Genomic DNA, 67,721 nt, shown 5'->3' with positions numbered 1-67,721 from the left:
ATTCTCCCTTGAAGGAAACCTTTCTTTTCTCCCTGGCTGCTTTTAAAATTTTCTCTTTATCTTTGGTTTTGGTGAGTTTGATGATAATATGTCTTGGTGTTTTTCTTTTTGGATCAATCTTAAATGGGGTTCGATGAGCATCTTGGATAGATATCCTTTCGTCTTTCATGATGTCAGGGAAGTTTTCTGTCAGAAGTTCTTCAACTATTTTCTCTGTGTTTTCTGTCCCCCCTCCCTGTTCTGGGACTCCAATCACCCGCCGGTTATCCTTCTTGATAGAGTCCCACATAATTCTTAGGGTTTCTTCATTTTTTTTAATTCTTTTATCTGATTTTTTTTCAGCTATGTTGGTGTTGATTCCCTGGTCCTCCAGATGTCCCAGTCTGCATTCTAATTGCTCGAGTCTGCTCCTCTGACTTCCTATTACGTTGTCTAATTCTGTTATTTTATTGTTAATCTTTTGGATTTCTACATGTTGTCTCTCTATGGATTCTTGCAACTTATTAATTTTTCCAGTATGTTCTTGAATAATCTTTTTGAGTTCTTCAACAGTTTTATCAGTGTGTTCCTTGGCTTTTTCTGCAGATATCCTAATTTCATTTGTGATATCATTAAGCATTCTGTAAATTAGTTTTTTATATTCTGTATCTGATAATTCCAAAATTGTATCTTCATTTGGGAAAGATTTTGATTCTTTTGTTTGGGGGGTTGGAGAAGCTGTCCCGGTCTGCTTCTTTAAGTGGTTTGATATGGATTGTTGTCTCCGAGCCATCACTGGGAAACTAGTTTTTCCAGAAAATCCGCTAAAAAAAAACTGCAGTCAGATCCCTATCAGAGTTCTCCCTTTGGCTCAGGCTATTCAGATGTTAATGAAGCCGCCTGGGAAGGGTGGGGGAGGGAACAGAGAGATAGGAGAGTAGCACCTCAGAATATAGCCAGAGTTGCTTGTCTTGCTTGGAATGACTGTTATATCTGAGATTCCCGCGGGCGCGTCGCCTATGTGTGCTGGCTGTGTGGAGATTGCCCCCAGGGGGTCTGGCCCGCTGGAGTCACGGTCAGATCCTCCGCTTCCAGCCCCACGCCCAGCGTCAAGGCTCCCCTACTGGGGACGGTGCACTCTCAACTCCAAAATCAGTCGCTGCCTCCCGGGGACTTCTCGTCTCTCCAGCCGCGTGGCCGTGCCACCCCCGTGAACTAGGTGGGCCCCCTCCCGGGTTAGTTCAGATGGGTGGAGTAGCTCCCTGTGCTTGTGCCGCGACTGAGTGTCCTGGCTGGAACGCTGTTCTCCCCACTCCAATACCAGTCGCTACCTCCCGGGGACTTCTCCTACCGGCTGCATCCCACGCCGACCGCGCGACCCGGCTGGTCCCCTTCCCGGGGTTAGTTCAGGGGGTGGAGCAACTCTCCGTGTTTATGGCGTACCTGCGTGCAGTCCAAATCCCTGTGGGACGGTTCCCCGGCTCGGATGCTGCTCTTTCTGCTCCAAGATCAGTCACTGCCTCCCGGGGACTTCTCCTACCGGCTGCGTCCCACGCCGCCCGTGGAACCGGCTGGTCCCCCTCCCGGGGTTAGTTCAGGGGGGTGGAGCAGGTCTCTGTGCTTGTGCCGTACCTGACTGGTACACTGGCTCCAGGCTCTGGAAACAATCGCTGCTTCCCCGTATTAGTTCGTTCTCCATCTCTAAATCTGTGTTTGTTGTTCAGGATTCGTAGATTGTTATGTATGTGATCGATTCACTTGTTTTTCCGTGTCTTTGTTGTAAGAGGGATCCGAGGTAACGTCTGCCTAGTCCGCCATCTTGGCTCCGCCCCCTCGGAAAAATTTTTTAGCTATGACATTTCCGATCAGGGCTTGAGCTCTAAAATCTACACGATACTGCAAAAACTCAACTGCAAAAACACAAATAACCCAGTTAAAAAATGGGCAGAAGATATGAACAGACACTTCACTAAAGAAGACATTCAGGTAGCTATCAGATTCATGAGGAAATGCTCATGATCATTAGCCATTAGAGAAATGCAAATCAAAACTACAGTGAGGTTTCATCTCACTCCAACAAGGTTGGCATTAATCCAAAAAACACAATAAATGTTGGAGAGGCTATGGAGAGACTGGAACACTTATACACTGCTGATGGGAATGTAAAATGGTACAACTGCCTTGGAAATCAATTTGGCGCTTCCTTAAAAAGCTAGAAATAGAACTACCATACGATCCAGCAATGCTACTCCTTGGAATATATCCTAGAGAAATTAGAGCCTTTCTACGAACGGATTTATGCACACCCATGTTCACTGAAGCACTGTTTACAATAGCAAAAAGATGGAAGCAACCAAGATGCCCATCAATGGATGAATGGATAAATAAATTATGGTATATTCACACAAAGTAATACTACGCATTGATAAAGAACAGAGATGAATCTGTGAAACATTTCATAACATGTAGGCATCTGAAAAGCGTTATGCTGAGTGAAATTAGTCAGTTACAAAAGGACAAATATTGTATAAGTCCACTATTATAAGAACTTGAGAAGAAAATATTCTTTGATGGTTACGAGAGGGGGGAGGGAGGGAGAATGGGAGAAGGGTATTCAGTAATTAGATAGTAAATAAGAACTACTTTAGGTGACGGGGAAGACAACACACAATACAGGCAAGGACAGCACAAATGGACTAAACCAAAAGCAAAGAAGTTTCCTGAATAAACTGAATGCTTCAAAGGCCAGCATAGCAGGGGGAGGTATTTGGGGACCATGGTTTCAGGGAACATCTAAGTCAATTGGCATAATAAAATCTATTAAGAAATCACTCTGCATCCTGCTTGGGAGAGTGGCATCTGGGGTCTTAAACACTAGCAAGCATTCACCTAACATGCATCAGTTGGTCTCAACCCACCTGGATCAAAGGAGAATGAAGAACACCCAGGACACAAGGTAATTATGAGTCAAGAGACAGAAAAGGCCACATAGAGACTTCATCAGCCTGAGACCAGAAGAACTAGATAGTGCCTGACTACAACCCATGATTGCCCTGACAGGGAACACAACAGAGAATCCTTGCGGGAGCAGGAGATCAGTGAGATGCAGACCCTAAATTCTCATAAAAAGACCAGACTTAATGGTCTGACTGAGACTAGAAGGACCCCAGTGGTCATGTCCCCCAGACCTTCTGTTGGCCCAAGACAGGAACCACATTCCCAAAGCCAACTCTTCAGACAGGAATTGGGCTGGACAATGGGTTGGAGAGGGATGCTGGTGAGGAGTGAGCTTCTTGGATCAGGTGGACACTTGAGACTATGTTGGCATCTCCTGCCTGGAGGGGAGATGAGAGGGTGGAGGGGGTTAGAAGCTGGCGAAATGGACATGAAAAGAGAAAGTGGAGGGAGGGAGCAGGCTGTCTCATTAGGGGGAGAGCAATTGGTAGTATGTAGCAAGATGTGTATAAGTTTTTGTGTGAGAGACTGACTTGATTTGTAAACTTTGACTTAAAGCACAACAAAAATTAAAAAAAAAAAAGTTATGTTGAAGTCCTAACCCCTGGTACCTGTGAATGTGAACTTGTTTGAAAATCGGTCTTTGAAGATGTTCAAAGCAGGGTGAGCATTAATACCACCTTAAAACCAAAAACCAAACCCATTGCCGTTGAGTCGATTCCAACTCATAACGACCCTATAGGACGAAGTAGAACTGCGTCATAGGGTTTCCAAGCAGCACCTTGTGGATTTGAACTGCTGACCTTTTGGTGGGCAGCCACAGCTCTTAACCACTACTCCACCATCTTAGTGGTATCCTTATAAAAAAGCGACACAGAGGGCGACAAAAGAGTTACGCTGCAGCTGCAAGTCAAAGATGTTTGAGGATACCAGATCTGGGGAGAAACAAGGAAGGATCTTCCCCGGAAGCATTTGGAGAGAGCATGTCCCCACCAACAAGTCTGGTTGGGTTTCTAGCTTCCAGAACTATGAGGCAATAAATTTTTGTTCTTATAAGTCACCTTCTTGATAGTATTTTGTCGCGGCAGCCCTAAGAAACTCACATATTTAATATAGCATAAATGTCTTACCAGCAGAAATGTTCACTGGAAGCCTTATCTCTGCTTGAATCGGATCCTACCACAGTTGGTGGCTGTAATCCTCCAATTAAAGCAGTGCTTGGTCAATCAAAAAAAGAAAAAAATGAAGCCATAAGAAAGAGTTTTACAAACATACAAAAATTGATGGAATGTGTCACTACCAGGGCTCCACCACAGTAAAAACTAACAGTACAGTTGATCCTCGTTGTCATGAATTCCATATTTTTAAATTCACCTATTAACTAAAAGTTATCTGTGATCCCAAAGCTAATACTTGCAGCACTTTTTTGGTTATCTGTGGACATGCAAATGCACAGAGCAGCCACAAATTTCAGTTGCTTGATGTGCATATTGCCAGCTGAGTTCCAACTCGGCTGGTTCAGTGTTTGCTAATTCAGCATTTGTGGAGAATTTATAGAACACAATCACCGTGAAAAATGAAAATTGTAGTTCTTCAGGCAGAAAGAAAATTATGTGGATCAAAACATGGAAACACAAGAAGAAATGCATATTGACTTTACAAAAGATAAGTAGAATTAAATAGAGCTGAAGTGTTTTAACATTCTAGCAGTTAACACCAACATGGTTATTTAAGACCCGATCACTCACCATCTCATGTGCTCTTCATCACTGCCCGAATGACTTTATACCCTCAGACTGGAGTCAGGGAACGAGTGAGGTGCTGTTTCCCCTGGCACTGACTGCTTTATCTGACCCTTGTCTGGATGCTTTGACTCTAATCTATACTCACTTAATTTAGTGTATATCACTTTAGCCTTCCCTGACCATGACCCTAGGTCCCTGTTTCCTACAAGCATGATCTGGCAATTTAGCCAGTATATCCTCTGTTCTATTACATAATGTTCAACCATGAGATTCTTCTGACCCCAAGCCTGTTTTTTCTTTGTATTGCCTCTGCCCTGATGCAGACTTTTAAAAAATATTATTTTATTATGTTTTTGGTGAAAGTTTACACAGCAAACTAGGTTCCCATTTAACAATTACTACATGAATCGTTCTGCTGTAAAAGCCGTTTTTAAAGTGTTAACAAGCAGAGATGTCACTTTGAGGACTACTGTGTGCCCAACTGAAGCCATGGTATTTTCAATTGCCTCATAATACCTGTGAAAGTTGGACAATGAATAAGAAAGACCAAAAAAGAATTGATGCCTTTGAACTATGGTGTTGGTGAAGAATGATGAATATACCACGGGCTGCCAGAGAATGAACAAACCTGTCTTGGATGAAGTACAGCCAGAATGCTCCTTAGAAGTTAGGATGGGGTGATTTTTGTCTCACATACTTTGGACATGTTATCAAGAGGGACCAGTCCCTGGATAAGGACATCATGCTTGGTAAAGCAGAAGGTCAGTGAAAAAGGAAGATCCTCAAGGAGACAGATTGAAACAGTGGCTGCAACATAATGGGCTCAAACATAGCAACAATTGTGAGGACGGTGCAGGACCAGGCAACATTTCATTCTGTTGTACATAGGTTCACTATGAATTGGACTGACTTGACACCTAGCAACAGCAACAATACAAATTGTTCAGTAACATTGGTTACATTTTTCACAATGTGTTAACATTCTCGTTCATGCCAGTCTGGATATTTCATTTCCAGTAATCTGGTTTCCCTGCCCCCCATACTCCTTCATCTGTGCTTTAGAATAAGTGTTGACCATTTGGTCTCATATAGATGATTTTTTTTTTTTTTTAAAAAGTGCATGGTACTCACTGGTAATATTCTTCATTTTATGAGCCAATCTGTTATTTAGCTGAAAGGTGACTTCAAGGGGTAGTTCTGGTTCAAGGTTTATGGGGTACCTCAGGGCAATAGTCTCAGGAAGTCCTTTAGCCTCAACAGGTCCAGTAAGTGTGGACTTTGCAGGAATTTGAGTTCTGTTCCACATTTTTCTCCCCTTCTATCAAGATCCATCTGTTTTGGTCCCGATGAGAACAGTCATTAGTGGTAGCTGGGCACCATCTAGTTCTTCTGGTCTCTGGGTAGTTCTGGTCTCTGACTGTGGTTTGTGTAAACTGTTAGTTTCTTCTCTGAGTCTTTGGCTTTCTTTTTTCTTTTTTGATCTGGACAAGAAGAAATTGATAGTTGTATCTTAGATGGCAGCTCACAAATGTTGAAGACCCCAGGCACTACTCACCAAACTAGAATGTAGAACACAAACTTTGTGAATGGTATATGCCAATTGACCAAGTTGTCCCAAGAGACTATGGCCCTAAGGTTTCAAACCCATAATACCAATCCTGCAAGGTGTTTGGTTATGTCTAAGAAGCATCTGTAACTGTGCTCCCTATGTGCTATATGAATATACATGCATGCACACACATATACACATATAAAAACATACATTTATATATGCACACATATATACACATAAACAAACCTATACACATATATGCATACATACACACATATGTAACTACACATATATTTTTGGTTGTTATTGCAAAGCATTTACCAAAAACATTCTTTTGTGTGTGCGTGTGTGTACTTCTGAATGACATCATTTACTTTGGTAAGCTGTGTGTGCATTTCCCACATTCAGTGGTACATTTCCAAAATAACAAGTGCCTACTAACAAGTGTCTGTCTACTATCTAAAGAGTGATTTCCCCTCTCCCCACTCACCCATTCCTACTAACCACCAAGGAACACTGGTTTCTGTATGTATACCTATTTTTGTCTTTTTTATAAACGTGAGATCATACAATATTTGTCCTCTTGGGATTGACTTATTTCACTCAGCATAATGTCTTCCAGATTCATGCACATTATGAGACTCATCATTATTCTTTATGGTAGTGTAGTATTCCATTGTATGTACCACATTTTGTTTATCCAGTCACCAGCTGATGGGCACTTAGGTTGTTTCCATCTTTCTGTTATTGTGAATAGTGCTACGATGAACATAGGTGTGCTGACACCAACCTTTGCCATTTAAGGTCTATCCCAAGTTCCCTTCATATTGCCTGAATCATAAGTCTGGCTGTGCTTAGTTAGTATAGGCTCTACTTTTAAAGGTCCTATGTAGGAACCCCACTTTTCCAACATTCCAGGAGCCCCAATTTATCATGGGGGTGTGCTGAGTCCACATTCCCTCAGGACCAAGAGTTAGGCAAGGTACAGATAGGTCTAGGATACTTCTTGGGTGGTGAGTGAGTGTGACTAGGATACACACATACAGTGCCCTGAAATTGCTTCTATAAAGTATTATTGGGCGTTAGGGCAGGCAAAGTCCAAAAAGCTCCTGGTAAAACTAGCTTTCTTCTCAGGTCTTTGCAAAATATCAGGCATTGAGGTCAGTTTTAGGTAGAAAGAGCCTCTTTATTATTTCTATGTTTTAAAAAATTATAAACCACATAAATAATGGCTTCTCAATTATTTATTTAGGTCCTGCCATCCACTCTGAGTTAGGAAGAACTGAGATGATTATTCTCACTATAGGAATAAGAAAACAGATCAAAGATCAGGGAAGTTAAGTGTCATGCCAAAGTTACAAGCTGAAATCAGTTTGTAACATGTATGGAAAATAAAACTCTTAATAAATGACCTTGGTCTGGTTAGGCTGGAACTCTTGCCCTTTCAGGTCACAGTCAGGATGGGCATTAGTTGCAGTTTATATGTAATAATTAGACTCTTTCTTAGGAGACACAGCAGGACAGAGGCTAGGGGTAAGGAAAAGCACAGCAAAGACTAAGGCACAAGGAAGCCCTACCTGAAGTGCTCACAACCCTGAGAGCAAGGCATGAGCTTGGGAGGCATGAATTAGTGCCACTAAACGGGGATACGGCATGGGCTGCAGGAAACCCTAGGGAAAGGATCCCTGGGATAGGGGCACCCCCTTGAGTCAACTACTAAAGAAGAGGCCTGAGCCTATCATGAGCCCCTGAGGACTCTTCTGAAGTGCAGCAGTTTCTGCTTCCAAATCCTTTTGAGAGAAGAGCTGAGATATATGAGGATAAAGCCAGCTGCTTTCTTCCCAGCTCCCTCCTTCTCAAACTTCTCTCACTGTAGGTGGAAAGCTGTGCTGGAGTTGCAAGAAGCTAGTGGAAAGGACCAAGAATTGTACTTCAGACTGAGGCCTTTGACCAGAGCTGGAACTGCAGAAAACCAGGAAATAGGTGACAGGTGTGGTGAGGGAGAAACGACGAGGGCACTCTCAATAACCTCCCACACCCTGTCCTGTGCCTAGATATCAGCCCCACCCTCTTGCCCCCAATGCAATTTCCTTCTTGCCTGTATTATGGCTTTTCAATGGAAGGAGAAGTCTTGACAGTCCCATCCAAATGTTTTATCTACAAATTCCGTCCCTCCTCCTATCACAGAGGATGCTTGCCTCATTTTTATGCCAAACAATGTGAGCCATCTCCAAGAAGTCTTAGCTGGATCCTATCACTTCTCACCTCCTATCATGGCTCCTCCCAGCCCCCACAAGAATCCCCATCCCGTTTAGGAAGTTGCTACAGTATTCAGGAAAGAGATAATGAGGCCTGTACGAGGAAGATGACAAGGTAAGGTAGGAGATACATTTCTTAGTGATCCTTCTGCCACATGCCACATCCTTGAAGCACCTTAGGTGAGTGACCATCTTCCCTTATCTGGGTATTAATTTCCCAAATCTATCATTTTTTTTTTTTTTTTATCATTTTCATATCCTCTTAGGATAAACGTGTAGGCTACCAAAGAGCTGCAAGTGTTAACTGAGTACTTTCTGTGAATGGGGCCTGCTTTTAAACACTTTTGGGAGAGACAAAAAAACAGAATACAAATCCTGTCGTCAAGTGTGAGCGTCTTGGCTCTGGAAACAGAATATGGGTACTGGACAATGACTCCTAAACATTGGACTAAACATTTACTGCAGAGAAGTTTCTTGGGTTCTATTGATAAGAGGAAGAAGAATGGCTCTATTCACTCTCTTACTCTGAGATTCTGATTCCGGGAGCAGAAGATCTTGCATGAACTTCAAAGGAAATAAAGCTTACAGACTGATGGACTCTTTGTGCTTATGTGGGAAGAATTAGAACAGATAATTTTTTCTTTGTGTGAGGTTGGGTTGGCAGGTCACAGGATACTTAGTGATGTTCAGAAGAAGCATGCAGGAAGTTGGTGGACATGGAGATTCAGAGATAGAGTGAAACATGTTTCGATTTATGGAAAACGCATATTCAGGATGTTAAAGGTGAAACAGATATGTGGGATCATTTCACAGTGATTAATAGAGCTCCTGTCATCTACCAGGTGCTGTTCTAAGTACTGGAGATATAACAGTTAAAAAAAAAAAAAGCCCCTACTGTCATAGAGTTGGTTGCTATACATCGACTTCTCATTCTTGGAAAAAATTGACAAGTATTAGTAAGACTTGGCAAAAATACTTTCCAATGAGAAGAAGATTTTATTCTGATGCAAGTAACCAAGGCTTGTGGGGAGTTTCTTAGAACTTCCACCCTGGATACATTTTGAATTAGGAGCTAACCAACCAGTCTAAGTCCATATCAGATGGGTGGAAGGGAGGGTCTTCTGCAAAAAGTCTTAAGGTTTATTTTTCAGTAGTCTGGTAGTTGGTGAAATGTTCAACACCTAGTGTATATGCTAGAAGCTGGGGATATAGAAGTGAATAAAGCACAATCCCTTTACTTCAAGTCCCTTCATTTCAAAATATTGTGGGCATTTGTGGGAAGGAATAGATATTGGAGAACAAAAGGGTGACTCTATACTCTTGTTAGGTGGTTTTTGTAGCAGTAACAGATGAGAGAAGATGGTGTCAGTTTGATGACTAAGGTGTGACTGACCCAAGCCATGCTCTCTCCAATAGCCTCATATACATGAAAAAGTTGCATAACTGAAAAGGAATATAGAAGAAGAATTGATGCATTTTGACTGCGGTGTTGGCAAAGAATATTAAGTATAGTGTGGACTGCCAAATGAATGAACAAGTCAGTCTTAGAAGAAATACAACCAGAACGTTTCTTGGGAGCAAGAATGGTGAGATTTTGACAGACTTACTTTGGATACATCGTCAGGAAAAACCAACAGCTAGAAAAGGACATCATCTTTTGTAAAGTAGGGGCCCACAAAAATGAGGGGCATCCTCAGTGAGGTAGATTGACACAATAGCTTCAACAACGGGCTCAAACATACCAACAATCATGAAGATGGTACAGGACTGGGCAATGTTTCATTCTGTTACACAAAACGTTATTGTGAGTTGGAGCCAATTCGATGGCAACTAATAACAGCAACAACAAAAAAGAGAATAGAGTCTGGAAAAAACTGGTAAACTCAATGTTGAAGGATTAGACAGAAGAAAAGAAAAAAAATGAACAAGAGAAGAGGGAAAGATTAAAATATTGTTAAGAAAAAGGGTATTTGGTGTGGAAGCCAGAGGTCAGTATTGCTGAAGAGGTGAGAGAGTTCTCCTGTGATGAAAATTAAGGAGTTGAGAGATGTGTGGAGGAAGAGTCACATGAACAGAAAAATCAACATGAATATTAATGAAGAATCAAAAAAAGAAGCTCCTCATTTTCTCAGTAAGCTGGCAGCAGGGTTGTATTTAGTGAGATTTGTGGGTGTGGAAAGGACCTGGAAGGTATATTCTAGAGCACTGCTCTCCAAAAGAACTTTCTGCTATGATGGAATTATAATGTACCTACATTGTCTAATATGGTAGCCACCAGTCACTTACAGTAATTGAGCACTTAAGAAGTGTATTCTGTGAGTGAGAAACCAAGTTTTTAATTTTATTTAATTTTAATAAATACACATTTAAACTTAAATAGCCACATGTGGCTCATGGGAATTGTATCAGACAACATAGTTCTAGAGAAACTATAGAGGTTGTATGATTAATCGAGAATGGCAGGCACTCAAATCTGAGATTTCAGAACAGAAATGATTGGGAGTTTGGTTTGATTGGCATGTAGGATGGTGCCAGTGTATGTTTGACAGAAATATAGTAAACATATTTTTACTTCTTTTATCGCGGTATTCCTGACATCACTAAGAACACAAAAAATACTACCTCTTCTCCATTTCTTTCTGAATGCTGTCTTGTAGTATGAATCCTATTGAGTATTCTATTTATTCAATGAGACTACAAGTTCCTTGAGTGCAGGAAACATGAACTATGTTTCTCCATGTCTATGAGGACTCCTAACTTATTTTAAATAGGGTTTAGGAATGCAAAAAAAGAGCTAATCCACCCAGGTGGGATATCAGAGCTTGAATTCTCTAATTTTATGTGCCTAGAAGGTGTACATAGAAGGTGAAGGAAGCCTGTGAAAATCAACAAGGAGAATTTCCAGAAGCCATGTCAGTCTCCAATACCACAGCAACCCATCCGGCTGCCTTCTTGTTGGTAGAGATTCCAGGTTTGGAGCACCTGCACAGCTGGATCTCCATTCCCTTCTGCTTTGCCTATACACTGGCTCTGCTGGGCAACTGCACCCTGCTCTTCATCATCTGAGGGGATGCAGCCCTCCATGAGCCCACGTACCTCTTCCTGGCCATGTCGGCAGCCATTGACCTGGTCCTGTCCTCTACAACACTGCCCAAAATGCTTGCCATATTCTGGTTCAGGGATAGGAAGATCAACTTCTATGCCTGCCTGGTTCAGATGTTCTTTCTTCACTCCTTCTCCATCATGGAGTCAGCAGTGCTGCTGGCCATGGCCTTTGATCGCTACGTGGCCATCTGCAAGCCCCTGCACTATACCACAGTGCTGACCAGGGACCTGATCACCAGGATTGGCATGGTTGCTGTAGCCCGAGCTGTGACACTAATGACCCCACTCCCTTTCCTGGTCAAACTCTTCCACTATTGCCGAGGCCCAGTGATTGCCCACTGCTACTGTGAACACATGGCTGTGGTAAGGCTGGCCTGTGGAGACACACGCTTCAACAATATCTATGGCATTGCTGTGGCCATGTTTATTGTGGTATTGGATCTGCTGTTTGTTATCCTATCTTACATCTTTATCTTTCGGGCAGTTTTACAGCTTGCTTCTAAGGAAGCTCGCAATAAGGTGTTTGGGACATGTGTCTCTCACATAGGTGCCATCCTGTCCGCCTATACACCTGTGGTCATCTCCTCAATCATGCACCGTGTGGCCCGCACAGCTGCTCCCCATGTCCACATACTGCTTGCTATCTCCTATTTGCTTTTCCCACCCATGGTCAACCCCATCATCTATGGTGTTAAGACCAAGCAGATTCGTGATCAGTTGCTCGGTCTATTCCAGAGAAAGGATGTGTAGATGGATAGCTGTTTTCTCACACCCATGTCCAGTACTATGTGGATGCTGGTTTGATGTAGATGAGAAAATCTAAAGTAGGAAAATAGCATAGTTTTCATGTTGGCAATTCTCAAATATGATAAGGAAAGAGGTCCCATTTCTCAAAGATCCACCAGTTAGGTCAGGCCTGGTTTGTCCCTTTCCTCTGGTCTGATAGTAAAGGTTTGACCTCCCAATTCTCATCGACTTCTTGAGTGATTAAGGAAGGCATAAAAATCGTCCAAAGTGATATACTCTGAGCAGGCATTGTCATCTAGGTGAAAAGACAGTGGAAATACTGGCTAAGATTGGCCCAATTGCATAGATTTTGGTGAGCTCTTCATCTAGGCTGTGAGTGAGGAATTCAACCCCAAATTCTGTAATCCAAAGGTCAACACTGAAATTACCTGTATATATTTTCTGAAAAGTGGCCTTCTGTCTCTGCCTGAACATAGCCACTGTTTGTTAACCTACCACCTCACAAGACTATTGGCTCTACAGTTAGAGTTTCACTTACAAGGAGACTTATTCCTTCTGTTAAGTCAGTTCCTTTTTTAATTTCCTTTCCTGGCTTTATCCATGCTCATGGCCAGTTTATTTATGGAACACTTAGCAAAGGAGCCCTCTGACATCCCTTTATATTAATGTATAAGATCACTGAACTAACTGTTTACATACATATGTATTGTGTCTCCAAAACTTCTCATAGTATCTAGAAAGAATAAATTTTTGAATGAGGAGGTAACTATCATCTTTGAGTTATAGGCTGGGAAGCACACTTCTCTCTTGAAATTGAGACTTTTGGAGATAAATAAGAAAATAAATAGTTACAATATGTAGTTGTGGTAGACTATATTATTGTTGGGGCTCTGGTGGCACAATGGTTAAGAGGTCGGCTGCTAACTGAAAGATTGGCAGTTTGAATCCACCAGCCACTCCTTGAAAGCCCTATGTGGTATTGGAATTGACTCAACGGCAATGGGTTTGGTTTTTGGTATATTATTTTTACAGATATTCTTTTGTTCTGGGAGGAGTATTTCCTATCCCCACTGATGTTAAACCAGGTCATGTCACTTGCTTTGGCCAACAGAATTTTAGTGGCCTTGAAATGTGTCATTGTGAACAGAAAATTTAAAATGTGATTGCATAGCTTGGCTCAGTTTCTCTTGGTCTTCTGCCACAAGAATTAGAATGTCCCACATCAGGGTTTCTCTTTCACTATGGACCCAGGATGGAGAAAAGACATGGAGCAGATGTGAATCTGATTCACAGCCTGGAGTATAGAACAGATGGCCCAAAGTGTTCATACAGCACAGGTAAGGCTTTGTTGTTGTTGTTGTAAATCACTGAGATTTTGGGGTTGTTTGCTTCACAGCATAACTCAGGGAAAGCCGATTGCTGGAGCTGTGAGCTCTATATTGCACTTCAACTTAATACAGTTCGAGGCTGTGTATTTGAAGGAAAATGAAGAAAATGCATTATTCCTTCTTCTAATCTATTCTACAAATGATACTGGATTTCCCTCATGTTTCTGCTTCTCTTTGTCTCCTTCTTATGCAAACGCTCATACCCGAGCATTCTTTTAGTTAGTTCTTTTTCACAGGTGCTTTCATATAACTCCTTCTTAAAGGCTTACTTACGCTACCATGTTCTTCTACTATTCATTTTATGACCATATTGTGCCCCTAGTAACAATTCTGAAGAAACTCGTCCAATTATAAGGAAGAGAGAACCTGGTAGGCTCTGTAAAAGCATCTCCAGACCTCGGTTGTTGTGTCACAGCTTGCAGCACAGGCCCTGTGAAAGGTGACGGGTTCAGTGAATGCCTGGACGGTTCCCGGGGACGTCAGTCCTCCTGCCAACCAGTTCACGGTGCTGGACGGCGAGGAAGAAAGTGGTACGGACAAAGGGCCTCTGACTTTGTGCCCTGAGGCCTAGCCACCCCTGCTTTTTTGCCTTTCCCTCTATGATTCCAGCTGACACCAAGAAGCTAAACTGGAGGAGATGCTGCTGTATTTTTAACCCATATAGAGACACAAAACTCTTGTCTGTTTTGCCTCAGCAGAGTTGGGATATTTTGTGTGACAGATTAGATTACTGTTTAAAAATTTCACTCTCTTCCCTCCCTACCTGGAGGTGGCTGCAGTATACTTTCTCACATACTGACTATGGGCTTGGCTAGGCGCCCCAGTTTGGCCAATGGGGTATTAGCAGATTTGGTGCAATCAGAGACTTGAAATTTGCTTATGCAGTTGGGCTTTGTCTTTTCTGACTCTACAATCACAATGAGAACAATGTGCCCTGCTTATCCCGCTTGTCCAAGGAGGGTGAGAGTCATGTGGTGCAGAGCTGCCTGGACGACTGGCAACTTGAAGCAGAGCCTCACAGCCAAGCCCAGCTTCAACCAGCCAATACTCAGCCAATCTGCAGATGCTGAAGTGAACCCAGCTGAGATCAGCAGTCATTTCAGGCAATCTCCAGATATATGAGAAATAAAGGCTTATTGTTGTGTGCCACTGAGGTTTTGTGGTTATTTGTTCCACAGTGATAACTGACTCTTACATTTAGAAGTTAATTATTAATCTATCATTATTATTTAGTAAATTTAAAACAGTATAATTCATTAGACAAATGTCTCCAGGCTGCAAAATTTTCTTTTCCCTTATGTTTGGTGCCAGAATAACCTTGCCTATTAGGTGATACTCATACACTCCCATAGAGAGTGATTTTGTCCCCCATACAAGGCTAATAGTACATAAACTCCATTAACTTGTAATAAAAATACACATTCTTAGCTTTACTTAAAAATAATGAGTTATTTCCCATCTTTTATCAACATTGTGTGCTTAAATGAAATATAGCACCCATGAAAACAAACACAGATAATACATGCATGTTATTTTTGAACTGGAAGTTCAACACTTACATAAACAATACAAGACTATGTGTGTGCAGTAATTCAAGCTTAATTGTAAAATGTCCAGCCACTCGTGCACTCTAGTTTTGCATGGCCCGGAGTCTGAGTAATTTTTAGTGAACACATTGCTTAGCCAGTGCCTGAACATGGATTCCTGATTGACACAGATACTCATTTTAGCTAGGACACCCTCAGCTTGATGAACATTTCATGGGTGCTTTGCTCAGGATAACTACATGCACTAGCTTAAAAAAGAAGTTTTGACTCCATTGTTCTAGGGTGTAACAGGATCTGGAATTTATAGAAGATTCTCAGGTAATTCTAAAGTGCAGACATTTTTGGGAACTAATGCCCACCCAGAGGCCATATTACAAAGGTGCGGTATTGCTAAGATTTGGTGAAATCTACTTTTATCACACTGTATGAGAAAATGAAATAAATATATTGTGAGACGTTTGGCAGACATATCCCTGGCTATTATATCCTTTTTTTTTCTATTTTACTTATGATGTTTATAATAAGCATAATATTTTAAAGCCAAGTATATGAGCTTTCAATTTTATAAACTATTTTCCTGCCATATTCTGTATCATAGTTGAATTACTTCTAACGATAAAAAAAAAATTGCAATCAACAGAATTCTCAGATGTAAAATCATCATGCATGACTTGATTATTACTGAATTATGACTGATTCTGTAATAAGGCTCATTTTGTTTCTATTCTAGATTATTATATCATCTCAGTTTTGGCATCTGGGTAGTTGAAGATTTATTTTTTTGTGTTTTTTTCAAAAATTTCTAAGTTTCTTCAGTTTGTATTTCTTTTGCAGTAATGTCATTTATAACCTTGTTAGTATTGAAGATCTTAGTAGTTATGGGCTTTACAGATTGTCACAGTTAATAAAGACAGATTTAAGCTTTGCAGATAAAGTTTCTTATATAGTATTCCCATCTTTCCATTTCAACTTTTCCTGACACCATTCTAATTTGTTTCATGGCTGTCATTTCCATGTAGAAGTATTTTATTTTAATTAGTGTCTTAGTTATCAAGGGCTGCTTTAATAGAAATACCACAAACAGATGGCTTCAACAAACAGGAGTTTATTCTCTCACAGTCTAGAAGTCCAAATTCAGCCCCAGGGGAAGGCTTTCTCTCTCTATTGGCTCTGAAGGACGGTCCTTGTCATCCATCTTCCCCTGGTCAAAGAGTTTCTCAGCCCAGGAACCGTAGGTCCAAATGCTGTGTTGTTCCCTTGGCTCTCGTTTCTTGGTGGTATGAGGTCCCCATGTCTCTCTGCTCACTTCTCTCTTTTATATCTCAAAAGAGATTGGCTTAAGATGCTATCTAATCAATATAACTGCCACTAATCCATGTCATTACATCATAGTGATAGAATTTACAACACATGGGGAAATCACATCAGATTGCAAAATGGTAGACAATCATACAATACTGGGAATCATGGGCTAAAGAAGTTGACACATATTTTTGGGGGACACAATTCAATCCATGACAACTAGTTGACAAATTTATCCATCCAGCAGGATAATTCAAATATTTGATCAGGTTATATATCATATTATTAAGGATATCGAACTCTTTACCCAGTAGCAATAATTACAGGACTCTTTTTGTTTACCAAAATTGTCAGTGCTGGCTTGCCCATTAAAACCAAATAAAGGGAAAAATGATATACTGAGAGACAAATTTATAATGGTTCATAAAATCTTAAAATTTCTAAAGCAGCCATAAATATTTTAACTCCTACAGAAGGTCATGAACATGTAAACAAATGAGTGGGGTTATCATCAAAATTGAGTAAACGGCCCTGAAATGGACTGGCTATCCCAATACCTCAAGGAAAGCAGCCCTCTACATGAAGTTCTAACATGTCCTCTCCCTCTGGATCTTACACCACTAATCATGACTCCCTGTTATTTAGGCTGGGCTTTCAACCTCTTCTCATTTTTTCATCTAGATCACTCCCCAGGATAGATTGAGATTTTGTTTGGGGTACTACCTGTATAAAATTGGAAGTAAGATTTAAGTGTATGCAATCACATAAGTAGATAGTAGAGAACAAAACAAAGACCACAATCAGCTTCCAGCATTTCTACCTCCATGGAATAGGACAAAAATGAAGAATGACATGAAAGAATTTGCCTCCTTCTTAAAAGCTTTTTTTTTTTTTTAAAGCTTAGTGTGCTAAAGCAAAAAAAAAAAAAAAAAATAGAGACTTAAAAGCAGGGTTGGCCACAAGCCTGAGGAAATGTGGAATTTGATAAAAGTTTGAAGAAGCCCGTGAAAGTTACAGGTAGGCTGTCTGTCCATAAACAGTAGACGCAGAAGTCTGAATTAAAACCATTAAAGGGGACGAAGTCATGCATATATTGCCTCTAAGATTGCAAAGCTCCCAATTTTCTAAAAAGGTTAGTCTACAAAATGTACTTGTTGTTGTTAGGTGCAGTCGAGTCAGTTCCGACTCATAGCGATCCTATGTACAACAGAACGAAACACTGCCTGGTCCTGTGCCATCCTCACAATCATTGCTATGTTTGAGCCTATTGTTGCAGCCACTATGTCAATCCATCTCATTGAGGGTTTTCCTCTTTTTCAATGACCCTCTACTTTACCAAGCATTATGTCCTTCTCCAGGGACTGGTCCCTTCTGATCACATATCCAAAGTATGAGAGATGAAGTCTTGCCATCCTTGCTTCCAAGAAGAGCTCTGGCTGTACTGCTTCCAAGACAGATTTTTTGTTCTTTTGAAGTCCATGGTATATTCCATATTCTTCACCAGCAGCATAATTCAAAAACATCAATTCTTCTTCAGTCTTCCCTATTCGTTGTCCAGCTTTCGTATGCATGAGGCAATTGAAAATATCATGGCTTAGTCCTCAACACTTTAAGGTGTCTTTTGCAGCAGATTTGCTCAATGTAATACATCATTTGATTTCTTGACTGCTTCTTCAATGGGTGTTGATTGTGAATCCAAGTAAAATGAAATCTTCGAGAACTTCAATATTTTCTCCGCATAGAATGATGTTGCTTATTGGTCCAGTTGTGAGGATTTTTTTTCTTTATGTTGACCAGTGTAATCCATACTGAAGGCTGTAGTCTTTGATCTTCATCAGTAAGTGCTTTAAGTCCTCTTCACTTTCAGCATGCAAGTTCATGTTATCTGCATATTGCAGGTTGTTAATGAGTCTTCCATCAATCCTGATGCCATGTTTTTGTCATATAGTCCAGCTTCTCAGATTATTTGCTCAGCATATGGGTTGAATAAGTATGGTGATGGATACAACACTGATGCACACCTTTCCTGATTTTGAACCACGCAGTATTCCCTTGTTCTCTTCAAACAACTGCCTCTTCGTCTATGTATAGGTTCCGTAGGAGCACAACTAAATGTTCCGAAGTTTCTATTCTTAGAATTGTTATCCATCATTTGTTATGATTCACACAGTTAAATGCCTTTGCATAGTCAATAAAACACAGGGAAACATCTTTCTGGTATTTTCTGCTTTTAGCCAAGACTCATCTGACATCAGCAATAATATATTTAAAAGCAATATACCACCTGGAGAGCAAGAAAGGGTTTCTTCAAATAATGGTGGAATGGGAAGATCTAAAGTTTGGAGTAGATGAAGTATTTTGAAGAAGGTTGGAGATAGATAGAAAGAAGGTCTCCTGTTAAACAGGGACATCAAAAATTAGAAAGATAGAAGAATCGAGAGGGAAGTACTGCCTGAGACCACGATAACTGGTTTCTTTGGGCATGAAAGGTACATGAGAGCCGGATTCTGCCTTGTGCACTCTGTAGCTTATGCCCCAACCTACCCTATGCCCTCAAAAATTAAACACTCTTCCCCCATCAGGTCTCTGCTGAGCCTTGGGGTATTCTCCGTAGCAATTACTATTTTCAATTTGTTCTCTGCCATTATTCTGGTTATGCCAGTTTTCTCTGCCAGCCCTTATCTCTTTCCATTGACCTGTGCCACTGTGTTCCCTTTTACCTCTAAGTATTGCCCTGGTGGTGCAGTGGTTAAGAGCTAAGGGCTGCTAATCAAAAAGTTGGCATTTCGAGTCCACCAGTCACTACTTGGAAACCGTATGGGGTAGTTCTATTCTGTCCTATAGGGCTGCTATATGCATATATTTTTCCCCTGCACTGTAACTTTTGGTTATTCTTCCCAACTCTGTCTTTCAGTCCTGTCTGGGTTCCCACAGCCTTAGCCTATGTCACCTTACCCTAATACTTGGTCATGTGATCTAAACTTGGGTCTCTTTTAATGTTAACCACAAACTGCTTAACCCAGCATGTGTTTTCTCAACATTTGTCATGGTCTTTCCCTAACCCAGCTTGGATATCTTCCTCCTTGACTATTCCCAAAATCAGTTTGTGGTACCTCAAGTCAGAATTACCACCTCCACATGTTCTGTCTCCTTAGCCTAACTCAGACTTTAATAAAGCAATCCCTGTGTAGAACCCCACCTGAATCCAATGTGTTACACTTCAGGCAGGAGAGGTGAGTTCTTATCCCTGAGAGGCAAGAGCTAGAATGTCTATTGCAGGATCTGGGTATCTCTATGGGAAGACAGGTGGAAGTGACCAGAGACAGACTCAACAGGAGCTGTCGGGATGTGTCATGAAGAGTTAGTTCAGGTTAAAGGACGTAGGGGTTCCTGTGAAAACCAGCTTCCCTTCTCAGGACCTTGGCAGAATAGGTGCTGAGATTAGTCGTAGGAGGAAAGCATCCCCCTTCGCTATTATTAGTAGTAGTTGATAATTTCTGAGTAAACAATAATGTCATTGTTCCTCAATTATCTCATTAGATCCTCCCCTAAATCCTGTGAGGTGGGCAGGACCAGTATTACTGACCACACTGAGTAGATAAGGAAACAGTCCAAGGAATCAGAGGTTAAATGCCTCATCAAGGTCACAAATGGTACTCAATCTAGATTCCCACCTGTAGCTTCAGCCACAGCTCTGTCTAGTATGCCACACACCTATCAGAACATAAAATGAAGCAAAACACCAAAAATCAAAACAAAAATAGATTATAGATAGCCTTGACTAGTTATGATTGAAATTCACCTTATAAGCCACAATCAAAAAGTACACACAATAGGCATCTGTTTGTGTATTTCTAAGGAGACTCTGTTTCTCGGTTGGCACTGCAAGAAAGGAAGGTGAGGATGGGGAGAGGCACAAAGATTACTGAAACCAGAATACTTTCTGCCTCAGGGGAGGCATGACTGAAAGGCACACAATGGGGAGAGAGTAGGGTCTGCAGGAAGTCAGGGGCTGGAACCCCAGAAGACTGGGGCACAGAAGTCCCCTGGAGTCACCCCTAGAGAAGAAACCAGGCCCTTCAGGATGTTCTTCAGGGACAGACAGTGCTGTTTTCTTTGTTTTGGGAAAAGAATATGATAATAAATCAGGCCTCTCTTTTCAACTCTCTCCTACCCTTCTCTCACTAAGAGAGGTACAGCGCATTCTTTTTTTCCTGAAACCTACGCAGCATGTCAAGAATTAAGCCTCACGTCCAGGGGTGAGAATACCTTGGGCCAAGGGTGGTAGGGGAGTTCACACAGATGGGAGAGGGACAAGCAAACCAGGAGTAAGTACTGATGCTGGGATCCAATGGCTCCTACAAAAAAGCAAAGCAAAAAAAAAAAAAACAACAAACCCTTTGTCTGTTGAGTGGATCCAAACTTATGATGACTGTAAAAGGTAACATAGTGGCACAGGATCAACGGAAAGAGATAAGGGCTGGCAGAGAAAACTGGCATAACCGGAATAGTAGCAGAGAACAAGCTGAAAATAGTAATTGCTATGAAGAATACCCCAACGCTGAGCAGAGACCTGACGGAGGAAGGGTGTTTAATTCTGAAGGCATATGGTAGCTTGGGGCATAAGCTACAGAGTGCACAAGGCAGAGACCAGCTCTCATGTACCTCTCATGCCCAAAAAAACTACTTATCCTGGTCTTAGGCATTGCTTCACTCTTGATTCTTCTATCCTTCTAATCTTTGGATGTCCTTATTTAACAGGAGGCCTTTTTTCTGTTTATCTACAATCTTCTGCAAATACTTCATCTTCTCTAAACTTCACATCTTCCCATTCCACCATGATGAGAAGAAACCTTTTACTGCTCTCTAGGTGGTATATTGTGCAAAGGCAGGGGATGAGCACATTTCTCCAGAATGGAAGTCATTCATGCATTCATTTAAAAAATCACCTATTGATCGCCAACCACATTAAGTGAAGTCTGTGAATACAGAAATGAATAAACTCAGCCTTTGTATTCAAAGCGCCCACGGGCCAGTGAATGGACAAACACATGCATTGGTGGGTAACACAGATCTACTCTCATTGTGTTACTGAGTGTAAAGAATTAGTGACCCTTCATTGAGATGAATGAGAAAATCTGCCAGGAGGATTCTGAGAGAGCTTCACCAAGAAGATGACAGGATCTTGGCTAGGTAAGAAAGGGGGCAGAGGAAAACATTCCAGAGAAACAGCTACAAGCATGGCTACTTCAGGAAATGGCAGGCAAACCACTGTGGTTCAACCTATGATGCATATTAGGGGAATGGCAGGAAGTGAAGCTAACATTTAGTCAGGAAGAAGTCTGCAAACATTTTTAGTGGTTTTCATTTTTCTTGTAGCAATAGTATCTCATAAATAGTTTTTAGCAGAGAAGTAAAATATGTGTTCTGTCATACTGAAGTTCGGGGGAGTTGTTGGCGAAAAACTAAAGCTGAAGTTTTTACAGTGACACAGGCAAGGGATGATAAGATGTGAATTAGGGAAGGCACGAAGGGCACAAGAGAAGTATGAGAGACAATTCAGGGACAGGATCAAGGGGCATCATCATTGACTAGAAAGGAGCTCCTCAAGCTCTAGCATCTGTCAGAGGGTGGTTTGGCTGCAGCAGAGTGAAGAAGGAAGGTGGAAGATGAGGCTGAAGAAGTGAGCAGGACCTATAATGTACGAGATTTTCTAAGCCAGTGTTGGGAGTGTGCGTTCCATTCTAAGTGCAACGCTAAGTCCATAAAGATCTTAAACAAGGCCTGGCATGGTATAATTTGCTTTTTAAAATGGCCTCTTTGATTGTAAATGTGGAAGTTATTGTGTTGGTGAATGTTTTGGTATGTTTATTTTCACCACAAAAAAAAAGAAAATAAAAATAAAATGGTCACTTTGGCTGCAGTATAGAGAATTGATTATAGGACCAAGATTCAGGCCACAGAGACCAATTACGAGGCACTGTACCCTGGCTGTGCAATGGTTAAGAACTTGGCTGCGAATCAAAAGGTTGGCGGTTTAAATCCACCAGCTGCTCCTTGGAAACCCTATGGGGCAGTTCTACTCTGCCCTGTAGGGTCGCTATGAGACAGAATTGACTTGACGGCAAGAGTTTTTTTTTTTTGAGTAGTTGAGATGAAAGACGATGAGGACTTAATTAAGAGTAGTGGCAGTGGACAGGAATAGAAAGGGCAGTAAAACATATTTTGCAGCTTGACAGGATTTATTAATTAATGGATGTGAAGAATGAGGGGAAGAATGAAATCAAGGATTACTCTTAGGTTTCCGATGGGTGGCAGTAATATTTGAGATGGGAAAGGCAGGCGATGAAAGAGTTTGTGAGTTAAGGGGTGTTAGCTAGAGGAATAGATAAGGCCGAGGAATGAAGGACTGTGCTAATGTTAATCAGCATAAATTTTTACATCAGCTGCTCTGACAGGAATCACAGTAGAGGGTCCCAGACGGAGTGGAGAAAAATGTAGGAGAAAATTCTAACACATACACACACGCACGCGCGCGCACACACACACACACACACCAAGACCAGACTTACTGGTCTGACAGAGAGTGATGAAACTGAGAGAGCATGGCTCCTGGACATCCGTATAGCTCAGTAATAAAGTCACTCCTGAGGTTCACCCTTCGGCCAAAGATTAGACAGACCCATAAAACAAAATGAGACTAAATGGGCGCCCCAGCCCAGGGGCAATGACAAGAAGGCAGGAGGGGTAGGTAACCTGGCAACAGGGAATCAAAGGTCAAGAAGGCCAGAGTGTTGACAGGCTGTGGGGTTAGCAGCCAATGTCTCAAAACAACATGTGTATTGTTTAGTGAGAAACTAATTTACTCTATAAACCTTCATCTAAAGCACACCCACATACACACACACACAAAAAGATAGACTTTTTAGAAAAAGAGACAGATTTGCATGGGAGGAGGGTGATAGTAATGACAAATAGCATTTGTACAATGCTTTACCGTTTACTAAGTCCTTCTCACATGTTTTATCTTTCCTCACTAAAACTCTGTAAGATGGGCATGGGAGATGTCCTTATTGATTATATCTATAGACAAGGAAGTTGAGACCTTAAACATATAAATGGTTCATGTCAGTTTCTACAGAGAGAAATGAATTTGAACTTTCTTTCTTCCAACTTGAACACGTTGGACACGAATTGTCTGTGAAACTACAAGATTGAGGCAGCAGGTGTATGATTTATGACATTAAGGCAGGAAATCAGAGTTCTCAGGGTTCAAATCTAATCTGTGATATTTACTTTACCAGTCATGTGATTGTCAGTAAGTCACTTAACCTGTAGTTATCCCAATTCAGAAAAGTGCCCAGCATGTACTAAGTACTTTCTATGTCCCAAGATTTGTCCTAAGTTTTTTTTCACAGCCATTATTTTTAGAGCAGTTTTAAGTTTACAGAAAAATCGTGCAGAAAGTATAGCAAATTTCCATATATCCCTTCTGTCTCCTGAACTCTGTTTCTCCTGTTGTTATCTTGCATTCCTGTGGTACATTTGTTATAATTAATGAACCAATTTCAATATGTTACTATTAAATAAAATCCATAGTTTATATTAGGGTTCGCTCTTAGGGGTATACAGTCCTAAGGATTTATACTGAAGTATAATGTCATGTGTCCACCATTACAGTATCATACTGAATAGTTTCAGTGCCTCCAAGGTGCCTGTGCTTCACCTGTTCATCCCTCCCCACTTCTCCCCTGAACCCTGATCTTTTTACTGTCTCTATCATTTTGTATTTTCCAGAATATCATATATTGCAATCGTATAGTACATAGCCTTCACAGATTGGCTTCTTTCACTTAGCAATATGTATTTAAGGTTATTCTGTGTCTTTTGGTACTTTAATAACCGGTGTCTTTTTGTAGCTGAATAATACTCCATTGCACGGATGCTCCAGAGTTTGTTTATCCATTCACCTTCTGAAGGACATCTCAGTTGCTTCCAATTTTGGGCAATTATGAATAAAGCTGTTATAAACATTTGTGTTCAAGTTTTTATGTGGACATACATTTTCAACTCAATTGGGTAACTACCTAGGAGTGTGGTTGCTGGATCCTATGGTAGGTCTATGTTTAACTTTGTAAGAAAACACCAGATTGTTTTCCACAGGGACTGTACCATTTCATATTCCCATCAGAGAATTCCTTTTTGTGTACATTCCCACTAGGAGCGAATCAGAGTTCCTGTTGCTTCATATCCTTGCCTGCATTTGGTGTTGTCAGTATTTTGAATTTTAGCCATTCTAATCAGCGTGTGGCATAGTGGTTAAGTGCTATGGCTGCTAACCAAAAGGTCGGCAGTTCGAATCCACCAGGTGCTCCTTGGAAACTCTATGGGGTAGTTCTACTCTGTCCTCTAGGTTTGCTATGAGTTGGAATCAACTCAACAGCAATAGTTTTTTTTTTTTTTTTTTAAAAACTTGTTTATTTTTACGTACAGCTTGACATTTCAGGACAACCCCCTGCCCGAAAACACACGCCTCCTTTCAAAATCTGGACTATAAGTTGAGTTGGGAGGCAATAGGGAGACCATGAATATTTTTGGATAAAAATTTAACTTAAGCCAAAATTTACATCTTTTATAAGGCTGCCCTTGGCATCATGAAGAAAACAGAAAGCTCTCCCTCCATTCTATTGTATTGTGGTTCTAGCTTTATTGGGATTTAATATCTTAATCACCAAATGACTTCATAAGTACCTAGAGGGCAGGAAACATGACTTATTACGTTTCTCCATGGACATTGGGATTATTTTCCAATTTCTTTTACGGTCTAGAAATGGGAACAAGTGCTAATACTTCCACATGGGTGATGAGAGTTTGAACTTGAACCCTGTGCTTCTGCTGACCCTAGATACTCTCTAGGAATCCTGTGGAAGTAGGCAAGAAAGAAGAGAATTCCCAGTGGATATGTCAGCCTCCAATATGACCTCAACTCATCCAGCTGCCTTCTTGTTGATGGGGATCCCAGGCCTGGAGCACCTGCACATCTGGATCTCCATTCCCTTCTGCTCAGCCTATACACTGGCCCTGCTAGGCAACTGCACCCTGCTCTTCATCATCCGCTCTGATGCAGTCCTCCATGAGCCCATGTACCTCTTCCTGGCCATGTCGGCAGCCATTGACCTGGTCCTGTCCTCTACAACACTGCCCAAAATGCTTGCCATATTCTGGTTCAGGGATAGGAAGATCAACTTCTATGCCTGCCTGGTGCAGATGTTCTTTAATCACTCCTTCTCCATCATGGAGTCAGCAGTGCTGCTGGCCATGGCCTTTGATTGCTATATGGCCATCTGCAAGCCCCTGCACTACACCATGGTGCTGACTGGGCACCTAATTACCAGGATTGGCATTGCTGCTGTACTCCGAGCTGTGACACTAATGACTCCACTCCCTTTCCTACTCAAACTCTTCCACTATTGCCGAGGCCCAGTGATTGCCCACTGCTACTGTGAACACATGGCTGTGGTAAGGCTGGCCTGTGGAGACACACGCTTCAACAATATCTATGGCATTGCTGTGGCCATGTTTATTGTGGTATTGGATCTGCTGTTTGTTATCCTATCTTACATCTTTATCCTTCGGGCAGTTCTACAGCTTGCTTCTCAGGAGGCTTGCTATAAGGCATTTGGGGCATGTGTCTCTCACATAGGTGCCATTCTAGCCTTCTACACACCTGTGGTCATCTCCTCAGTCATGCATCGTGTGGCCCGCCGGGCTCCTCCCCATGTCCACATTCTTCTTGCTAACTTGTATCTGTTTTTCCCACCCATGGTCAACCCTATCATCTATGGTGTCAAGACGAAGCAGATTCGTGAGCGAGTCATAGGACTATTCCTGAGAAAGGATGTGTAAATGGAGGGCATGGGATGTGTGGAGCCGTATAGGACAGTTTGAATGTTGCATAATAGCAAGTGGAGGGTTGCCAGAATCTCCATGTTTAGTTATTTCCCAGTATAATGAAAAAAATAAATGGTGTCCTGAAACTCACAATTTTCTAATCAGGACTCACAGGTCTGTGTCCCCTCATAGCCTCTGGACTCGAGTTGGTGATTTTGCTGTCTCTTTACAGAACCCTCCCTTTTGTCAGATTCTTGACCCAATATCTTCTGGCGAGCTCACCTAGAGACACAAAAATATTCCCAAGTTCATTTATTTAAGAGACTGTGAGTTTCTATCCCAAGTAACTGGGAACTTGGTGAACTACCCACTCACCACCTGAGAGAGGACCAGCATTACATCTGATGTAGGAATCTCTCCTTAGTCACTCTGACAGGTGATGTTCAACTTTTGCCTAAGCACTCCTGTGTTGGGGGAGTTTACAACCTTGCAGTGCTACCGATTCCAAGTCAGACAACTCTGCTTGTTGGGAAGTTATTTCTTCACTTGAACCAGCCTACAGAGTTTTTGATTTCTTCTTTTGAGCTCTCCATGTTCATGGCTAATCTTTCTCATTAAACACTTTGGATAAGACATGTCCTTGACATATCTTTGTACATCATGCAACTCTTTTTTTGCACATAGACATATTTTATATCTTCAACAAGGATGTGAGTCCCTCATTTACTAATTCTCCACTAAATATTGAACATTAAGAATGTGCTAATTCCTTGCTCAGTACAGGTGATACACAGGCTGCTAAGGCAGGGATGCCACACCTATGTTTCTGTTCTGAGACAGAGAAAGAAATGATAATCACAGTGCATTGTGATCTCTGAACATCCCAGCCAGAGGCCCAGCACAGTGGAAGAAATGTGATGGAAAAGCGAATGGGAGATGGGAATATTGACATGTGTTTTTCTCTTTCTCATGCAAAACCAGATACTAGAGAATTCTTAATGTTAATGCTGACCAGTGCAGCTTTACTGCTCACACAAGCCCTCATACACCATCTTCCACAAGTGCATTTTTCTACATTTATCTTGTGACCTTTTTGTTTCTAAAGAGACTACTGTTTATAAGTTATAAACTTATGTCTATGTCCATATGTACATCTATATCACCTCTCTATTTTATTTAGCCTTGAAAGAGGATCTCTAAGCCCGTGTCAGCTGGGGTGTAGAAATTTGGGAGTTGTGGAAGCTTAGGAGGCAAGAACCTAAAGTTCTCCTTTCCCTTGTTTCCCACCTCTGTTCTCATGATTTCCTCTGACACCAACACAAATTCTCCAGGGTAATGATATTCTACTTCTAGCTCCTTTGTAGTCACAATCCCTTGCTTGTTTCTTCTGTGCATAGCTGGGGCAGGTTGGAAGCTTACAAAGCCTTTACATACTCACAACATATAAGCATAGTTGTTAGCTACTGTCTAGTCAGCCCTTGACTTATGGTGGCCTCATGCACAACAGAATGAACCACTGCCCAGTCTGGTGCCATTCCATGAACGCATGTGGATCAGACTGTTGTGAGCCATAGGGTTTTCTTTGGCTGATTTTTGGAAGTGGACCATCAAGTCTTCTGCCTTTCTTCCTAGCCTGTCTTAGTCTGGAAGCTCTGTTGAAACCTGTTCAGTGTCATAGCAATATGGAAGCCTCCATTGGCAGACAGGTGTTGGCTGTGCGTGGGGTGCATTGGCCGGGAATCAAATGTGAGTCTCCTGCATGGAAGGCCAAAATTTTAAAAAAGTTAACAATCACTGCCCCCTGATTTTCAATCCTTTACCCAATTTCCTTAATATCAATATTTCATGGTTACCTTCTTCCCTCAGTTTCACCTATGCCATTCAGATCCTCTGAAATGAAATTTCCTAAAGTCCTTCCCTTGTCTCCTCCTTCCTGCTCCCTGTTAACCCTATTATTAGAAGGAGATATGGGATATCGCACAGCCATTTGTCTATTTAGATTGGAGAATAACCTGGTTTGAGGACTTCAATTCCAGTGGACAGTAAGGTCTCATTTCAAGACTCATTAGATTAAGATTTATCACATATTGCCTCCATGTTTTTCTGGGGAAAGTAAAAGGACTGGAAAAGCTTACCAACAAGATTGAAATTTTCTAGACCTTTACTAACAGAATTGTAGACTGTCTTCAAGAAGGTGTTAGAGTATAACATAACTTCTGGAAATTGTGCTTTATGACACTGTCAAAGAGACATTAGAAATTATCTACCAAAAGGGTCGAGGATAGAAATCTTACTTCTTGTGGTCTGTATGCTTGTGCTTATTGTGCTTAGTTTTATGAAGTTAAATAGGTATGGAAAGGGATATTGTAGTACAAAACTCATGCCCTGATTTTCCCTCTCCATTTCCTGAAGGTGGGTCTACACCGCACAGAAAACTCATGATCAAACAAAATAGGCTCTAACATTTCACTTAGACTCTTATTCCCACAGATCAGGTAAGACCCGGGGATTGCAGAGACTTCCACAGTCAAGCCTTTTCTGCCATTACTAAACATTTATATGTGCCATAGATGCAGAACAGTCACCTGGGTTGAGCCCCTGCCTTAAGAATGTGTACAAGTCTCTCTTGGATCTGCTTGGAATGGACAGCATATACAACTGGGTTAAGGAAAGGTGGGATGAGGAGATAAAAGTTGGCCAGAAGGATATGGATATGGGGAGGCACATGATGGCCAAAGCGGTGGGTGAGAGAGGAAACAGCAATGGGGATATAGAAAACAAGGTTGGCGCAGATGTGAGAACCACATGTCCCCAGGGCTTTAAGCTTGGCTTCAGGGGTTGCCAGACCATCACAGCCCTGAAAATCATCACATAGGAGGCAGTGATGGCTATTGAATCCAGGATCAATATCAGGAATCCAATTCCCATTCCATATAAGTTGTTGACTGTTGTGTCACCACATGCCAAGGTAACCACAGCCATGTGCTCACAATAAGAATGGGCAATTATTTGAGTCCAATAAAGGGACAGCTTAAGGCGGATCATCAGGGGCAGGGGTCCAATGTAAAGTAGCCCCTGGAGGAGTACAGCCAGCCCCAAACAGCCCACTACCTCATGGGTGGGCACTGATGTGTGACGTAGTGGGTCACATATGGCCACATAGTGATCAAAAGCCATGGCAAGGAAGATGCCTGACTCAATAGTGGCGAAACAGTGGACGAAGAACATCTGGGTCAAGCAGGCATCCAGGCCAATGTTGCAGGCACCAAACCAGAAGATGGCCAGTAGTTTGGGCATGGTAGAGTTTGACAGGACCAGGTCAATGATGGCCAACATGCACAGGAAGAAGTACATGGGCTGGTGCAGGCTTCGTTCCACCCTTACCACCAGTAGAATGGTCACATTCCCCAACACGGCCACAAGGTACATGGAGCCAAAGGGAATGGAGAACCAGATGTGCAAGGATTCCAGCCCTGGGATTCCAGTTAGCAAGAAGGAGGTAGGCATTGAGCAGACATTATTAGAGGTAAACATGTTTGGGAATGCGATGTATCCAGGAGGCAGGAGGTCTTAGTTTTAGACTTCTACGCCTGTGTAAGACACTGCCTCTGGCAACTGTAGACTAGCTTCTCACTTCTATCCTGGGCAAGTGGTGGAACCTATAGTGAAGAAGATTTCTGAACGCCAACTTGAAAATCAATATTTTAAATATTTGGAAAAGAAACTGTCCATGATATCACCCCCTTGTTAAATGCAGACACAGGAATTCTCTTTATTTCTACTGTGAAATTGTCCTTCTACAGTGTAGAAGTCCCCCAAAATGTTTATCCCCATTGACCTAATTGATTTGCTTCGGGGAACTTTTCTTAAAAGAAATTGTAAATACATACAAGTTCTATGTTCAATGATTAAACGCAAACCCATATAATGTGCTTATCCCGGTATCTGCATATACTTCTCTTTTCACTGTATCAATAACAATAACAATAACATTGATAACAAACACTGATTAGCTATTTGCAACTGCTGATTTTTATAGCAATAAAAAGTTGGAAACAAGATGTGTTAAAAAAATCATTGCTTAAATTCTAGTGCATCCATTCATTGAATTATAATTATTGATAACTTTTTTAGAGTTATGTGTTTACCTGGAATAATGCTTAGATCATATTATGGTAAGAAAGGAGATGGCAGGAGGCAGATTAAGCTATGATATAATTCCATTAAAATATATATGTGTGTGTCACATAGATGTGGTGTGACACACACATAGATATTTGGTGTGGTCTTAAATAGAAAAAGAAAGATTTGTACCAAGTTAGTATTTGTTGATTTTGGGTAGGTATGATCATTGGTGCTTTTAATTTTCTTCCTTTATTATACATGTATATTCTATCATTTAGAAACGACCAAGAGTTTTAAAAATAAGCATATAAATAATAAAGTCTAGTCAAAAACATGTAAGGGGACAATTTACTAAGGAAAATATTAAAACAACAAAAAAAAAAACCTGTTGCCATCAAGTTGATTCTGACTCATAGTGACCCTGTAGGACAGAGAACTGCCTCCACCCCCAATTTTTTTTTTAGAACCCCCCCAAAAAAAAGAGAGAAAGAAAGAAATGTGCATGGGCTTGTTTAAGACAATTTGGGGGGATTTTGTGATTATGTTCTTTCCCTCCTTATCTATCCACTAGGTGATCTAAGATGGGTCTTGAAGGATGGGGAAAAATTGCCTAGGTAAAAACCTAGGAGGTAGGGAAGGTTCTCAGCAGAAATATGGCTGTGTGAAGAAAGAGCCTATAAAGATTCCGTAAACCTTTATAGAAGCAGACCGCCACATCTTTTTCCCACAGAGCGGGTTCAAACTGCTGAACTTTAGGTTAGTGGTGGAGTGTTTAACCACTGCACCACCAACCAAAACCCAAACTCACTGCCGTTGAGTCAATTCGGACTCATAGAGACCATATAGGACAGAGCAGAATTGCCCCACGGTTTCCAAGGAGTAGCTGGTGGTTTCAAACTGCCAACTTTTGATTAGCAGTCCAACGCTTTAACCCCTGTACCACCAGGGCTCCTTGAATATCATCTTGGTGAAGTACAATTTCCCCTTTCTCTAACTGGGTTCGTACCAGTTTGCTAAGATTGTCAAATTAATGGACTTCTTCAAAGATGACCACATTTGGCGTAGGTCCTAATGTCTCAAAGAAAACCCAGGTTTCATGGATAAACAGAATGAGGAAGAATAAATGAAGTTTCTTAAGAAAAGTGTACTCTAAGGAAATATTATTAAACTTTTTTGCCGAGAGCTTGAGAATCACCTGTAATTGAGAGAAGTCATACATTAAGCACATTGTTTTATGAGCAAATCTCTGGACATTTTGCCCATTGTCTGGTAGCAGGGATTCAAAAGAAGGGACTGCTATAAAAGTCAGCAAGATCTTATTAACCACAACCATCTTGGTTTCTATTCTTTAAAGAGATGGGGAGGGTTGGGGAAAGGATGTGGGCATGGGGGTGGATCAGCACCTTCTTGCCCTTCTGCCCTTCAGATACCTCCAACTAAGAATCTAGCAATGACTCCTATGGCTTCACTCCTTCAGCATTTAAAATCTGAGAACACACAACATAGCCTGATTGAGGCCCTCCCCGCCTCAGGCCTACCTTCCTGATCTTTCCCATCTGGTTTCTGCAGAGTCAGCAAGTCTCAGAAATCCCATACTTGCCATAGTGACTTTCTTCACACAGACATGTTTTTGTTGAAAGGCTTCTCCACTTCCTTGGTTTTCACCCAGGCAAATTTCCCCCACTTTTCAAGGCCCATTCTAGATAACCCTTCTAGATAAGCCCATTCTAGATAACTCTTCCAGAAAGCCTTTTGTGTTATCTCTAGTCTAAACCATAGTGGATAGGTTAAGGAGGGAAGAGAACATAATCACAAAATCCTCCTAAATTGTCTTAAACAAGCCCATGACATTTCAATTTTTTTTTATCTAAATTATAAGTAGTAAATATATTTCCATATCGTGTAAGCATAACAGATACCCTAATGTAGCCTCAAAACAAACAAACCCATTGCCGTCGAGTTGATTCCAACTCACAGCAACCCTACAGGACAGAGCAGAACTGAGAACTGCCCCATTGGGTTTCCAAGGAGCGGGTGGTGGATTCGAACTGCTGACCTTTTGGTTAGCAGGCAAGCTCTTAACCATTGCACCAGTGTAGCCTCAAAGGAGGTCCTTAATTCAGGCTTCAAAACACAGTTCATGTTTTTATGAGTTTGCTTACTTCTTGGTCAGGTATTGACTAGGTACTGAAAAAGAATAAAAGTTTTATAAACTTTAAAATGGTTCATAAGTGCTTTTTTACGTTAACTCTCACTGACTCTTCAGAAATTCCATGAATAGGGTACTTTACTGTGCAAATAAGTGATAACTTCTGTAAAGTCAGTTCCTCAGGAGTCAAACATAAGGTTATGCTGAATCTGTCAGATAAAGATGGCAAAGAAATAGAGGTCTTGGGAGGCAGCACCACAAGACAATTCAGGGCACTAACTTTGTGGTCTAACAAATCAAGATTTCCTATTTCTGATCTTCATATTGCTCTGTGAGTTTTGTCAAAGTGTTTAACCTCTTGAAGTCTCAGCCTTTTTCATATATAAAATGGGGATAAAGGTACTGCAAAGGATTAGGATAATGACTGTATGAGATAAATGTGAAACCCTTATCACATGGCAGTAGCTTCCCTTTCCTGAATTCTTAGTGTTAAGTATGAAGATTAGACCAAAAATGTACAATCTACAAATTGAAATAGTTTCCTTGTATTTGTTACATGGGCCATCTTAGAGGATACATCAAAAGTCCAGGAATTATAGGAATGGGGCAGGGGTTTAAGGTGAACACTGGTCAATAAACAATTTGATCACACATCAGGGGGGATGTCTGAAGTTTTCTGTAAAAATGTCATGATGGATCATAATCTTAAAGCAGAAAGGGGTTTAATTACTCAATATTGGGACAAACCAAGGTAGTGGCTACTCACCACAAAAAAATCGGTGTCCAGAGGATAGCCTTAAACCCAGGAGCCTAACTTTGATTTGTGTTACCCCAGTTAAGCCAATTATACTATGATTAAGTTATAGGCTGGAATGAAGAGAACAAGAGCATATGTATACAAGTAATATCCACCAAGTTGACAATTGGCACCTTAAGTGGTGGTTTGAATGTCAGAGAAATATTTTCTGCATCAACCTACTAAAGGGGATCCTTACCTGAACACTGGTGACATGCCTACTTGTCCTGGGAGAGACATTCTGAAGGTGGGTTTGAGGCTCCAGGAACAGACTTTTCGTTATGGTCAAATAAGCATGGATTAGAAGCAAGACAGACAGACGTGCAAATACTAACTCCGCCATTTCCAGCTCTGCGGCTGTAGGCAACTTAATCTCTCAGTCTCCATTTTTATTCAGTTTCCTAGTCTGTGAAATGAGAGGAGTAATAGCACCTTAGGGTTGTTTCATGTATTAAGCAAACTGTATATAAATGTGTGTGTTTGTGTGTGTGTATACACAGAAGGCCAAATGTTCCGATGCCTGGCTTCTGGAAAAGGCACAGTTTCGCTTCCTCACCTACTCCTCTCCTCTGTTCTTTGCCCTCTTTCACACAACACAGATGCACAATCAGGGATGGATTATCCAATACACAAAGTAAGCACGGTGCTTATCCCGCTTACCAGGTCAGCTGTAGTGAACGATTTCATATTTTTTCACCACATCAAAGATTGTGCTTCTAGGTATGGCTGGCATCTGTCTCTCTCCCAACCCCACAGCACCTTCCTACAGGATCAAAGCCACTTTTTAAATTTACAGCCCTTGACAGCAAGGTATGCACAGGCTTACTTGTGCTTACTTACTGGTAGTGAACAATTTCACGATTTTCACTACAGAAAAGATGTGATGAAACCCACTTATATTGAGCTTGTTTCCTATACGTTTGACTAGATCTTTGAAGATCAGTCCCGCATGGATCAAAGGAAAAATGTAGCTTCTGGAAATTGAAAACTGCTTCCAGTGACTTTGGCCCCCTCTCTGGAACGTACTTACCCCTTGGGGTGCTGTTTACAGATGTCTAGGCTCAGCTCTTTACAGGGGTCAACTCTTTGGAGGCTCAGACACTTTCAGCTCATAGTCAAAGAAGGCTAGGATGTTGGTCTCTTCACCACTTTCTCCTATGCCCCCTCCTTATCCAGTCCTGAAAATAGCTAGTTATTTCCCAAGGGTTGCACAGAGAAACCTGCCTCCTTCCCTCTGGATGTTTAGTTACCCCCTTAGGAGGAGCCTTCACTGTCTATCCCACTCTACCTCGCAGAACTAGAACCCAGAATTCATTCCTACTCCCTTGTGTGGCTATTGGCTGGGCCAGGTCTCTGTCTACCCTCCTCTGGGCCTGAGGTACTCAATGGCTCCAAAGAGAATATCAGGATAGAGTTCACAAGAGAAATGTGGGGAAAAAAAAAAAAAAAAATCAGATATTGATATGACCAATATAGACACTGTTTTTTTGGAGGGGGGTTGTTCATTGCTTCTAATACATATATGTATATACTCAGAACTTAATATAAAACTAGGCTATCCAAAGAAGGAGAAAGAAGACAATTACTTAAATATAACCTTTATCAGTACTGTAATTTTTCATTCTATTTCTGCTTTTTTTCTACTCATGGTTGCTTAAAAATAATTATTTATAACCACAAATCACAGTAGCTGTTTGTCCATTCCTGTGGTTTACTTTACCTAAAAATCCCAGAGTAGTGGGAAGGCTAGTTTGAGTTTTCCCCCAGAGCAAAGTGGCACAGACATATTTTTCAGTATTCTTTTCCTGCCCGACCTTTGGCTAGGCTCCCAGGAGGGAAATTATCAACCGTTCTGTAGGCTCAGTAATTCTGTTGTCAAATTGTTTTCCCAAAGCATTTTTCCAGTTTGTTTTAACCCAGCAATAAGTGAGTTAGTTTGCCAAATTTCTGTGTAGTAATTTTAAAAATATTCATTATGTGGATTGGCAAAAAAAAAAAAAGGATCTTGTATGAACACTTTTTACATTTGAACAATTTGTAGCCAATTGTATTTATTTAGTTTTAACAACTTATTTCCCCATTTTCCCTACTAAAAAAACCACACCAGCTGCTGCTGTAGCAACCCTATAAGACAGGGTAGAACTGCCCCATAGGGTTTCCAAGGAGCTCCTGGTGGATTCGAACTGTCAACCTTTTGGTTAGCAGCTGTACTAGATACCCAATATTCTTAAATGAAAATGGGAAGAAAAATTTCAGGAACTATGTCAAAGATTTTAATGTTTTCTATAGGAAGTTCTGAAATATGTACAGGGAGATACATTTAAAATCACTTCGCATGACTCATAATATTCTATCTTGATTATGACTTCCCTCAATTAGATTTCTTAATTATGCACAGAATATTTTCTCTCATCTGTAAGTTACTGTCATTGTCTTACTCTCCTCCTATTCATTCTCCTCTCTACTGCTGAAGTGCCATTTTGAAAGTGTAACATTGATTGTTTCACTCCCCAAATGTTGATTTTTTCCATCCAGCTATATAATTATTTTCCCACCATCTCTGGGAAACAGCTGCCTTAACACAAATTAACATCCTCAGGTAATTCTGGAAGATTATTGCTCTCTCCCTGGAGCAGGCTCAAGCTAAAAGAGTTGTCAACACCTCAAGTAAAACTGTAGGGATATAGAAATTTAGATTCAGGATAGAAGAGTTGAATCTGACTGTACAACTCCTGCTCTTAAGTTATAATCCTTGCTTCGGAACTAACTAATTAGAATGGTTAAGAATCATATGACCATGGGAAATTGATCTATCTTTCTAGTCCATAAAATAGTTACTGTGAAAAATGGACCTATTTTTTACAACTTTTTTTTAAAGAGTTAGCACATTGACAAATAATAATTGCCTAATAAGTGTCAACGTCAATGACAAAAATAGTAAGAAGGCTGCCCCAAAATAGTTTCTCTGTTTAATCCATCATTGTCTCATACTGAACCCTAGTCAATATTTGAATCAGAACTGATCTGTGGGTGTCCTAGTTACTTGTCCTAGCCTAATAAATCAGTCTTTATTCTCTCTGTCTGGGTGATCAGCTTGGCACATTTCCATAAAGGGCAAATGATAAATAAGTTGGGGCAGCTTGTTCTTTCTTTTGTGAATCCTTAGCTTTGGTCTTAGCCTTTACCACAGCTTCTTCAAAGCTCCCCATTCTCTCCCTTCATGGACATTTTTAGAAAATTTAGCATGAATCTCTTGAAATCTGAGTCTTGAGTCTTCTATTTACAAGTAATTTTTTGGATAAGTCACCCTTTCTCTTTGGGTTTTGTTACAAAACAGGGTTACAATTTCTGCTCTACTTATAACATCAAAATAATATTAGACAGTATAATAAGTAAATAAATTTGTGTGTGTCGTGCCTTAAGATACAAAAAAAAAAAAAAATTTAAGAAAAATTGTATTCATTTTCCATATAGATGTGTGACTTGGAATAAGGTCCTTAATCTCCAAATATTTGTTTCTACAGCTTGTTTTGAAAACACATTAAAAAAAATCTGACACATGTTGTTGTTATGTGCCGTTGAGTTCACTCCTACTCACAAAGACCCTATATGACAGAGTAGAACTGCCCGCAGAGGGTTTCCTAGAGTATAATCTTTACTGGAGCAGATTACCATGTCTTTTCTCCCATGTAGCGGCTGGTGAGTTCGAACTGCTGATCTTTTGGCTAGTAGCCATGTGCTCTAACCATTGCTCCAGGAGGTTCCTTATCTGACACATAGTAAAACCAAAAAAAAAAAACCCAAACATGTTGCTGTCGAGTCAATTTAGACACAGCAAGTACTTCATAAATCAGAGCCTTAATGTTGGAAGTATCTGTTTTCACATTTATCTTCTATACTAGAGACTGTGAGAGCAGAGACCCCATCCCCAATGGACAGTAAAGGACTTGAGCCACGGCCGGTACTCAGGAAATGTTTGGAGAAGTGAATCCTGGTCTCCAGTTGCTGCTTTTTTTTTTTTTTCTTGCTTAACTTTCAAAAGAATAGCTGTTCTCTTCTATTCAGATTCTTGCTTTGCAAGACTTCTTGACACTCTCACCCTTACCCTACACACATCAGCTCCTAAGGGCCAAATGGAGTACTTAAACTGGAGGGATCTTAGAAGCTCATCATCCCTGTTTACTTTGATCTTTGAATGATGGGAGCTGTTGTTTCAGTTCCTCCTCTGATATAGAAATATTGGAAAAAGTAGAGTGGGGGTTGGGAGAGAAATTGGACAAAAATTATCACAAGAATATTTGACAGCTCCAGTCCAAACAATGGCCATAGAAGCTATTCACTTAGTCTATAGGGTTTCTGCTGTGGGGTAACGGCAGGATAAGGAGACCTAGAAAAGATGGGCTTTAAACATCTTCTTGAAGCATTGGAGAGTTAATATAATAGTGAAGAATTATTAGGCTGAGCTCTGAGACAAGACAAATCCAGAGTGGTAAAACTGGCATTTGGGAGCACATTTCACCTGGTGGCATTTGTTAATTCTGAAGAGGTAGCTGGGAGGCTGAGCTATGCTTTTGACAGCCAAGACAGGCTAGGGAAAAAGAATTTGCAGCCCAGGGCTTGTTGAAGAGAAAGTGGCCTTGGTAAAGATATGCCAAACCCCACTCCTTCACACACTTTAAGTTTGGATTCTTAAAGGCTGCATAGTGAGAATAACGGTAAACTGGAAATACACCAAAATTTGCAGGGATTGAAGCTCAGCTTCGTATCTTCTTAATCCCTGACTGAGATTACTAATATCCTTTGGTACCTGGCAGAAACCAAACTAAGTCATCTCTGAAGGAAAATTACATTATCTTAGACCTTATATCATTAAAAAAAATTTTTTTTTTTAACAAAATATCTAGTATACAGAAAAAATAAGCAAGTACAGAGGAGAAAAGGCAACATGAACGAGAACCAGTATGAACATATCTGCAGAGGCCCCACAAACTGAAGTTATCAGGAAGAGAATTTTTTTTTAGTAGTACTATTTCACATAGGTAAATGAAAAGATTTAGAATTCCAGCATAGAACTGGAAACTATGCACAAAGATTAGTAGATATGAACAGGAACACTAATTTATGTTAAGAACTCAATGGATAGATTTGGTAGCAAGTTAGGCAAACTGAAAAAAGAGTTAGTAACACAAAAATTAGCTCAAAATATGTAAAAAAAAAAAAAAAAGCATGGACAGATAAAAATGAAGAAAAATAAAGGAAAAAATATTCTGAAATAGAGGATAAAATGAGAAGGACTAACATGCAATTAAATGGTGTCCTAGAAAGAGAGGAGGAGAAGGTAAGGCAGAAGCATTATTGTGAGAGACTGTCTGAGAATTTAAAAAATGACTCAAGATATAAAGCTACAGATTCAAGAAATCCTATGAAAACCAAACTAGGTAAATTAAAAAAAAGAAAAATTCCCACACCTACACCTATCATTTCAGATTTGATGAATACCAAACATAAGGCAAAAAAGATCTTAAAAGAAGCCAGAGGACAAAAAACTACTGAAAAAGGAGCAACATTTAGACTGACAGCAGCAGTATTTTCAAAAGAAACAATGGAAGCCAGGAGATAATGGAACCATATCTTCAAACGGCTGAATGATAACAGCCAAATTCTAAACTCAGGTAAAATATCTTTCTTTAAAACAAACACTAAGAGAATTCAATATCAGCACACCTACACTATTTGTGCCCATTCCAAAGAAAGGTGACCCAACAGAATGCAGAAATTATTGTACAATATCATTAATATCACATGTAAGTAAAATTTTGCTGCAGATCATTCAAAAATGATTGCAGCAGTACATCGACAGGGAACTGCCAGAAATTCAAGCTGGAATCAGAAGAGGACATGGAAAGAGGGATATCACTGCTGATATCTTGGCTGAAAGCTGAGATTACCAGAAAGATATTTACTTGTGTTTTATTGATATGCAAACCATTTGACTGTGTGGATCATAAAAAATTATGGATAAAATTGCAAAGAATGGGAATTTCAGAACATTTAATTGTCCTCATGAGGAACCTGTACATAGACCAAGAGGCAGTTGTTCGAGCAGAACAAGGGGATACTGTGTGGTTTAAAATCAGGAAAGTTATGCCTAAGGATTGTATCTTTTTGTTATAATTATTCAATCTGTATGCTGAGCAAATAATCCGAGAAGCTGAACTGTATGAAGAGGAATGTGGCAACAGAATTGGTGGAAGACTCATTAACAACTTGTGTTATGCAGGTAACACAACCTTGCTTTCTGAAAGTGAAGAGGACTTGAAGCACTTACTGATGAAGATCAAAGACTAACAGCCTTAGGATAGATTACACCTCAACATAAAGAGAATAAAACTCCTCACAACTGGGCCAATAAGCAACATCATGATAAACAGAAAAAATATTGAAGTTGCCAAGGACTTCCTTGTACTTAGATCCACAATCAATGTCCGTGGAAGCAGCAGTCAAGAAATCAAATAACATTGAGACTGGAGGGACCCTGGATGACATGGCTATGGACTCTATGTTAGCCCAAAACTAAAGCTATTCCTGAAGCCACCTCTTCAGACAAAGATTAGACTGGACTATAAGACATAAAATAACACTCGTGAACAGTGTGCTTCTTAGTTTAAGTAGATACATGAGACTAAATGGGCAGCTCTTGTTCAGATGTGAGATGAGAAGGCAGAAAGGAAGAGAGCTGGTTGAATGGACACGGGAAATCTGGGGTGGAAAGGAGGAGTGCCCTGTCATATTATAGGGAGAGCAACTAGGGTCACATAATGATGTGTATATAATTTTTTGTATGAGAAACTAACTTAAACTGTAAACTTCCACTTAAAGTATAATAAAATAATAAAAGAGCAAAAAAAAAAAAAAAAAGAAAAGAAAAGAAAGAAAGAAATCAAACAATGTATTGCATTTGGCAAATCTGCTGCAAAAGACCTCTCTTAAGTGCTAAAAAGCAAAGACATCACTTTGAGGACTAAAGTGCACCTGACTGAAGCCACAGTATTTTCAATCACCTCATAAGCAGGAGAAAGCTGGACAAAGAATAAGGAAGACAAAAGGAGGACTGATGCCTTTGAATTACGGTGCTGGCAAAGAATACTGACGATACCATGGACTGCCAGAAGAATGAACCAATCTGCCTTGGAACAAGGGCAGCCAGAACGCTCCTTAGAAGCGAGGATGGCGAGACTTCATCTCATGTATTTTGGACATGGTTTCAGGGGGTACCAGTTCCTCAGAAGGACATCATGCCTGGTAAAGTAGAAGGTCAGCAAAAAATGAGGAAGGCCCTCCACAAGATGGATTGACCCCATGGCTGCAACAATAGGCTCAGACATAGTAACGATTCTGAGGGTGGTGCAGGGACCAGGCAGCATTTCATTCTGCTGTACATAGGGTTGCTATGAGTCCGATCTGCCTCCACAGCACCTAACAACAACAACAACACCTACACTAAATAAGATACTAAACAGTGTTCTTCAGGTGGAAGAAAAATGACCTAAGATAGAAGCTCAGGGAAGCAGGAAGGAATAAAGAGTAATGAAAAGAACAAACGTGGGCAAATCTAAATATCAACTGTATAGATTAATTTTAACATGAGGTTTAAAACGTATGTAATTTTTGTGGAGTGTGTGTACATATCATTATGAAGGGAGTAAATTGAGCTCATACTCTCTGGAGAGAAGATACAAGTAAGATATTTTGAAGTGAAAAAAGAAAAATGAGTAATACAAAATAAGTAAATAAATAAAAATGAATAAAAAACAAGAGACAAGATGGGAAAAGTGTCATAGAACACTAGGCAAAAAAGCACATATTAAACGGTAAACTGAAACTTAAATATATCAGTAAATACATCAAATATAAAAAAAAAAAATCCTATTAAAAGCAAAAACAAACAACACCAAAAAGACAGCAACAAAAAAACAAATGCCAAAAAAGAAAATCAAACTGGGTTTTAAGAATACAAAAATTAAATTATGTTTACAAATGACAGAGCTAAAATATAAGTATACAAAGAGGTTGACAATAAAATGATGGAAAAAGATACACCACGCAAACACTAACAAAAAGAAGCCTGAAAAAGTAAACTTGAAGGCATAGAGCTTTACCAGCACTTCCTGAAATCAGCAGAGATGTTCTTTCTGTAGTATACTGGGTGTACTATTACATCCTCGTAGAGTACCAAGCAGCCATTCCCAGGGCAACCTCAAAAGACAGGGTCTGGGCTCCCGCAGTACACTACTCAGGGCATCAGGAACTAGGGCAAGCCCTCCCCTGGCCCCCAGCGTAATGGAGGCGGGGCTGTAGGGAAAAAAGTCCAGTTTCCTACTCTACAAATTGGGGGTCTTGGAGTGGATGATCCCAAGGTTTCCACAGGCTCAGAGGAGTGTCTATTGGCTACAGTCCTCCATCGATGAATCATACTCCACAGCCCTTAGAAAGTGTTTTCCACTCCCTGGAGGTCCGTCTGGGAAAAGAGGTTTGGGGCTTGGGGTGCTGAGGACTTGGGGTAGGGCAGAGCATGACAGAACACTGGAACATAAATCCGGGGTCAATGGGCAAGGCCAGTTTTTGTGGGCACCATGGGCTTCTCCTCTGGGAGTGGGGCTGGAATCACTCTCCTGGCTGTGGTGAGGATACCTCCAGAGTGAACTGGGCATGACAGGGCCAGTGGAGGCAAAGATGAGGAAAGTTTCCAAGGTCTCTCACACTGGTGGTGTAACCTGCAGGTTCTGCTCCTTTACGTGCCTTGAGACTGGGAGAGCCCTTGATGACACCCAAACAAATATGCTTTGTTTTTTGGTTTTCCTGCATGGAGTGTCAGTGCTACTCTGGGCCACCAGGGTGGAGAGCAGCCTATTCTTCATTGGTGACCACTAAGCTTTACTGGTGCAAGAAGAACCAGGGAAGAGTCATCCAGAGGTCATTATGGTTTCCCACCTGTCTCAGACTTGCAGTTCCCATTAGTAGCACCCATCTGATAATCTGAGATGGTCAGAGGAGAAAAGGGGGACTCTGAGATCATCCCATTTATTCATTCAAAAACTATGCTCCAAACATCCTATGACAGGAGCTATGTTAGGCTCTGGACGTAGAAAATGACTAAAAATGATTGAAGAGGTCTCAGCCCCACAGGCGCACATAGTCTGGGGTGGGGGTGGGGGATAGGAAAATCATGCAAAAAAATTCATGTGAAAGAAAACAGCAAGTGCTATACTGATAATAAAGCAGCATGCTGTGAGGGAGGCCTGGGAGGCCACTAGGTGGCTGCTGCTGGAGGCTGAGCTGATGCCCCAGGTCTGCACACCGCAAACCAGAAGAGGCTGACTCCCTGAACTGTGAGGGATGGTGAGATCTGCAGAAACCCCAGAACTCTCAGGGCACCCCAGGCAGACGTCCAAAGGACGTGCTATGCTCCCAGTGCTTCTTTCTTGGTAGTGTGAATTCCCCCCATGTCTCTCTGCTCGCTTCTCTCTTTTACATCTCGAAAGAGATTGACTTAAGACAAAATCTAATCTTGTAGATCTCATCAACATAACTGCCCCTAACCCATCTCATTAACATCATGGTGAGAGAATTTACAACACATAGGAAAATCACATCAGATGACAAAATGGTGGACAATCACACAATACCGGGAATCATGGCCTAGCCAAACTGATACACATAGTTTTTGCGGGACACAATTCAATCCATGACATTGCAAGAGTAAAATGTGCACAATCGTAAAGCCTTATATTTTTGTCACCTCTTTTTCTGCCTCCAGTGTCCCACATTCTTATCCTATCCTATGTGTGCAGTCCTTCAATGCTCTTCACTGTCTTCAAGATAAAATCAAAACTCTTCAAGATGCTGGAATAGGCCATCAGCATCTGCACCATGCTTGCATAGTATTTCATTGCTCACAACTACCTCTCACTCTCTACTCTCTAGGGTTTTACATATTCTGCTTCCCCTTTATGGAATATATTCTGCTGCTACCCTTTTACCTGAATCTCTCACTTTTCATGTTTTAGTTGAGATGTAACTCGAAATGACATCTTGGGTCAGGGTTGCTGACAGTTCACAGGCTGCGCATCTCTGAAATAGTTCCTGGGTGTGAAACACTCAAGTTGTGCTTCCCTGTTATTGTTGTCCTTGCTTCTCCTCCCTATGCCTGTATCACAGTAATGCCCAGGATTTCAGCGTATTCTAATTTTCCTATGCAGGATGGATACAAATATGGTAAGACTAGGTCAATATGTAAGCAAAGGAGAGTAAGAAACCAGATGAATTAGCCTTCCTCTAACCTCAAGATCTTGGACAGCAGAAGGCTTGCTGAGTCTGGTGAGGATCATGATCAGGAGTCTAAAATATGTGCATGCCTGCTATAACTCTACCATTAAGAGTGGTAGCTTTGGGCCTGTTCTTTATATCCTCAGATTTCAATATTTTTATCTTTAAATAAAGGCATTGATCTTTTGTTCTCTATAGTCACACAGAGGCCTGATATTGACTCACATTCTATCCAGGACTAGAAACACACAGGCAACACATATCAGGACTATATAGTAGTCATGCATTATTAGGCAGTAGTCACAGTAGTAGGAAACCCTGGTGGCATTGTGATTAAGAGCTATGGCTGCTAAGAAAAAGGTCAGCGGTTCGGATCCACTAGGTGCTCCTTGGAAACTCCTATGGGGCAGTTCTACTTTGTCCTATAGGGTCGCTATGAGTCAGAATCGACTCGATGGCAACAGGTTTGGTTTTTTTTGGCTTAGTCACTGTAGTGCAGTGGTTAAGAGCTCCAATGCTAACCAAAAGGTCAGTGGTTCAAATCCAACAGCCACTCCTTTGAAACCCTATGGGGGCACCACTACTCTGTCCCATAGAGTCTCCATGAGTTAAAAGTGACTCAGTGACAATGAGTTTGTTTTTTCAGTCATGATTCCAATATGACACCAGTAACAAGAAAATTCTTTATGTCTAATATGCTTGCTTCTGGAGAAGGGAAAAGTAACATGCATCAGATCAATTCAAGGTCTGTAGTCTGGCAAAGATGGGTTGCCTTAGAAATCTAGTAAGGTTGACTCGACTGAAGTGATTATATTTGAAAAGTGGCTAGCCCATATATTTCAGAACTTGAGGAATGTTGCAACACAGACAGCTCATTCTTTGTGGAGGAGTAGAGAGGGGAGAGCCAGAGGCATACCTTCTCTGAAAGTTGCAGGCCAAGGATAAAAAAAGTGTTTCAAGGTAGAGCCAATGAGCAATGTGAGGCTGGAGAATATGAAGTTATGAGGCACAGGGGAAATGAGGGTGTTAATGTGAAAGTCATTCAGACAATTAGCCATACTTGACTCAGATAGGTAACTAAATCTGACTGAGAAAATTGAAATTAATGGGTGTAAGGACAGAGGAAATGAGGGAGTAAGAAAGCAGGAAAGATTGTAACTCCTAGTCAAATAGTGAAATTTTATAGTGAAATGTAATGGAGATGAAAATGAAAGACAGTGGATTTGAGAAAGTCCAGGAATCAGACAGGGAGTTGAGTGGCTTGTCTTCATAGAAATAAAACCTCCACCATTGATGTCAGGAGCTGGGGTAAAGTGGCAGATTGATGGAGGTTGAAAAACCCTCAATAAATTATTTCTGTCCACACACAGCCTCAATAGGTCCTTCACGTGAGAAGGAGGGATAGAGAGATGGTGTTACCTTTATTTGCAGCTTATACCATCTGGTCGCGAGTCTCTGACAAGCTGAAAGAATAAACCCTGGAAGTACTAATGGGTAACTCCAAATTTGTCTGCTTTGCTTTGAAGTGCATGGGGCGTGGAAGAATGGTTAGTCACCATTACTGAGGGCTAAGGTAAACAGCGCCCTCGGAAGACAGCCTTTTTTAGTCATAAGCTAAAGATCTGGGAGAGTAGTTTTCTTGGAAAGTTTGACAAGTTAGGATTATTTATTTATACAGGATAAGAGCTCCAAAAACTTGAGGATACAATGTACTTAGTATATGGAAGATGTAGAATCTAAACCTAAGGCATCTGAACACAAAACATTTGCTTTTAACCAGTTTATAAATCTCAGGCAAATTACTTAACCCTTCTGTGCCTTAGTTTTCTGATCTGAAAAGTGGGGATTATAAAAATCCATATCTCATAGATTTATTTTGGTGATAAACGAGGAGAAAAAATATGCAGGGAGGACTGAATAGCCAGAAGAGCCACAGTAGGGCAGCGAGAGGCAATAATGAGATGAGAACACGAAATAAGACAGGAGTCCTTAGAGGTGCTGGATAGGAATTTCATTCAATGACTGAAAATTAGAGGGGATAAGATTTGGTTTTAAATATTGATTGGGGTCTGTCTTAGTTATCTACTGCTGCTATAACAGAAATACCACAAGAAGATGGCTTTAACAAAGAGAAATTTATTCTCTCACAGTCTAGTAGGCTACAAGTCCAAATTCAGGATGTCAGCTACAGGGGAAGGCTTTTTCTCTCTGTTGGCTCTGGAGCAAGGTCCTTGTGATGCATCAGGTCTGGCAGTATCTCAGTACAAGAACCTCAGGTCCAAAGGACGTTCTGTGCTCCCAGTGCTGCATTCTTAGTGGTATGAGGTCCTCCTGCCTCTCTGCTCGCTTCTCTCTTTTATATCTCAAAGAGATTGGCTTAGGACACTATCTGATCTTGTACATCTCATTGTTATAACTGCCACTAATCCATCTCGTTTCATCACAGTGATAGGATTTACAACACATACGGAAATCACATAAAATGGTGGACAATCACATAATACCGAGACTCATGGTCCAGCTAAATTGGTAGATATTTTGGGGGGGACACAATTCAATCCATGACAGCATCAAACAACCCAACATTTTCCAAGTCAATCTGACACCTAAATTGGCTGAGATTTCCAAGTGGTATGTAGCCACATCTCAGAGTGAAGATGAGGATCTGTATCTGAAGGGGATTCTCTCAGCTACTTGTCCACCCACAGATCCTTGAGGCTCTTACAGAAACCTCCCATGAGTTGGAAAGCACAGAAAACTATAGACTGTCAATGGCCCAGTGAGGAGTGGATTTAGTGGGGTCCTAGAGATTGGATGGGTTGTGGCTTGATGAAGTTTATGGGTGGGACTTGGGATATGGGGAGTTCAGAATGGGATGAAGGATGTGATAAGACTTACAAAAGGGGTGAAACTCACAGGCGGGTATCAAGGATGCAGTGAGGATAAGGAAAACTGAGGTTTAGGGAAGACTTGGTCAGGAATACACATATAGTAAGTGGAAGAACTGGCATTCAGAATCAGAAAGCTGTGGGCCCATGTCCATGCGCTTAACCACTGTGGTATATATACCACTTCCCTCATAGGAAACAAAACAAAGCACCATGAACTTATATTTGTCTGATCTCAAAGCCCAAATCCTGGCTCTACCACTTATAAGTTAGGGGGATTAGGGGAAAATGTCTTACTTGTCCTGAGAATTAGTATTCTCATTTATAGACCAAGGAATTAATCTTCAAAACTTCAGAGATGATTTATACAAGTCACTCAAATGGTATTTATTCCCATATTCTCCTACTCAGCATCTGACCTAGTAAGTTACAAATTCTTTCTTTAGAATCTCACATAAACAACGGATTACCTCAGAGAGACAGCAATACTAAACTCATTAAGAAAACTATAAACCGGAAATCCAATATTAAATTGTAAACAGAAATAGAATTGTCTTGGCCATTGGTATTATTGTGTTGGCCTGACCAGCATATTCTCCTCACCTTTGATTGACCTACATGGGAAGCTAAATTGTAGTGACAGGATTGCCTGGACGACCCGGTGCATTCATATAAAAGATTAAAATATTTAATGCCATCAAAAAAAAAAAAACAAAAACCTATAGGACAGAGTAGAACTGCCCCATAGAGTTTCCAAGCAGTGCCTGGCAGATTCGAACTGCTGACCGTTTAGGTTATCAGCCATAGCACTTAACCACTATGTCACCTGGGTTTCCACCAATACCATCAAGCTGGATGTTTTCCAGTGTTATAGACCCTGGTCTGCCATTGGTTATCATCTCATCTTTGGTCCAGGACGCCCTCTTCTGGGAAGTGTTAGAATGGACACTGATAATGTTTGCTTCTACCTCTCCTTTTTGTTTCTCTTCTGGCTAATTTAATATGTTTAAAAGTACTAACTTTCTCCATTAGAGAATACATTTCTTTAATGTTCTTAGGCATCTCTTATATGTGTACTTATCCATAAATTGGAAAAAATGAAGAAAAAGTTGTTTAGAGAGTTGGTCCATAAAGTCAAATTATTGAGAAGAAAGGCCTTACTATAACCTTAAACAACATGATTTGATTCAACGAATGCATTGGTTTCTTGAATACTTCTAAATTATTAATATTATGAAAAACAACCAGGTACAAAAAGAGACATATCTCACCTCTTTAAGTTTATCAAAGGCAGAAACCAACGGAGGCAGTGAATACTAAACAGAGTTTCAAAAGCTAGGTATGGACCTGTGTGGAAAGACCTTCCTCCTTTTTTCCACTTGGCTGAGGGTATGGCACGTGCACAGGCATGGAAGCAAGAAAAAGTCCTGTTTATTTTGGCAACTACCAGCAATTTTACACAGAATGTAAACTTTAAGTTGGAGAGCAGGTAGAAAACTTCTGGAAGTTTCCAGGTTCTCCTGAGATTCCAAAGAAGTAGGTTCAGCTGAAAGGAGTACATGATAAACGGAGATTCTTTCTATATCGATTCTACTACATTAAGGCCTGTTCTGACCGTATTGGTCCCTGGTCTAAAGGAATGGTTCAGGATATGTCTTCCAGGCTTAGGATAGAGCTAATCCTGATAGCACAGAAATGACGCTGGAATGCTGTTGATAATGATGCTACTTACTAAACACGTGATGTGTTTCAGTCTTACTACTAGCCCCTTTACATACAGTATCTCAGTTAAACAACAACTCTCCAAAGGGATCGGTATTATCATTCCTGTTTTATATTTGAAGAAACAATTCTAATAGAGATGAAATAACTTGCTCAAGACCATGCAGTGAGTATGTAATTAAACTGGCTTTCAAACTCAAGCCTTTGGAGCTCCAAAAACCATGTCTTACTACATGTCCTGAAGTTGATGTCCCACTGACCCATGAACATCCCATTAAGATACACTAAGAGATAAAATACACCTCCTCAGTTTTGCCTTCTCTCCTTCTTGACGAATGAGATGTTAGGTTGTGAAGGAACTAGAGTCGAGAAAGATGTAAAGATATGCAGTGTTCTAGTCACAAGTCCGTGAGTCCTTCCCATACAATATAAACCAGAGTATCTAATTTTTAAGGAATGATCATTGGTTGTCTTAAAGTTAATTCGGGACTCTTGACCATCATCTCCAAATGCTGTAAAGAGACCAAAATTTGTTAGAGATTTACAACAAGGCTGAGCTGCCCAAGGGGTTCTTCATCCCTTTCTTAGGAAGGTCTTTCAGATTTCTATTTGGTGCCCTCAAAATAGATATGAACCTCTGGGAGGCCAGTGATAAGAAAAAAGCACAGGGTCCAGACCCTAGGGATTATGACTAAATTAAAAGGTCTGTACTTCCCCTCAGTCCCCTCTGGACTAACCCTGACATGCGAAAAATAGTTATGCTCAGTGTTAGATTCTGTGCCCATCCTTTTGGCACAAAGTCTGCTATTTTTTTTCTCTATTGAAGTTTTTTTCTTTTTTTATTGAGGGAATTAGGGAGGTGGAGAGTCCAGATGAACTCCCTAGACTCCTGAGCAGAAAGCTTATAAGTGCTTGGCCTTAGAAGCATTTTTGTAGCCCCAGGCTCTTTCTCCATGACATTATCCAGCCCAGGTAAGGATATCTTATAAAGGGGAATCTATAAAAGGAACAGCGGTCATCAGAAAGAATCCCCAGCCTATTAGGATGAACAGACCTGGGACTCTGGGGGAGCCCACTTTAGATCTTGCTCCTGTATAAATCTAAGACAATCTTAGAAGGAATTCTCTTAGAAGTTAGAAAGGATGAAGTCCCCATAGATCTACAAGCAAGGAAGCTGAAGAGGCCTCTAGTTAACTGACACCTAAAAAGGGCATCTAAAACACCTCCAAAACCAAAAAAACCAAACCCGTTGCTGTCAAGTCGATTCCGACTCATAGTGGCCCTATAGGACAGAGTAGAACGGCCCCATAGGGTTTCCAAGGAGCACCTTGTGGATTCAAACTGCTGACCTTTTGGTTAGCAGCCATAGCTCTTAACCACTATGACACCAGGTTTTCCAAAACACCTCCAGGTTCTTCAAAAAGGCACGATATTTTAAACTCATTCAACAAAGCAGGCACTGTGCTAACATAGAACTTAGAGTAGAGAACAAGACAGTATGAATTCTACCCTCATGGAACTTATATTCTTCTTGGGGAAACATATATTAAGCAGGCAATTCAGACCATGATACATGTGCAGAGTAAGGGAGGGTGCTGAACACAGATGAATGGTCAAGGCAGACTTTTCTTGGATGAGCCAGGTGTGGAAGACAGGAACATGGTGTGCCATTACAATCCCAAGAAAGAACAGGGCTCATTCTTAGAGACAAAAGAGTGTGGTGCAGTTGGGAAATGGTCAAATAGACTCTTTGGAAGGTAGTGAGCAGGGTGAGAGATGGCAAAAGCTGTGGGAAGTCATGGCATATGTATTTGAAAAGAGAGCTAAGGTGGGAGTTGTTTTACAGTGGGTCTTTATACCCTTACACTGCTGCCAAATAGGAGCTGAAGCAGCCTCCTTCAACTATATTTAAGGAGTTGCTTCTGACTAGGGAGATGTACATCAAGGAGATATTTTCACAGTGTTAGGATCTGAGGGCAGGAATGGGGCTCAGTTCCATCCACTTACATCTAGCAGCTGAAGCGCATCTCTTCAGTCTTGGGAGTGCTTTCCAGTTTTGTGACATTTTCCTGGAGATGGATGGGAAGAGGAAGAGATGAGATGGAAATGAAACATCCGTCAGGAAAACAGCTCTGTCTATTGGCAGATACAGGGAAAGAAAGCAAGGGAGAGGAAATCAAAATTAAATCCATCCTCTCTGGGGTTCCAGGCCAGTTGAGAGGACAGAGGAAATTGGCTTGGATCTAACAAAGGCTGTGATGTATCAGAGGACTGCTCGCTTTGCAGAGAAATCACTTTCTCTGATGCCCATACTTAAGTAGGTGTATATTTAGCCTCATTTGTACATTTGGGTCTTGTGAACTCTTCCTACAATGTGACCTCTCTGCCCAAACCTAGAAAGAGACCACTGGGTCTCAAATGGCATCAGAAGGGAAGATAGTGTGGAAACTATTTCAGTAGTCTAGCAGATGAAGAGGATAACTGATCATGGAGAATCATGGGAACAGAAGAAAAATCCACTTGGCAAGTCCTGCTGATCTTTGCATTGAAGGACTCTTTCCTTTTTGGAATAAAGCAAAATTATTATTCTCCATATGATTACTTCATTACATTTTGATTAGTATAACATCTTCCTCAAATTACGAGAGCTATTTGATTACAGGCAGGGGTGAGGTAGACAAGTCTCCTGTAATTGGAAATCCATAATCAGGGAAAAGGCCATCCTGCCCTTGATTGTCATGCCACTATAGCTCTTTGACTTTAAAATTAGTTCTGTGAAGTTGTCACCTTTTAGATTATGTGTACCTGAGAGAATGTGGGCTGAGCAAGCAGTCAGCTTGGCAAAAAGCAATATTGGGTAAAGACATACTGATGGGGCCCTGTCTGATACATACATGAAAGGGGGGACAAATGGCACAGTCAAGGGGGCAATTGGAGAGGCTTTAACGGAAGGTCTATCTACAGAGGCATGGGCAGGGTTAAGGAAACCATCAAAGGATGATGAAGCACCTGGGATAAACATGAGCGAGTAGCCACTACCTATCTCAGGCAAGGGAAGGTGTAGTTACCACAACACAGGAGGGGTCACTCTTCCGGAGCAGCAGACTTTTGTAGAAAATGACAGGAATAGAACTGGGGACTAAATGCCTGATATCTCTTTTCTACCTCTGTCATCTCCTGCTGTGCTTCATATTAGTTGAACTCAGCTGGAAACCAGAGAAAATGGGGAATCTGGGTGATGTAGCCTGTAAAAGTCAGCTTTCGGGGCACAGAGCAAGGACCTAGAAGGGCAAATGGAGACTAACCAGCACAGAGGATAAGGAAGCCAAGTCAGGCTTCCACCAGCTAAGCCTCCCAGCCCACCTCGCCTGGTCTTTTCTATTACAGGCTGGATCTTGTGCAGCCCTTTCTTTCCCAGGACCAATGATTCAGCCTTTTTATCTTCCCTTTTTACATCTTTTTTTTTTTTTTTACATCTCCCACCAAAGGTCTTTCCATATCCATTTGTAGTAGTCAGTGAGAATATTAAGATGGAAAGGGAGCCCAGCTCGTGGAGAGAAATTCTGAGGGATAAAGTCACTACAGCAGGCTTACATGGGCAGTCATTCTCCCCCACCATGGCACCCTACAGAAAGAGATATTCCAAAGTTCTTTGAGGTTTACTGAATGTATTTTTGGTTTTACACATTAGCCTCAACAACTGAATAATGAGAGCTAACACTTAGTGTTACCTTGTATCAGGCATTGCATTCTCATTTAATCCCACGACCAAAAAAAGAAAAAAAAAAAATTAGTTGTAGTCTAGAGCAGTTACGTTTTTTGTGAAGTGAGGTTAGTTGTATTTGGCTAATGGGATAAAGCAATTTGCCTACCCTCCCCCTCCCCCCCCATTGTCAGGATCTGAAACTAGACCTAGAGAATTCCAGAGCCCAAACTAATGACTACTCTGTTATACTCAACCTAATTACGTTTCAAACGTAGAAGAGAAAGCTACTTACGTACTCCTGCCCTCATTTACATTCCCACAATATACTTAGGAGCATACGCTGGTATGATCTTTTAGATGCCGAAAAAAAAAATAAAAACTTGTTTGTGTCTTTTCTCTAATATGCATCCCCTTCTAGCTGGTTGCTCTGGACCCTGTGTAAGCAAGGTCATTTCTTCTTTGACCAAATATATATGTCCTAGGCTTCATGCCACTCTGTGCTGAATGTCTCTCCTTTCCTGCTGGGGGTGGACCTCTCCATTTCTAGAATCTTACCCTCATACTTAACCTCCATGAAGAGAGAAGATCCTTGTAAGATACTGCTTTTGGGTAACCGACATGCGTAAACTGAGCTCCAGTCATCAGCTTTAGCCTTTCAGAAATCACCTTGATGTTGGCTGGTGAAGTCCTATCTTCACCAACCCACATCTCTACTTTGAGATTTTTGTCTGCAGTTTAGACATTATTTCAGCTCATCCAATAGCTAATACTGGCCCTAAGCTTAAAAGCTTTGATTTGCCATAGAGTCTACATAGCATCCAAGAGTCCTTTTGACCCTGTTATCTCTCAGATTCAGTGTGTCCCCTTTTCTCTCCAGGAGCCCACACTCTGAAACCTTCCAATGTAATGGTGAGAGCCATCTCATAGCCTACCTATGGAGGTAAATAACCAAATAGGTATCTGTCTGCCTTAGGTTAATTCACTCATTGATGCAAGGATGTTACTCCTTGAGGGCCATCCTACAAAAAGATGCTTATCCATTTATTCATTCAAATATTTATTTTGGCTTGTGCTTGGAAAATTTTGTGGACATTTCAGAAATCCTGGTTGCATAGTAGTTAAGTCCTACGGCTACTAACCAAAGGTTCAGCAATTCAAATCCACCAGGCGCTCCTTGGAAGCTCTATGGGGCAGTTCTACTCTGTTCTACAGGGTTACTATGAGTGGGAATTGACTCGATGGCAATGGGTTTGGTTTTTTGGTTTTTTTATAATGTAGTAATAACATGATATTTACACTATACTATTATTTTTGCAATTAGTACAAAGAAAGAAAGGTTCTTTGCATAATATCTGAACTATCCAATAATCCTATTCTTTATTATAGGACCTAACAGTAAAATACGCTTCTCTTTTATTTCTAGAGAAAAAAAATTTCTGTGGCATTTTTGGGCATAAGTGAGAACATTCATTTGTATATACCCATGCTCACTTTTCATAATATCTGTTGGGCACCCAGCTCCTTCCAGCTCACTGGCATCCCAGGGCTGGAGTCTCAGCACCTCTGGCTCTCCATTCCTTTTGGCTCCATGTACCTGGTAGCTGTAGTGAGGAATGTGACCATTCTGGCAGTGGTAAGGGTGGAGTGCAGCTTGCAACAGCCCATGTACTTTTTCCTGTGCATGTTGGCTGTCATTGACTTGGTTCTGTCCACTTCTACTATGCCTAAATTACTGGGAATCTTCTGGTTTGGTGCTGGTGACATTGGTCTGGCTGCCTGCTTGGCCCAAATGTTCCTCATCCGCTGCTTCGCCACTGTCGAGTCAGGCATCTTCCTTGCCATGGCTTTTGATCGCTATGTGGCCGTCCGCGACCCCTTACATCATACCACAGTGCTTACCCATGCGGTGGTGGGTCGTCTGGGACTGGCTGCCCTCCTTCGTGGGGTACTCTACATTGGACCCTTGCCTCTGATGATCCGTCTGCAGCTGCCCATTTACAAGTCCCGGATAATCTCCCACTCCTACTGTGAACATATGGCTGTAGTTACTTTGGCGTGTAGTGACAGCAGGGTCAACAATGTCTATGGGCTGAGCATTGGTTTTCTGGTGCTAATCCTGGACTCAGCAGCCATTGCTGCCTCCTATGTAATGATTTTCAGGGCTGTGATGGGGCTAGCCACCCCTGAGGCCAGGCTTAAAACCCTGGAGACATGCGGTTCTCACATCTGTGCCATCCTGATCTTCTATGTTCCCATTGCTGTTTCTTCTCTCATTCACCGGTTTGGTCACCATGTGTCTCCTTCAATCCACACCCTGCTGGCCAACTTCTATCTTCTCATTCCTCCAATCCTCAATCCTATTGTCTATGCTGTCCATACCAAACAGATCTGAGAGAGGCTTCTCCAGATCCTGAAGAGAGAGATGAGGAACAGATGACTGCTGTTTCCTTCTTCCTTTCCAAAAATGCTCATGGAGAAGAAGGCTGTTACATCTTTATTTAAAAAGAAGCCTGCTTCTCCATTTGGGAGCTTCTCAAGCAGTCTGAGATGTCAGGCCCTGTGGTCTCAAATTTTTTGTAGTTCCAAAGAAATGGCAAGAAAGAGTGTACAATTCTCATTTCTATGAATGGAAGATTATATCTAATCTTTTTATGATTAAAGGATATTTGAGCCCCAAGGGAGGTAAATCAACAAAAATGATAGCAACATCAATAACACAAATAACAGCTAATGTTTGATATAAAATCCCTGGTGGCACAGTGGCTAAGTGCTTGCCTGCTAAGCAAATAGGTCAGAGGTTCAAACCCACCAGCCACACCAGGGGAGAAAGATTTACAGCCTTGGAAACCCTATGGGGCAGTTCTACTCTGTCCTACAGGGTCGTCATGAGTTGGAATTGAATTGACAGTAATGGGTTTGGTTTTTTGGTTTGATACAAATATGTATATATACATAATTGCATACTTCTTATGAACATCCTGGCATCTTGTGAGGTAGGTATTATTGTGCATATTTTATACATCAGGAAATAGAACAGTCTTGCTTTATAAGCTGCATAAAAAGTTGTTTATGCTGCCTAGCTTGAACGCTTTGGTTGAAGTTTATTAGTATTTAACCTGATAATGTATTACACTTTGTACTTAGAGTCTGTTTTCTGTGCATATTTTAATAAGCAAATCCTAAAAACTGATCATTTCATGGAAGTGGCCTTGGCTAACAAACTTACAAGTTAAGCTTTTAGCAACTGGAATGTGGCTAAAACTGCTTGTACTAATAATTCTAGAAAAATATTGAGCTGTATGCCTAGCAAGGTATGACGATGCCAATCATGAAAATAGAAAGTGGCCTAGAAAAAAATATCAGCTCAATGAAGGGAAATGAGACAAGATGACTATATCTCAGCATTGCCCTTGTTGTGTTTTCCTGCAGGCCTGCTCCCATCAAGCGGCCTGAAGGATGTGAGGGCTCCGTGGAAAAGAAAACCTTCCCCTTCCCATAGAAATCCCCTCTGAACCCTGATCCATCTGTAGGACCCTTGTTCATGATGTACTGTGTTCCTAAAATGGATCAGCTCAAAATAAGGTAAATTTCCAAATTCTAGAATTTATAGAAACTAACATTGACTTTACTATCCAGATTACTTATTTGCTCAATACCTAAAAAAAATGGTTAATTGACATAAAGCACTTAAGGCTGATTGAAAGCTACTGATATAACTCTCACAATCACGCCTTAAGGTACTAATGACAGTAATCCCACTTTGCAGGTGAGGAAACTGAGATTCCTAGAAGTGGTAAGAAACAGTCCAAGGTCATTCAGCTTATAAGAGATAAAGCCAGGAGGCAGGAATTAAGCCCAATTTTGTTTGTTTTTAACCCTGAGGCTCCTAACCTCTCTGATCTTCTTTTTCCTTGGCTGTGAAAGAGGGCTTCCAACTTTGAGTGGACAGAACAGGAAAGAGCTCTGTAGCACGTCCAGGCTGTGGTGCAAGCAGCCCTGCTACTTGGGCCTTAGGATCTAGCGTAATGAGGTGCTGGAGGTGTCCATGATGAGGAAAGGATGAGCCCCAGTGGAACAGCCCCAGTGGAGGAATCACTATGTGAGCCCCTGGTATTTTGGAACAAGGCTATGTCATCTACATCAGAAAACTGACAACTTTTGAGAAATAGCTCCTGGTGTTTTATCAGGCCCTAATAGAGACAAACAAGAGCCCTGGTGGCACAGTGATTAAGCACTCAGCTGCTAACTGAAAGGTTGGCGATTGGAACCTACCAGCCACTCCACGGGATAAAGATGTGGCAGTCTGCTTCCGTAAAGATTACAGCCTTGGAAACCCTATGGGGCAGTTCTACTCTGTCCTATAGGGTCGCTTCGACTCGACGGCACTGGGTTGGTTTTGGTTAAGTTGAAATTGACTTGACAGCAACGGTTAGTAGAAACAGAACATTTGGTCATGGGGAATGAAGTGATCATGCATCCTGCCCAGTGTGAGTTGGGTTCTGTCAGACCCACCAAATCATAAAATTAGGCCTAGCATCTGTCATTGTAATATGGAAATTGTTCATCTAGGATCAAATATAGTAGGACTGGAGGACCCTAAGTAAGTTGCATAAACAGGTAGCCTTGACTCTCATGTCAATCATGCCATTTGTATAGTTCTCCTTCTCCAGATCACATCAATGGACACATGAAATGGTCCCATACAACCAACTAAAGGAGGAGAAAACCAGAGCTTGACTTACAGATGAGTTGGCTAGGCATGACCTAAAATGGACTGCAGTTGCATTGTAGCCAAATAAAGGAATGGCATTGAAAGAGCAGAGAAGTAAAGACTTCCTGATGGGTGGAACTGCAAGTACTACACCTGATCATTCACATTCTGTGAAAGAAAAAATGGCCCAAGGTGAGAATATAAATTCCTGGGCAGTGGCCAGTGGTCTGCTATCTTGTCAGTGGCCTAGAAAGAAAAAGACTGGAACATCAGAAGCAAGGAGTTCTGGGGTAGAGGCAAATGGATAGACATATCCGAGTGGGCCCAGGTTGTGAACATTTTTGTATCACCAAAAATCAACTGCCACAAAAGAGGTATTGAGCGACTAAGCAGACAAATGATTCTGCTAGTTGACATTAGCTAGCCTTCATTGGTTGTCACCTTAAGAATTGGCATAATGGATACCCGAGTGGAGTAGGAGAAATGGAGACTAACATGTAAGATTCCAACTGACTGAGGCTGACTAGCTACTGCTGCCTCTTATATCCAGTCTATCAGCAATAAATTCCTGTGTAGAACCCCAGATCTGATACTATTCCTCCAGGAAGCACTTGGTGGTCTACTTTACATTGGGCTGCTTCTCTCCTGGCAAGGCCAGTGGTTCATAGTGATACATACTTATTGGTGTGTGTTTGCCTTTCTTGCCCACATAGCCTTGGCCAGCATCATTCTTTTAGGGTCTACTGCATAGTTGGGCATAGCTAATCTACAGGCATGAATCCCACACGACACAGCATCTGACCAGGGGACCAGTTTAAAACAGCAAAGGATGTACACAGGATAGGGCTCATGACAACAGGATCCACTGATAGTACCACATACCTCACCAAGCAGAAGTTGACCTCACAGACATCCCTCCCAACCCCACCACCCAGTTAACCTTACATGTCCAATTCCATCATGACATCTTCTTGAAGAAACCATTCTGATGCAATTATGAAGAGAGTCTTACTGCAAAATCTTCAGTTTTATGCCCCTAAAAGTTAGTCCCTGTTGGAAGAGTTAACACCTCTTACAAATATAGAGCCTTTGAGATCTTTTTTCATATGACTCTCTCAAAGCTATTTAAAAAGAAACAAAAAACCATGTAAATGAAGCTCAGCAATGCTTTCTCTTCCTCATTCCAGGACAGAATACAAGAGGGCAGTTCTAGTGCAGATATGAATCTGAAGGACTTAGCGTCATAAAAGTGCCCTTTGAAACTGAAGTCAAGGTGTAGCCTAAAGGTAGAGCAACTTCCTTGACCTTACCATAGGCATTCCACAAAACTAAGAATGCCCCAGGGCAGAAAAACACAGCTATAAGACAGCCTCTGAGACTGCTCTGGACTAGCAGACTGACACTGCTATAGCCCAGGTTCCTCGATTTTGCTCTGCAGCGTCTTATTTTTACATCAAATATGATTATGGGTAGAGAACCGCCTCCCAACTCTTGGACCCAGAAAACAGATGGGAAAAGAGAGGGCATAAGGGATATATGACTGACTGCAAATACTCCTGGTGGAGCTTCAGGATAGAGGTTATCTTTAGTCACTTAAATGAGTTTTAATTATAATGAGGATTACCAGCCTGAGTTTAGGACCCCTATCCTGTGTGGTAGTTCCTCTACACAGCCTTCAAAATTTATCTACACTCAGCAAGATAACTTACTAAGAGAAGGGCCTGTTTCATAAGTCAAGCTAGAAAAAAATATCACTATGTGCATGGAAGATAATTGGATTCCTACCTTAATCCATATATAGAAATTAACTCTGGAAGTATTAAGGACTTAAATGTGAAGCAAAACTTTAGAACTCTTGTTTCCCATTTAAGTCCTTTATACTTCTAGTTAATTTCTATATGTGGATTAAGGTAGGAATGCAATTATGGGTAAATAAATTTTAGGCCTTGGGTTAAACAAAGATTTTTAAAACCAAACAAAGCTGTCTACTCTGAGGAAAGTTAGAAAATTTGACTAATTTAGATTTTCTTCCAGAAGTGCCTTAAAATGAAAAGTTACAAATGGGAAGAGATTCATGATATAAACAAAGGATCGGCACCAAGAAGGTCTAAGGAGTTCCTGTAAAATCAGTAAGAAAAGCCCCAGTACCAAGAGAAAACTGGACAAAAAGACACAGTTCTCTCACAGAAAAGGGAACATTTTCAAACATACACAGGAAGAGATGTTCATCATATTTAGTGATCAGAGAAATACAAATCAAAACCACAATGAGATCATTTTAGACCCTTTACTTTTCCGAAAAGATCTGACAAGTTTTAGAGAGGATGTTAGTTCACAGCTTCTCTTATGGTACAAAATCAATACCATGACTTTGGATGAAAGTTTGGCCTTGTCTCTGAAACCTGAATATTTGTATTCCCTGCAATTTAGGTTTTACTCCAAGTATGCCAACAGAAAGCTTACAACACGAAACATGTATGAGTATTCATAGCAGCACTTTCATAATAGCAAAGCCCTAGGAACAACCCAAACACCCATTGATAAGAAAATGAATAAGGTAAAATATTGTCACATAATTGATTATCAGCAACACACACACACACACAATCTTCAAATATGTGAAGAAATACGGAAAGGTTACACAGCACGATACACCTTTTTAAAGTTAAAAAAACAAAAATCACTCAGTTCTAGTTTAAGAATACATTTTAGATAAATGAAAAACATGGTTCTTTCGCTACACCTTTCCTAAGTCAGAGCTTGATTCGTCTGAACTACGATAGGAACAGACCAGTCTTGTAAAGATTATCAACGTGGGAGTTTGGCCTATTTCCATGGTGTTTCCTTGTTTTTACTGGCACCATTGGCTTTCTAAATCATCTGAAATTGAGCTGTACTAGTCTATGTTTGGAGTCCTGGAGGCACAGTGGTTGAGGGCTATGGCGCGCTACAGCTGCTAAGCAGAAAGTGAACAGTTCAAATCTACCAGCTCCTTGGAAACCCTATGAAGCAGTTCTACTCTGTCCTATAGGGTTGCTAGGAGTTGGAATTGACTTGACGGCCAGGAGTTTTTTTTATCTTCCCAGTCTGTGTTTACATACGGTTTTCAAGACTAACAACAACAAGAATTCTCTGTGCTGAAATAATGGTAGAAGATTAGGCAGACTGGATGTTGTCTCTGTTTCTTTTTTGCCCTTGAACTGTTTTGTACAGACTAGCTGGCATTCCTCTTATGTATCACATATACTTTGGGCATCTTACCGGCCAAAGAGTTTTTAGCAGACAGCATTTTAAAGACACTCAGGAACATCATGGAGTCAAAACTCTCAAGATAACTTTATCTTCCTGCCCAGGTTATAAAGCTAGACTTCTGGGGAGTTTTCTTAGCAGGAATGACCTCTAGCCATGTAATTTCCTCTGTAGGAAGCTGTGTCATTGAGCAGTTAGTTTCAGATATGGAACAGAGTTGAGAAGAAAAAAATGCCAGTTAGGATGCTGAATCAAATTGTGAGCTAGACACTACAAGGCCTTAGTAACCTAACTGTAGAATGCTAGTTAAATGTCTGGGTATCTCACCCAGATTCTCTCAGATATTGACTTAAAACCAGAATTTCTCTCCCAGACTATTCAAGAGTCTTAACTATAGGAAATCCTTTCCAGCTTGAAATGAGGCTTGCTAAGTTATTTCTCAAGGATGATTGATCTTATCTGATATTAGAAAATCTTCCACAGTTGATCCAGTATTCCACAGTGCCCCATTTTATTCTTCATGATGAATTGCAAGGAATTGTTGGAAATAATGTTGTAATTGGATCACCTGTTTAATGATCATACTCTGTTTCTTCCACAGTATTAAGCAGAAATTCCTTGCCAAGAGCTGTGAATATTTATGGTTTGTATAATATTCTGGAGGTTGCATAAGAACAAATCTGTGACTTGTATCTAGTTCCTCTTTGTTTTCCGGACACAATATCTGTATTCAGAGACTCAGGATGATATAGGGTAGGTCCACGTTTAATTGGAGCTCACAGAAAAATATCACCCTCCCTGAGTTAGTTTTCTGGTTTGGGGGGGAAAAAAAACAACCAACAATTGGAGTTATTTTGGCTGACTCCCAACCTGGCTGAATGTATAATCCAGGCTTTCGAAGATGCTACAAAAATGACAAATTGAAATGTAATCTTGAGGTGCAACATTCTTCTCCCAAAGACATGTATTGCTGATTGCCTCCAGGTTACTTAGAAATTGTGGAAGTGTAAACAAAGTGCCTCCCATGAGGACTTAACATCCATGTTACCATCTGTACTCCTTAGGAATACACACAATGCATTTATATACATCAGAGTTACAGGTCTTATACACTGTGCAATACAGACTACACCAGACAGCTTGTTGGCCATTGAATTTTGACAATAGTAATGAATGCTTAAGAGAACTGGGAAGAGAAAAAGAAATTAAATCTTTCAGATTTAGTAAACTATTATAGTTCATACACCAGTGTTAACCAAGCCAACTAAAGTAGACAAAAGGACTTTTTAATATTCCAAATACATAAAGGAAAGAATATTGAATATACCATGGACTGCCAAAAGAACAAACAAATCCGTCTTAGAAGAAGTACAACCAGAATGCTCCTTAGAAGCAAGGATGGGGAGATGGTGTCTTACACACTTTGGACATGTTGTCAGGAGGGATCAGTCCCTGGAGAAGGACATCATGCTCGGCAGAGTACAGGGTCAGCGGAAAAGTGGAAGACCCTCAACAAGGTGGATTGACACAGCGGCTGCAACAATGAGCTCGAGCATAACAACGATTGTAAGGATGGCGCAGGACCGGGCAGTGTTTCGTTCTGTTGTGCATAGGGTCGCTATGAGTTGGAACCGATTTGATGGCACCTAACAACAACAACAACAACAAAAGGAAAAGCTATATGCTTAGTTTGTCTGAAAACCTAAATTATTTGCAAGAAATATTCTGTAGTTGGCTTTTATTTTGGTCAATTTTCAGCTCGTGTGGCACTAGTAAATTTACAATGGAATCTTCGCTTTAAGCATTTTTAAAAGTAAGCAAAGCCTAGTAGAGGTGGTGGCAGTGAGGCTTAAGTCTTTGTTGCCTAATTATACTTCAAAATACGACTGTATAATGAAGATACATGTTATACTTCTTTCCATTTCCTTAGTAATGTTTCTATCTCTAACCTATTGCTATCGAATCAAATCCGACTCACAGAGACCCTATAGGACAGAGGAGAACTGCCCTGTAGGGTTTTCAAGGAGCAGCTGGAGAATTTGAACTGTCGTCCTTTTGGTTAACAACCAAGCTCTTAACCACTGAGCCACCAGAGCTCCAAGAATTATTGGTAGAAATTTGCAATTTAAAAAAAAATTAAATGTGACTCCTAGGCCTCAATTGTTCTCTTGACAGAAAACCAGTAATTAATTTAAAAGAGAAAGATTTCCCAATTCAAAAAGAAACTTCTACATAACTGCATTCTTCACTACAGAGAAAAGTTTAAAAAATTAAAAAAAAAAATTAAAACCATGTCCATAATGTAGGGTATGCTTAAGTATCCTCACACCTTTTTGGACTGTGTTCCCTGCTATTTGTTTTTCTAAAGGAAAATAAAAATATGTTCAGATGTAGCCCCTGTATTACTTGGCTGTGACTGTAAACGTTTCAAGAGAAAGTTCATGCGGACATAATTTGAATCCATCCAGAGCAGGAGATCCAGAACTTGGCTGAGCAGAGTTACTTAAGAAGCTTATTCAAAGTAAAAATTCTTAGCCCTACTGAGATTGCTTCAGTGAGTAGGGATGAAGTTTAGAAAAATCTATGTGCTGAATGTATACAGAGGAGCCCTGGTGACTCAATGGGTAAGTGCTGGGCTGCTAACAGAAAGGTTGTCAGTTTGAACCCACCAGCCGCTCCTCAGGAGAAAAGACCTGGTGATCTGCTCCTGTAAAGATTACAGCCTAGGAAACCCTGTGGGGCAATTCTACTCTGTCCTATATGTCCTATAGGGTTGTTATGAGTCGGATGTGACTCGTTGGCACACAACAGCAGCTTTGTAAACCAATTAAGTTGGAATCTCCAGTGACAGGGTCCAAACATCAAGTTTTGCTTTTTAATGCTCTCTGGGTGATTTCAATGTGCAGCCAAGGTTCATAACCACTGGCTTAATCACTCACGGGTTTTAGTCATCGTCTTTGTGCAAATTGAAGATGATTCCCAAATCTTTCACTTTGATCCAGACCTCCCCATTAACATCAGGCCAGTATATCCAGCTGACTCTGGACTACCACAGAGTCAATATTTACAGAGAACTAATTACACGACGCATCAGGGGTTGAGGGTTTTACAATTCACCATCTCATTTAATCCCTGTGGGGTGGCTATTTTCATACCTCTTTTACAGGTGAAGGAGCCCAGGTGGTGCAGTGGTTGAAAGCTTGGCTGCTAACCAAAAAGTTAGCAGTTTGAATCCACCAGCCATTCCTCGGAAACCCTATGGGACAGTTCTATTCTGTCCTGTAGGGTTGCTGTAAGTTGGAATTTACTCAATGGCAACTATTTTTTTTTTTTTTAATAGGTGAAAAACTGAGTCTTTTTGATATTAAATAACTCATTCAAAATTAAACGTGATAACTGGCCAAGTACAGATAAACATGACTTGCTTGCTGATCACTATATTGTTGTCCATGGTACTTCCCAGTAGTTCACTAAACAGAATCACTTACTTTGAAAGATAACATGACCTAGAGAGTAAGATTCAGACTAATTTGGGGACTTCAGGAAATAAGAAGGAGAGCTAGAATTCACACAATGTATAGGCAATCCTGGGAAAGGGTGTCATAGAACATGAGCACAATTCTAGGGGTGGGGGGTCCAAGGCTGAAGCATTTCTCGGATGTGGCATGAAAAGCCCTTCTCCACTATAGACCTCCATTTCCCAAACTACATGATAAAGGCTTTGAACTAATGCCAAAGTTATTGCTATGGATTGAATTGTACCCCTCAAAAAGATATGCTGGAATCCTAACCCTTATACCTGTGAATGCGACCTTGTTAGGGAAAATACAGTTTTTCTTTGAGGATGTTCTCGGTTAAGGAGGTCACCCTGGAGAAGGGTTGTCCTAATACCCTCTGAGTGTTGTCTTAAAAAAGGGGAGAACAGACAGATAGGGGCATACAAGCAGAAGATGTCATGTGAAGATATATCTAGAAGCAGCAAAAGACTGCCAAGGACTGCTGGCAGCCACCAGAAGGTAGGAGAGAAGTACAGAACAGTTCTTTTCCCAAAGCCCTCAGAAGGAATCCACATGACCAATACCCTGATTTGGACTTCAGCCTCCAGAACTGTGAGACAGTAAATTTATGTTTTTTAAAGCTATCCACTTTGCAGTATTTTATTTTGCTATGGCAGACCTAGGAGACTAAGATAGTTACCTACTAGCGCTGTTTTGCTTCTTTTTTAAGACTCTCTAATTTCCTAGAGAAGAATAAAAGTGAAAAGTAATTCAACAGCAGCATTGCATCATTTAGAGTTCAATTAGTCATTTCATAAAAAAAATGAGAAGCAGGTGCTCAGGCATCTCTGACGTATGAAGAACTCTCTTGGGTACAGATGAAAGGTATATAGGGGAGGATAGAAAAGCTCTGATGGACACGAAAATGACATACGTACTGTACAATATAAGATGTATACAAAAACTTCACAATTCATTTTACGGGCAGAACATCCTGAACTCCAATTAGGATAATAATAGTATAGGAAAAAAATCACGTACCAATTCACTTATGACAAAAGGAACAAAATCTTTAAAAAATAAAAATCAGCAAATAAAAACCAAACATGTAATAATAATAAAGAATAACCAAGAGGCTCTAGTCAGAAAAAAAAAAAAAAAAAACTCGGTTAAAATTAGGTAATTTCTTAATGTAATTCATTTTTTAAATTTATTTTTGTGGTTGAGAATACACACAGTAGAACATTCAACAATTTCTACAAGTACAACTCAGTCACACTGATTACATTCTTTGAGTTGTACAACCGTTCTCACTTTCCTTTTCTGAGTTATTCCTCCTCCACCAACATAAACTCACTGCCTCCTAAGTTTCCCATCTAGTCTTTGGAGTTGCTGTTGTCAGTTTGATCCCATATAGATAGATCTTAAAAGAGCACCATGCTCTAGGCAGACATTCTTTACTAGCTAAGCTAAACTACTGTTTGGTTTCAAGAAGACTTCAGGGGCTGTTTTTGGTTTAAGCGTTAAAGGTTATCTCAGTGCAATAGTTCCAGGGGTTTATCCAGCCTCCATGGATTCCATGAGATTTGGAATTCTGTTCTGCATTTTCCCCCTTATGATCAGGATTCTTCTAAAGAAACTTTGATTAACATGTTCATTAATGATAACTAGGCACCATCTAGTTCTTCTGGTCTCATGGCAAAGAAGGCAGTTGTTCATGGAGGCAATTAGCCACACATTCCAGTTCCTCCTATTTCTGACTCTCCTTCTTCCTCTGTTGCTCCAGGCAAATTGAGACCAATTGTTGTACCTTGGATGGCCCAGGCACTATGCAATGAACTAGGAGACAGAACAGAAACACCAAATATGTTACTAGGCCAATTAACTGGGACGTCCCATGAAGCTGTGACCCTAAACCTCCAAAGCAAGGAACAAAATCCCATGAGGTGTTTGGTTGTACGTAATTAATTTGTAAAGTATCTTGGTCAGTTATGGATGAGAAATAAGATATCTCATATGTGCTGTAATACATATAGATGTATATGTAATATATGGTTATATTAAACCCATGATTTTTTTTACCCTACAAAGCAGAAACTTATCAGAGTTTGGGTGCCCACCCAGAGAAGCAGGGGAAGCAGCATATTTCAGAAGGGCTCCTACTGGGGGTCACAGCTGCCAGGGACACTGCTAGCAATAGTTAGAATGTCCCTGGATCTGCCCTTTTAGATTGAGGAATTCTGTTTCTGCTCGAGGAAAAAGTTAAAAATAAACACAAATTCCACGTTTACTAATTCTGTGTATTCTTTAAGGGAATGTTTACAAAGATCAGATCCTCTGGCTTCTTGAATCAAACTCATTGTCAACAAGGCAACACCCCTATTCAAGCCTAAAAAGTAGAATTAGTGCCCAGGGATTCCCAAATAATATTTCTACTTCCAGTTTCTTTCATTCTTGAAAGAACATTTCCTTTCAATTACATTAATATAATTAATGCAGCGTTAGTACTTGTTGAACTTATCCAACAAATATTTAACTGTCTACTACATGCCAGGAATTGAGCTGAGGAAAAGGGGGGAAACAGACGCAGTGCCTGCCTGCATAAAGGTACATTCTAGAGTGGAAGGTTAAAGACAGTAAACAGACTATTTTCACCCAAGTTCCCCCAGGAGGGAAAACCTGAATCAAAAACTTATATACTATTACTTTGTTAAGGGATATAATTCAAGGAAGCACGAGTGAGGAAAGGGGAGTGAGACAAAGGTGTTTTACCAAAATTGCCACCATTTTTGTAACGAGTGTAACAATGCTCATCATCCTGGCACCTTCCTGTCAGAGGGAATATGAACAATTTCATCCTAGAAAAATCTGTCTAAGAAGAGGAGGGGGAAAGGATTTATCTGATGGCTCCCATTTCCCATTAATAAAGACTGGCTGCATCAGGTGCAAACTGATCCTACTTCTGTGTTGCTCATGCATAGGCAGTAAGCAAGTTCCACAGCAACTTAGGATTTCATGTTAACAAGGAAGCTTAGAGGTGACAGGTGAGAGATAAGTGGCTTAGGCATGGGGTGAAGAACTGCTTGGTAGTGCCTGCATGAAGCTGACCATACTCCACACAGAGAAGTTGCCACATCAGGGGATTGAATGAAATAAGTAGACAGAGGTCAAGGAGATAGATGAGGGTAAGAGGCTCCAAAGTGGTGTATAAAAAGTGGTGGATATATTCCACCCCTTGCACCATGTATATCTACTCTTGCTCTCTGTTACATCTAGGTTCCATACCAGAATATGTGACATGTATTTTTGTAAAAACGAGATGCCTTCACTTTATCCCAGAAAAGGGAAGTACAAGTTCAGTCATTCGTGGGTTTACTTTTAAAATAGTGACTGGCTAGCTGCAATCTGTACAATAGTTTGAGGCAAGAGAATAAGTGAACTAAGCTATAATCTCTCCTGTTGCAGGTGGTTTAAAGGTTGTATTTGATATTCATCTTCTCTTCACTACCCATTGTAGTGTTTTCTAACTCTTTCTAACTTTTGACTAGTCCAGGTTGCTTGCATGCTGGGTATACTAGATTTTTATTCCCAAGGAGTCTAAACTGTTAGATGCCTTGCCCTTGTCAGGCCATGGTTGCTTCATTTACCCATTCATCATTACCAGTGAACATAGAAACACAAAGACATGCTGATTAATCCCCTAGGTTCCAGATATATTTATCCCTCCCTCCATTCTGTAGCAGCAACATTAGCTCATCATCATAAGGGTAAATTAAGCTTATCAGTAGAGACATATTTTAACCTGCTAGTCCATTGGCTGCTAACTGAAAGGTCAGACGTCTGAATCTACCAGCCTCTTGGAGGGAAAAAAGACCTGGTGATCTGCTCCCGTAAAGATTGCCTAGGAAACCCTATGGGGCAGTTCTACTGTGTCCTATAGGGTTGCTGTTGGTTAGAATAAACTCGGTGGCACACAACAACAACAACAGCCTATTGGCACGAAGAGCCCAAAAAGACCAAATGGTAATTTCAACTTCAAGTTCAGTAGAACATTTACTAGGACTCTGGGAGAAGAATTTCTTC

General features: G+C 40.8%; 2 protein-coding genes and 2 pseudogenes across 2 annotated transcripts; 3 read left to right on the top strand and 1 right to left on the bottom strand.

Moving 5' to 3' along the window:
- Nucleotides 1–11,399: 11,399 nt before the first annotated feature.
- LOC100661884 (olfactory receptor 52K1-like) lies at nt 11,400–12,344 on the top strand (annotated as a pseudogene).
- Nucleotides 12,345–25,339: 12,995 nt separating this feature from the next.
- On the top strand, nt 25,340–26,819 carry LOC135232012 (olfactory receptor 52K2-like). The gene has a single exon (XM_064289271.1). The coding sequence runs from the start codon at nt 25,540–25,542 to the stop codon at nt 26,482–26,484; it is 945 nt and encodes a 314-aa protein (XP_064145341.1). The 5' UTR covers nt 25,340–25,539; the 3' UTR covers nt 26,485–26,819.
- A 2,178-nt stretch (nt 26,820–28,997) lies between these two features.
- LOC135232011 (olfactory receptor 52M1-like) lies at nt 28,998–30,003 on the bottom strand (annotated as a pseudogene).
- A 23,271-nt stretch (nt 30,004–53,274) lies between these two features.
- LOC100664245 (olfactory receptor 52M1-like) lies at nt 53,275–54,573 on the top strand. The gene has a single exon (XM_003423613.3). The coding sequence runs from the start codon at nt 53,665–53,667 to the stop codon at nt 54,571–54,573; it is 909 nt and encodes a 302-aa protein (XP_003423661.2). The 5' UTR covers nt 53,275–53,664.
- Nucleotides 54,574–67,721: the final 13,148 nt, after the last annotated feature.

This window comes from Loxodonta africana, chromosome 7 (genome assembly GCF_030014295.1).
Source record: "Loxodonta africana isolate mLoxAfr1 chromosome 7, mLoxAfr1.hap2, whole genome shotgun sequence".
Taxonomy (NCBI): domain Eukaryota; kingdom Metazoa; phylum Chordata; class Mammalia; order Proboscidea; family Elephantidae; genus Loxodonta; species Loxodonta africana.
The sequence above is the reverse complement of the archived record's forward strand: the minus strand, read 5'-3'. Positions and strand labels throughout refer to the sequence as shown.

Excerpts from the sequence above, each read along its gene's own strand:
- LOC135232012 (XM_064289271.1), top strand. The coding sequence starts at position 25,540 with ATGTCAGCCTCCAATATGACCTCAACTCATCCAGCTGCCTTCTTGTTG.
- LOC100664245 (XM_003423613.3), top strand. The coding sequence starts at position 53,665 with ATGCTCACTTTTCATAATATCTGTTGGGCACCCAGCTCCTTCCAGCTC.